At 40.5% G+C, this 72,089-nt stretch overlaps 2 protein-coding genes across 2 annotated transcripts; both read left to right on the top strand.

The window, feature by feature from the left end:
• Positions 1-50,091: 50,091 nt before the first annotated feature.
• SNRPB2 (small nuclear ribonucleoprotein polypeptide B2) lies at positions 50,092-57,727 on the top strand (the record flags this gene model as incomplete). The annotated part of the gene is made up of 6 exons (XM_080716008.1): positions 50,092-50,155; positions 50,688-50,860; positions 54,690-54,830; positions 55,542-55,592; positions 57,055-57,143; positions 57,568-57,727. 6 exons carry the CDS (start codon positions 50,092-50,094, stop codon positions 57,725-57,727), a joined length of 678 nt encoding a protein of 225 aa, XP_080572134.1.
• A 1,818-nt stretch (positions 57,728-59,545) lies between these two features.
• OTOR (otoraplin) lies at positions 59,546-62,580 on the top strand (the record flags this gene model as incomplete). The annotated part of the gene is made up of 4 exons (XM_080716834.1): positions 59,546-59,660; positions 59,991-60,130; positions 61,233-61,340; positions 62,557-62,580. The coding sequence occupies 4 exons, from the start codon at positions 59,546-59,548 to the stop codon at positions 62,578-62,580; spliced, it is 387 nt and encodes a 128-aa protein (XP_080572960.1).
• Between the last annotated feature and the right edge of the window lie 9,509 nt (positions 62,581-72,089).

Here is a 72,089-nt window from a genome sequence, read left to right as displayed (position 1 = left end):
GTGCACCACCATGCCCGCCAAATGTTGAAGATATTAAAGTAGCAGACATATAGGTTAACTTATTTGGGGGGGCGGTGAAATTCTTCCAGCTCGCTCGCTCGCTTGCTCGCTCTCTCCCTCCCTCCCTCCCTCCCTTTCTCTCTCTCCTCTTTTGTGGTGCTGGGGAATAGAATCCAGAGGCTTCCTACCTCTGGGCTACACTCCCACTCCCAGACCTATTTTCTATTTTATTTGGAAACAGGGTCTCACTAAGTTGCTGAGAGCCTCACTAAATAGCTGAGGCTGGCTTTGAAACTGTGCAATCTTCCTGTCTCAGCCTCCCAAGCACTGGGATTACAAGCATGCACCACCATGCCTGGACCTATCTCTTTCTTTTATTTCTCTTATTTAATAGAATTCTACATACGCAGCAATAAAGAAGAACAAAATTATGTCATTTGCAGAAAAATGGACCTGGAGAACATTATGTTAAGTGAGATTAGCCAGTCATAGAAAGTTAAGGGTCGTATGTTTTCTGTCATATTTGAAGGCCAGGGAGTAATTGGGGTGCAAGGGGACTTTGGATAATGGAGAAGAAACTCCAGTGGAGTGATAAAAGGGGTCAAGGGGAGGGTGGGAAGGGTAGGGAGGGAGAACTAATGAAGGAAATACTTCCACTGACATTTATACATGTGTGAAATTGCCAATGCCAATCTCAGTATCAGATATGGGGAAGCGGAGGGAGCGGGGAAGGAGGTGGGGTAGCTCACCAAGTGATGTGTGCACGTAAGTCCCTATCGCGCTGAACTACGTTATGATGTGAGACTACATGGCACCAACAAAAGCTCATAAAAAATCTCTACATCACTTACCCTTAATTAAGCATTTTATCAGCTTAAAGGAAACTCATGACTCAAATTCCCTTATGAATATCTAGTAAGTGCCTATAAGCATCTCCAACTGTGCTAGGCAATCCTCCCTTCTGCTTTGTCCAGGGTTTTGACTCCCCTTTTCTGGTGTGTGACACTGATTGTGAAAGCAAACACAGCAGTGACATTGTTAACCTGGTATGGACTGAAACAGTCAAACAGGAGTCGATACATCAGATTTAATTGGGGAAATGTCAACAGTAAAAGTGGTAGTGAAAGGCAAACATTCTTCAACAGTTTGGGCAAAGCTTTCTCCCTAAAGTGGTCTGCTGTGGTTGGCAGATAAAGGAACTCTGCCCCTGCTAGGGCTTTCAAGTACAGGGAGTTGGGGTCAGGACCATGGCCACTGCTGATGGCTTTGTTGGCCATATCATGACTATGATTAAAGGTGAGCAGCATCTCCTCCCCTGCACTATGAGCTGTTTATAAATGTGGCCTTTTGGGTTGTATTCTGAGATATCAAGACATGTCATGGTTTGAGTTCTCAGAAAGCTTCCTGCTGAACTCTGCTTGGATTTTTGGGAAAGGTGTCTGTTGTCATGGTACTCATTGTTCCATATGATCAAGGGCAGAGAAGTTTTTCTGGGGCAGAGTTCCCAAGGGGCTACTGCCTTTGAAAGGATAGATTTAAGGCACCAGGAATAGCACAGGGTCACTGGTGAAGACAAGGACTTTGTGCTGTAATCTGTCCTCTCTGTGGTCCATTCAGTGTCCACTGCAGTGGTCCTGAGTGAAGATGAGAATCCACTTGAAACTTGTCTCTCCTCCTTGATGTAGAAAGCAGAGTCAGGCCAATTTGAATATCATTGTCCCCTTTATCTGCAGGGGATATAATCCAAGTCCCTCAGTGGACGCCTGAAAACACAGTACAGAACCCTATGCACAATATGCTTTGGCTTTTTGCGTACATACTAATAAATTTTAGTCTATAATTCAGACATAGTAGGAGATTAATAATGATAATAATGGGATGGAATAATTATGTCAGCATATTTAATAAAATTTATGTGAATGTAGTCTCTCTCTTAAAAGTCAAGACAAATATTTTCAGAATATGATGGATTGTAGGTAACTGAAATCTTGAAAAGCAAAATGATGGTGAAGGGGGCTTACCATCGTGGTTCTAGTGTTCTTTAGTTATGTGGGCTACAATATTATCTTATGTTGGGTTATTTCTGAAGCCAACTCAGAAAGAGTTTCAAAGAGCTGAGTGTGGTAGTACACACTTGTAATCCCAGTATTTGGGAGGCTGAGATAGGAGAATAGCAGGTCCATGGCCAGCCTCAGCAACTTGTGAGGCCCTCCACAACTTAGTGAGACACTGTTTCAAAATAAGGAATATAATAGGGCTAGAGGTATAGCTCAGAGGTAGAATGCCCCTGGGTTAAATTCCCCCACATCATAAAAAAGGAATTTTGAAGGCAAGTGGTTTACTTGAGTGACAATTCTAAGAGCACTGGTATAGGAGTGTGAAGTGAGACAGGAAGGGAAAGAAGCCCACACAAGACATTTGTTGTTATTACTATTGTTCTGAAAATCTCATTTTATTCTAGAAAAAGAGTAAAAGAAACTGTGTGTGGTGGTGCACACTTGTAATTCCAGTGCTTGGGAGGCTGAGACAGGATGATAGCAGGCTTGTGGTCAAGCTTAATAACTTAGGAAGACTGTAACTTGTTAAGACGCTGTTTCAAAAAAATAAAAAATAAAGTAGGGGCGGGCTGGGGGGTGGCTTGGAAGTAGAATGACCCTGGGTTTAATTGTTCAATCTCAAGTAACACATGAAAGGAAGAGAGAGAAGAAAAGAGAGAAAGAAAGAGAGAGAGAAAGAAAGAAAAAGATAAAAGGTTGACAATATATTATATCCCTGATAGGCATGAAGAAAGAGGCCTACCCAAACTCTCTAGGGTCTAGGGTAGGGCAGGTTTCTCTTCTGGCACTAGAGGGGCACTGACTGCACCACTAGTGAATCAAGACCAGCTCTGGCACACCAGGACAAATGCTGCCTTGGATTTCACTAATGCAAGTCTTGACTAATACAAGATGTGTTTATGAGTGATTCAGTGCTGTGGGACCTGGGTGCCCTTCCCACTGGGAAATCCTGAAAATCTGTCTCAGAGTTATCTCATGCAAAGGGGTGAGGAAGTTGGGATGCTTATCCATTGGTACCCATCCTGGGGGCTGAGGGTTTCTGGATGCTTCCTCCAACATCTATATCACCTTCTGAGTGGGGGCTGGGCTCGCTTCTGCAGCCAGAGAAAGCACCAGACAGAGGGTAACAGGCACCTGCTGCAAAGAAGCCACTGACTGGCCTGCATAGAATGGGTGAATGTGGATGGTGAATCTGTTACAGACGTGTTACGATCTACTTGCCAAGTGCTCTTGAAGATTAAAAAAGCTAATGTGAAAACAAAAATGCCAGCAATATAGCACTCAAAATAGGACCTTGACACATTTCTCTTTTCCTTCACAGCTATGAGAGCAAAGAACCCTGAAGACAGGCTTTCAGTTTTACAGGATTGGTGGCAGGAGAAGTTGGGGTCCGAGAGTGAGTAGACCCTGAAACTGGCAGTGTCAGTGAATAGTAAGAAAAGCATCAGGTGCAGTATTGTCTACTTACCCAGGGGGACACTTCAATATATTCACACACAAAGATAAGTCTCCTGCAGTTGCTTCCCAAAGTTTTCCCCAATGGCATGCTTTTAGGATAATATTCAATGCATTTTCAAAAGTAAAATCTCTGTTTGGCATTTTAAAATGGAATCTTTGCTTTGGGATTAGGGAGCAGAATAAGAATAATTTGCATCCATGTATCTCCTTCCATTCTTTAGAAACTAAGTGCTTTCTGTCATTAACTCAACACATCCCACATCCCATCCTTCCCTCTGTGAAGGGGAAATATTTCATCAGTAAATTTTGTTTTTATGCTCCCTTCGTTGTACAGATGGAGATACCAAGACTCAAAATACATTTTGATAAACAGCATATGAGCACACTCTTGGAAAATCCAAGCGCCAGTTTTAACAGTTCTAGTCTTCATGGAATTGTACTGTGCAGGCCTTCATAAAAGAAGTCATTGCCCTCTGTTTTTAAACTGGGCTGTGGTAAGTGCATTACACATGTCTTTGAGTCCTCTCCTGGCAAGTAAATAAGGTAGAGCAGCTTGAATGCATTTGTGGGAAGGCAAGTGTCTTAGTCTATTTATGTTGCAAAAATTGGATGGCCCAGACTGGGTAATTCATAAAGAAGAATTATAAGGCTTATTCAGCTCATGGTTTTAGAGGCTGAGAGATACAAGTATGAGAGTTCTTATCTGCTGAGGTCCTCTTTATTGGTACAGAGTTCCATGTATCCAGGACAAGACAGAGCAAGCCTACTAAAGGGAATTCATTTCTGTAACAGAGTCATTGCCTTCACAACTTTTGGTCCATGAATGAATTTACCTATTAATAAGGGTAAATTTCTTGGGACCCAAATTCTTTCAAAAGGCCCCACCTCTCAAATACCGTGATCTTGGGAATTAAGTTTCCAGCACAAGAAATTGGGGAACACATTCAAACCACAGCAGTAGGTCTGTGCTGTATCTTTTTAGTTATGGTTTTATTGTATGTACACATGGACCTGGGTATAGGCATATGTGTGATATGTGTTTAGTGAATAGCCCCAACTAGAAAATAAGCAGGATTAGAGACACAGTGGTCATAGCTCTTTTTTTCTTACTCCAAGATTAATAGGCTAGGCTAGGCCAAAATAATAGCCCCCAAATTCATATGGCTTTTATACCAACCAAGGTTTATTTCTTGCTGCTTCTATATGTCTATTAAAGGCCAGATGGGAAATTAACTGTGTCTGTATAGTTCCCCCTACAGGACCCAGATTGAACAATAGCCTTTATCTAGGATGTTTCCATTAACCTATAGAAAGAAAATGAAGCCTTAGATGGTGTCCCATCAATGACTGAATGCTCAATCTAGAAGTGACATAGGTCACTTATACTCCACCTCATGGGCCCAAATCAGTCATGCATTCCCAACCATCCAGAAGAACACTAACGAACGTAGCACTAACCTTTGGTTAGAAGAAAAAGGAGACTGGAATATATGGTAAGCATCACCAACTTCCACAACTGAAATGAAGGCTAAACAGTTTAGGGTCCTTATTATTTTCTGCTTTTATATAGAAATGTCCTCATCTCAAAGACATTATGATCATATCCAAAATATAAAATTCAATCACTTACTTCTAGATCAGGATCAGGACTATTTAGAGACACTTTTTGTGGTTTTGGAATGTTCTCTCCAATGTAACCACTAGCCATGAGAAGTTGTTGAGTATATGAAACTTGGCTAGGGAAACTGAGGAACAGATTTTTAAATTTTTAAATTTAAATTTTATTCATTTTAATTAATTAATTAATTAATTAGTACTGGGGATTGAACCCAGGGGCATTCTATCTCTGAACTTTACTCCCAGCCCTTTTAAAATTTTTTGTCTTGAAATGGAATTGCTAGGTTCCTGAAGGTTTTGCTACTTACTGAGGCTGTCCTTAAACCTGTGGATTCTCCCATCTTAGCCTTCCAAGTACTAAGATTATAAGTGCGGACTACCACACCAGGCTCAATTCCTTTAAATTTAAATAGGCACTAATGAAGTAGGGGGGAAAAAAAGAACAGTTTTTAAAACTTAAAGCTGATTTTTCAATAAAATAAACAAGATGGATAAACCACTAGAAAACCTAACCAAAAAAGAGAGAGGACCAATTCAAATTACTAAAAAAAAAAAGGTGAAAAAGAAGATATTACTACTGAGAGTGTAGAAATCCAGAGGATTACCAGAAACTACTTTGAAAAAAACTATACTCAACAAAATGAAAAACTTAGAGAAGAAATTGATAATTTCTGGATACATACAACCTTTCTAAACTGAACCAAGATATAGAAAATTTAAACCTACCAATAGCAATCAAAGAGACTGAAGCAGCAATAAAGAGCCTACCATCAAACAAAAGCCCAGGACCAGATTGTTTCCTAAATAAATTTTGTAAAACCTTTAGAGAAGAGCTAATCCCAACCCAGTATTCCTCAATCTATTTCATGAAATAGAAACAGAACTCTCCCAAATAAATTCTTCAAAGTGAACATCACATTAATTCTAAAGCAAATAAAGACAGCTCAAGAAAATAAAATTATAGGCCTACATTGTTGATGACTTTAGATGCAAAACTGCTAAACAAAATAACTAGCAACACGCATTCAAAACCACATCAAGAAAATTATACACCATGACCAGGTAGGGTTCATCCCAGAGATTCAAGGCTGGTTCAACATACAAAAACAAATTCATGTGATTCATCACATAAACAGAGCCAAGACAAAAATTACATGATCATTTCAATATGCTAAAAAAGCATTAGACAAATTCCAACACACATTTATGCTAAAAGCACTGCAGAGAATCAGAATAGAAGGAACATACCTCAACATCATAAAGACAATATACAGTAGGCCCACAGCCATATTAAATGGGGAAAAATTGCGAGAATTCCCCTAAAAATAGGAACAAGACAACAAAGACATCCATCATCATTTCTTTTCAATATAGTACTCTAAACACTATCAGCAGAGAAATAAAAAATGTAAACACAAGGGACAGAAAAAGAAGAATAGAAGAACAACCAAAGACCAGAAAAGAAACCAGCCCGCATTGTGGAGCAGCACTGGCACCATCATGTCTCACAGCTCCAGGTTCCAGAGAGTAACGGTAAATAAGGAGCTGAAGTGAGCAGCTGCGGATCATTTGGGTATAATTCAGCAGTTCTTTTAGTGCAAAGAACATCTAAAACTCCCAGTGGCCAAGCTCATCACACCTTCCAGGGACTCAAAACCAGAAAAGAAATACACCAGCCTCACAGCCGAGGGCATGGCAGGGGCGCCATATTGCCAGCAGCGGTGGTGAGTTCACCATGCTCACGACAGCTCCAGATCAGTATGCACAATAACAGTAAGCGAAATTGTGGCCCCTAAAGGAGAAATCCCAGCACTGCACCCCCAGGGACTTGTGCAGCTTTGATAATCTCCCTGGGTCTGAGATTTTGCAGTCCAACCCAGTGAAGGAGTAGTGGTGGCAGAGATACCACACCGTAGTCACAGCTCCCTGTGGGAAAACGCCCAGCTCGGCACCCCCACAGTTCGCACAACCTTGATTAACTCCCTGGATCTGAGAATTTATGATACAACTCAGTAAAGGATTAGTGGCGGCTGACATTACCACAAACTCAAGATCCAGAGCACACTAAGTAAAGTCGTGGTGATCCGGGGAAGTACCCAGAGAAGGCACAAACTTCTGAAATCATGGGAAAGAGGAATAACAATGGAGCAATGAATGCCCACAACCCCACAACATCAGAACCTGATAATACAGAAATTCAGAGATCTCCAGAATATCAAATCAGGAGTATAACTGTAGAAATAATATAGGACTTCCGAAAAGAATTCAGAGATAGTCTAAAAGAAATAAAGGATGCAATCATTGAAGTAAAGGCATCAATTCAAACTATAAACAATTGATTAGACCACATGGAGAATAGAATCTTGCTCCTAGATGATGATCACTCCAAAAGCAAACACATAATTTATAACTTAGGAAAAAAGTCAGACAGCAGGAATCTGGCATTGAAAAATGGGGCCCATAGAGAGCTAACTTAAGAATAATCGGAATAGAGGAGAGAAAGGAAGGTGAAATCGAAGGGATCAATAATCTCTTCAAAGAAATAATAGCAGAAAATTTTTCAAACATAGAGCAAGAGGTCAATACACAGGTCCAGGAAACTTATAGAACTCCCTTTAGAAAGGATCAGGGAAGAGGATCCCCATGCCACATAATTATCAAAATGACCAATGTGGAAGCCAAGCAAAGAATCTTAAAGGCAACAAAAACAAAAAGCCAAGTTACATTCAGAGGCAAACCAATTAGAATCACTCCAGACTTCCCAAACCAAGTCATGAAAGCCAGAAGGGCTTGGAGTAACATATTCCAAACTCTGAAAGAAAACAACTTCCAGCCAAAAATTTCCTACCCAGCAAAACTATCTATCAAAATAGATGGGGAAATAAGAAGCTTCCATGACAAACAGAAACTGAAGGAATTTATGTCTTCAAAACCAGCGCTAGAGAAAATACTCAAAGAGATTAACTACAAAGAAGAAATAGGTAAGACACATCAGAACCAAAGAAACAAGATTTTCCATCCAGCAAACAAGTAAGCAAAGAAGACTAAACAGTATTTCAAACAGAAATAAAATCTTAACATGTTAGGAATTAAACATTATCTCTCAATAATCACACTGAATGTAAGTGGCCTCAATTCCCCAACAAAAAGATATAAAGTGGCAAAATGGATTAAAAATCAGAATCCATTCATCTGCTGTTTACAAGAAATACACTTTACAAGTAAAGATAGAAACAAACTCAAGGTAAAGGGCTGGAGCAAGGTAATTCATGTTAAGCAGCCATCCTGACAAATGTGAAGTAGTATTTCATTATAGTTTTTATTTGTATTTCCTTAATGATTAGTTATGATAATGATGAGTGATATTCATGTGTTTATTGGTCATATAAAAATCTTTGGAGATTCATTATCTATTTTAGTCTTTTACCTATTTCTAAATTGGATTGTTTGCTTTTCTTGTTGCTAATTTTTAGGATTTCTATTTGGAATTTTAATATACCTTCAGATATAGCATTTGGAAATATTTTATCCCATTCTATCAGTAACTTTTAATTCTGTTTACATTGTTTGGATGTACAATATTTTTCTATTTTTTATGAAGCTTGTTTGTTTATTCTTTTGTTGTCTGTGCCTTTGGAATCATATCCAAGAAATCACTGCTAATTTCAGCGTTGTGAAGTTTTATGACCCAGGTTTTCTTCTAAAAGTTTATAGTCTTAAGATTTACATTTAGGTCTTTTATCTATTTTGAGTTAATATTTGTATATGGTGTTAGGTAAGGGCCCAATTTTATTCTTTTTCATGTAGTTATTATTTTCAACAATATTTAGTGAAAAGATTATTTTCTTCACCAAATGTTCTTGGAAACCTTGTCAAAAATAATTTGACCATATATGGAAGAAAAAAAGCATATCAAAGTTAATCAAGCCAGGTATGGTGGTGCACGCTTGTAATCCCCATGCTTGGGAGGCGGAGACAGGAGGATCACGCAGGTTTGAAGGCAGCTGAGCTGGCTTAAAAGACCCTGTTTCCAAAAAATAAAAAAAATGTATAAAATAGGTCTGGGAGTGTAGCCTGGAGGTAAAAGGGCTTCCAGGAACCCCAGTACCACCACCAAAAAAAAAAAAAAAAAAAAAAGTTAATCAAGAAACCAAGCATGGGAAGGAAGGAGGTGAGGGAAGGGTTAGGGATTGGGTAGGGGCTGATTGGGGTGATGTGTGCGTGTATATCTCTACAAGTTTTTTTTTTTTTAATCCCATTAAGATGTATGACTGCAATGCACCAATAAAAATTTATTTAACAACAAAAACAAAAAAAATCAATCTTTAAAAATCAGAAGTTTTTCTGTATGCCATTGAAAAATAAATTCAGAAAACATTTCCACTCATAATATTCCAGAAAAAAATAAAATTCTTAAAAATAAACCTGCTGGGTATGGTGGCACATGCTTGTAATCCCAGCATTTAGGAGACTGAGACTGGAGGATCACAGTTCGCAGACAGTCTCAGCTACGTAGTGAGGCCCTCTGCAACTTTGTGAGACCCTGTCTCAAAATAAAGAATAAAATATAGGGCAGGGTTGTAGCTCAGAGGTCAAATGTCCCAGGGTTCCATCCCAAGACCCACCAAAAATAAATAAAATAAACCTACCCAAGGGTAAAAATTTTGTACAAAGAAAATTCTAAAATATTGAAAAAAGAAATCAAAGAAAATCTTAGGAGATGGAAAGATCTTCAATATTCTTGAATAGGCAGGATAAATATCATCAAAATGGCCATTCTTTAAAAGTGATCTAAAGATTCAACACTATACTCATTAAATTGCTAAGGTCATTCCTCACAGACATAGAAAACTCAATCCTTAAATTTATTTGCAACAATTAAAAGACCTAGAATAGTCAAAGTAGTTCTCGGTGACAAGAACCATGCAGGAAGCATTACAATCCCTGACTTCAAACTATACAACAAAGCCACAGTAATAAAAACATCATGGTATTGGCACAGAACAGACACAGAGACCAATGGGACAGAATAGAAGACTCAGAAACAAATCCACACACTTATAGCCAATTGATTTTTTACAAAGGAGCCAAAAACATACACTGGAAAAAAGCCCATTTAACAAATAGTGTTGGCAAAACTGGTTAACCACATGCAGAAAAATGAAAATAAATCCCAATTTCTCCTCCTGCACAAGAGTCAATTCAAGATGGATCAAAGATTTGGAAATCAGATCAGAAGCCTTGCTGCTGCTTAAAAAGGGCATAGATCCAACATTTTAACATATACACACAGGTAAAAACTTTCTCAACAAGACCCTAAAGGCACACGAAACTAAAAGGAGGATTGGTATGTGGGATTTCATTAAACTGAAGGGCTTCTTTGCAGCAAAGGAAACTATCAAGAACTTTAACAGAGAGCTGATAGAATGGGAGATACATTTTGCCAACTATTCCTCTGATAGAGGACCAATATCTAGAATACACAGAAAACTCAAACCACTTACTGCTAAGAAAACAAATAACCAAATCAAAGAAAATGGGCAAGTGAACTAAATAGACACTTCACAAAAGAAGAAATTCAAATGGAAAATAAATGTATAAAAATGTTCAACAAACTTTGGGGATGTGGAAACACTAATAGATTGTTGGTGGGGTTGCAAATTAGCACTTTGGAAAACAGTATGGAGAATCCACAGAAGAATGGTAATGAACCTATCATATGATCCAGTAATACCACTTTTGAGTATCTACCTAAAAGTATGGAAATCAAACTTCCAAACTAAGGCATGTGTATCTATATTCATAGTCACACAATTTACAATTGCCAAACTATGGAACTAAGATGTCCACCAGCAGATGAAAGGATTACAAAACTATGGGATATGTACACAATGGAATTTTACTCAGCCATAAAGAAAAACACAATTACATCATTTGCGAGGAAATGGATGGAACTGGAGAACATTATGCTAAGTGAGATTAGTCAGTCACAAAAAGTAAAAAATTGAATGTCCCTAGTATTCAGAAGCTAGGGAGAAAAGGGTCCATAGGAGGAACTCCAGACAAAGAAGGAAAAACCATAGATGAGCAAATAAGGCAACCTACGTGAGGGGGGTGGGGGAGAGGGAAATTCCCTAATGTACATGATGTATATTCATAAACATAACAAAGTCAATCAGTAAGCCAAACATGAGAAGGATGGAGGGGGAGGGAATGGGGTGGGAACTGGGGAAGGGTTAAATGAATGATGTGTGTATGTATGCCTTTACCATCTTGTACCCCATTAAGATGTATGACTATAATGCACCGATACAAAATTTAAAAATAAATAAATAAACAACAAAAAAGCCAGTCGTGACTATCGTACTGGCCAACGCAGTTATAGACTACTAAAGTCATACTGTGAATTTATTTTTTTGTCCATCAAGAACAAACAACATTTGCTACCTCCTTATATTTGTGCTGCATCCCATAGTTTTTAAAATAATTTTGTATTTATCACTTGTATCATCCTCAGGAAGTAGACAAGAAAGCTAATACTGTAATATCCATTTTATAGATATGAAAACCAAGGTTTATAGAGATTAAGTGACTTGCTTATGCAAGTAGGACAATTTAAATGGTTGCTGGAACTAAAAGTTAAATATCTAGGCAAAGTTTGACATTGTACAGTCTGCTCAGCATTTTACTGTCTCTCAATAAATATTTGACCAAACATTTAAAAATCCACAAATATCAAAACAAATCTGTCTCCTTCCTTGGAAGCACTGACTTTTATAAGTAGTTCCATAGCATTTTCAATATTATTCTAAATAGTGTAGTGAGGCTGGGTCTGGAGCCAGCAAGGCTGGGCCTGCAGCCTGTTGCACGGCAGGCCTGGAACTGGGTCCTGCTCCACAGCAAAGGGGCAGCGGGTTTCTTCAGCTGTGTAGCCAGGAAGCACTAGAAGTTCTCACTGCCTCACCTAATCTCTCAGCAGATTTCCAGATTCAAGTGACCTCTATTAAAAAAAATGGGTGTGAGTGGATCATCTTGTCAAAGTTATTCAGCTTCTGGCTTTCAGGTTTTCAGTAAGTGGGAACAAGTGTGGTGAATTAGAAGCTCTAATACATTGTTGGTGGGATTGGAAGTTGGTGCAACCACTTTGGAGAACAGTATGGAAGATCCTCAGAAGAAGGAAAATGAACTTACCATATGATCCAGCAATACCACCTCTGGGTATCTATCAAAAAGAATGAAAACCAAACTACCAAACTAATGCATGAGCAACCATGTTCATAGATGCACAATTCACCATTGCCAAACTATGGAACCAGCCAAGATGTCCTTCAATGGATGAGTGGATTTCAAAACTATGGGATATGTACACAATGGAATTTTGCCCAGCCATAAGGGAGAACAAAATTATGGCATTTACAGTGAAATGTCACAAAAAATAAGAAATCAGATGCTTTTCTTAATGTGCAAAATATTAGGGAGAAATGGGTAACAGGAGGAACTCTAGATGAAGAAGGGACCCTATAGAGGAGCAATGAAAGTGACATATCTGAGGGGATAAGAGGGAGGATAAGGGAAACTCTTTAAAGCACATGATGTACTTAAACATATCAAAGTCAATCAGGAAGCCAAGCATGGGTAGGAGGGAGGGGGAGGGAAGGGGTTAGAGATTGGATAGGGGCTGACTGGGTGATGTGTGCATGTATATCTCCACAAGTTTTTTTATCCCATTGAGATGTATGACTACAATGCACCAATAAAAATTCATAAAAAAATAAAGGAGAATGAAAGGGAATTAAGAATATTAATCCAAATAATCATGAATTAAACTTATGTTAATTGAATTCCTTCTTGATTTTGTATCTGCCAGTTTAATGCTTAGATTTTTTTTAAATCTATATAACTTGTGAAGTTCTTACATTCAGGAATTATTTCTTTGGCTACTTCTTCAGGGCCTAGTGGAGTGACCAGTTTTCTCAATTTTCCTGAGACTAAAGTTTTCCTAAGTGAGGAAAACTTCAGTAGCAAATCCAGGACAGCCCCAGGCAAAGCGTGAGAGTCACTCACCTAGGTTCTCGAATTCATGGTTTGAATTCATGGTTTGTCCTGAATAGAATATTATAGTAGGAAAGATATGTTTTAGTCACATCCCTTACCGATACATACTCACCTGACAATTCTTGGCACTTCATAAATGATTTAATTTCATAATAAAAACAAAGGATATAAGTATTGCATATACTTTTTTTACATCCAAATAGCAAACTAAATAAGTGGATTTTAAAAAAAAATTCAAGTGATGCCAGTATACATATTTTTTGTATTCCATATCCAGTTTGAATATTATTTCAATGATGAGTTATACCTTGCTGATCTTGGATGTGGCAGGCATTATTAATAACATATGTGTGTATACTCACTTTTACTATCAAATGATAGACTATTCTAAAACATTTCCATTGACTTAAGATAGCTATTCTAAAGTTCAAATGTTTATTTTCAAACTTTCTGATGCTCTCTTTAATTCCTGGAAATAATCACAACCTTCTGTCTCTCTGGAAGACAGGGCCAAGCTCTTGCTGTGTGAATTTTCCAAGCCTCTTCTCTTACAAGTAGGGCCAGGGCTTTGATTTTGATCTGCGGATTTGAGGCGGGGGAAGGGGGCTCATTCTTTATTGTGCTTTTGAGCCTCTGAATGCTTCAGTCACTAAGGCATATTGATTTTCTAGACTTCTTAAATGAGAAAGTGTCTTTTGAATAGTAATAAGGTAGCTCTTGACACACTTCCTGAATAACAATCTCCAGCATCTGTGTGCAGAATAGTAATGTTTTGACTTCTCTCACTCTCTCTCTTTCTCCCTCTCCTTCTCCCACTCTCCCACCCTCTCTTCTCTCTTTTCTGTTACTGGGGATTAAACCCAGGGGCTTTTAATATCCAAATTATACCCCTAGTCCTTTTTATTTATTTATTTTGTTTTCATTTTGAAACAGAATCTCACTAAATTGCTGTGGCTAGCCTCAAACTTGTGATGCTTCTGTCCCATCTTCCCAAGTACTAGAATTATAGCTGTGCATTACTATGTCCACCTTGAGTGCTTCTCTTTACAATAGGCAGATGTCCCCCTGGTGTAACCCCCCCACACGAAGCTGTCATATCACTGTCCTCTGGTGAACTTTACAATGCCCTCAGGTTGCCCACACTTTACCCAATAGCTGTGATTTTGAAAGCTGTAGGTTAAAATAATTTATGTAAATCAAATGCTCTTAGCTACATATCTGCATGGATGCTGTGGAAGAGAACTCATGCAAGGTGAAGAGAGAATAATCCATGTGAGTCCCTCCCGTGCTCCAATATCTGAGATTCTGTTAATCTATCTCTCTTCATTGTATATTTTACTGAGGAATACTTTTAGAGGTTTTTTAGAACTTTAATTTCGGAGTGATCTTTAATTAGCAATGTCCCCTAAAACACGAGCTTTAGTGTAAAGGTATACAGTAATGCCCATAAGAGGGCCATAATGATCAAGTGTGTTATAGATACAGATGGATAGCTGTGATGGAAGAAAAATAGACTGCCTGCATAGCTTGCCATGAAGTTGGCAAAGGTAAAAAGTGCTTTCTTTAATCTTCTTGGCCAATTCCTTGTGTCTATAAATATAAATATGGAGAGACAAGATAATGAGAAGGTGGGTGGGGCAGTTTTGGCCCATCTCACACAGAAGGTGTAATCAGGGTGGAACTTTCAAGTAAAATAAATCCAAGGGAGGTGGAAAGTTGAAAAATAAAAGCAAGATCCACTTAAGAGAATATAGATCTCTAGTTTGGCATTTTTTTTTCCTTTGGTGGTATTGGGGTTCCTGGAAGCCCTTCTACCTCCGGGCTACACTCCCAGACCTATTTTTACATTTTTATTTGGAAACAGGGTCTCCTAAGCCAGCGCGTGTGGCTGGCTTTGAACCTGCGCGATCCTCCTGTCTCTGCCTCCCAAGCGTGGGGATTACAAGCGTGTGCCACCACGCCCGGCTCTAGTTTGGCATTTAAGTATTTGCAATCATTACTTAAATCCTTCTTTGAGACCAATGGACTCCCAGTCTCTTCCCTAAACTAAATGAGCCAGATCATTAGAGTGTATTACAGTTTATATTTAGAATATCCCTCTAGATCTCATGTAGATGAGGCAACCATGTAGGAGGTGGGGCTTGGTTGCTGAGGAGGGGTCCCTGGGGGTATGGTTTTGGGATTTTATGTGGTCCCTCCTCCCTTTGTGCGCTCTCTCTCTCTCTCTCTCTCTCTCTCTCTCTCTCTCTCTTTCTCTCTCTCTCTCTCTCTCTCTCTTTCTCTCCTTCTCTCCTTCCCTCCCTCCCTCCCCTCCCTCCCTCTACTTATAGCCACAATGCCCTGAACTCTGCTGATGTATCCTGGCCTAACATGGACTGAACCCCCAGGGCTATTAGGAAATAAATCTTCCTTTAAATTGTTGTGGTCATGTGTTTTGGATTATATCAATGAACATGCAGACTGAAACAGGATGGAACCCATCCAGAGATCAATATTTTTTATACTTGACTTTTTAGGGAGATCTTTTTTGATACTGGAGGTCAAACCCAGGATATTACACATACAAGGCAAGCACTTTACCGCTGAACTACATCCCAGCCCAGTATTTTTTAGTTCTCTAGGTAATTCCAAATATGCAGGTAAGCCTGAAAAGCCCTTTAGAGGGTTACATTCTGCACTCCTTGAGAAAAGGTCATCAGAGGATAACTCCACAGCATGGTGGAAAGAATATTACAGGGGCTGTAGGAGTAGATGCCAAATATGGAAATTGCTCCTGGACTTAGTGTTTTATTTCCAATCCTCACAACAATATCATAGACTTCTGTACCTTTCCAGATTGCCTCAATTTAAAATGTCTCTCCACAGTGAATCCTGTGGTCATCCTCATTAACTTAGCTCTTGCTGAACCATGCATATATTCGTTTTTTTTTTTGTTGTTGTTGTTTGTTTTTTCTTTACAATACTGGGGATGAAACCCAGGGGCATTCTGTCTCCAAGCTATGTCCCCAGCCCTATTTTTATTTTTGAAACAGGGTCTGTCTAATTTACAAGGGTCTCACTAAGTAGCTAAGGATGACTGCAACTGTGATCCTCCTGTCTCAGCCTCCCAAATACTGGGATTACAAGCATGTGCCACCATGCCCAGCTGGTCCATGCATATATTCTTAACAAACTTGTCAATGCTGCCCTAGACTGGGAGTGAGAAGATAATGGGTTCGAGGCCACGGACTTGGGACTCAGCACCCACTGAATTAGTCTTCAGCCCTGTTGCACACTCATTCTTTGGGGCCATTGTACATCCCTGTAATATGCCATCTGTATTTGTTGTCTGTTTTAATTTGTTTTCTGTTGCAGTGACAGAATAATCTAGTCTGGAAAAATTATAAAGAAAAAAGTTTATTTCTCAAATTTGGGAGGTAAGAAAGTCCAATCTTCAATGCCACTGACTAGCAATGGCCTTCATACCTTGCTGTGGATGGAGCTAGGGCCATTATCCCATATTGTGCATGTTACGATGGCCCCTGAGCCAAGGCAGAGGAGCAAGCAAGTGTACAAGACAGAGAGAGGAGGGGGCCAGACATATCCTCTATCAGGAGCCTAGTCTCATAATAGCTAATTCACTCTTATAATAATGGAATTGATCCACTCATGAGAACAGAGTCCTTATGGCCTAAACACCTCTCAAAGATCCCACCTCCTCATACTATTAGGATGGCAGTTACTTTCAACATGGGTTTGACGGGAAAAAAACACATCACTTTCCATCAAACTCCATCTCAGTCTTGCTACCTTGGGTTAGATCCCCAGGGAAAGATTAAGAGAAACTTTTTTCACACGTTATATTTTCAAGGAGGCCTTGGCCAAGACAGTATTATCATCCGCACCAGTGCTGGTTTGTCAGCCTTCAAAGTTCAGGGCTCCCTTGCTCTTCCTTCTGCTTTACTTCCTCTGGGAGGGAGAAGAAGCACGCCCTGACTTCTGTCGTGCCCTGACTGGTAATGCCATCCTGAGCAAGCCATTTGTCTTCCCGACTGTCAGTTCCTTCATTTGTAGAGAGAAGTCATTGAATTATCAATTGTTTTTAGACTTTTAGATTCTATGGATCTCTTGGACAGTTGAATGAAGCTTATGGATTACTTTTTCAGACTAATGCTTGTAAGCGCATTGAAATACATTTGTCAAGATTGCGTTTGTGTAGCATGAAATATTTTGATGTCATAATATATGTGCTTCTTCACTATAAGTAGCATACTATTTAATAACTATCATAATATTTAAGTAGTAATTAGAACAAATTATACTTTGAGACACCTATGAGGAAGCAGCCTAGAAATTAGTCAGGTTCTAATGACCCCAATTGAAATAAACTGCACTCCCAGAATATAAACAGTGATTAGACAAGTATATTATATGACAATAACTTAAACACACAAGTATATTATATGGCAGTAACTTAAACATGACAAAGATGAGGACATTCTAGAACCATAAAAATGACTAAACATTCTTTCAACTAAGACAAATGACTATTGCTTCTTTTAACCAGTTGCAACACTAGCCTTTTTTAATACTTGCTTTAATAACACAAAAAAATCCAGATCCAAACAGCACAGAGAAAAGGCCACCATTTACAAGCCAAGGAGAGAGGCCTCAGAGAAGTTAACCCTCCTAGCACCTTGATCTTGGACTTCCAGCATCCAAAACTGTGGGAAATAAATCTCTTTTATTTAAATCACATAGTCTAGTGTTTTCTATGGTAGCCCAAGCACATTAATACAGAAGCCTAATAAATATGCTGAATGCTTTTACACATGTAGTTTCATTGTACCATCACAAGGAAGTCTATGCTGGAACAAGTCTCCACTGGTTTGTGAATTTTGTATTTTCAGAAATTTTGTGAGCTTTCTGAAACAGTCATTATTAAAAGTTAAATAAATTATATTAAAACCAAAACAATGAATACTTAACGCTCATCACTTTCTAAGTATTTTGCTGCATTTCAGTATTATCTCTAGCCTCCAGGTTATTTATGACTACTGAATCCGAATGGCTGAAACACTACATAGTAGTTATATGCTATGGACATCTCTTCCCGACTCCAGGTTCAGTCATGGCAAGTTTGTAGCTTGAAATAGGTCACGATGGGAGTATTTACACCATGGAAATGGGCAAACAGTACAAATCAGGTTTTGTTCTCCTTTGCCTTTCTCCAGAGAGCTGGCTTTTCAGCATTTATTAGCATATCCCCATTACAACAACCCCTCAGCAAGAGCATGTAATTCTATATTTACAACCAAGCAAACTCCAGCTACAAAAACATGAGACCAGCAGTACCTGGGTGCCCTGGCTCCTGAATGAGTGCTCTTGACACAATACCACACTGCCTCTCCATGCTCCTATGAGGAAATGCTACAGCTTCACCTGTAATTCAGCCAGGCTGCTCAGAAGAAATCAGACCAAAAGAAGCCTGCGCATTGGTGAGGGTCTATGCGCTGCTTCTTAAATGTATGCACCTGGCACAGGCATTGTGTGATTCTAATAGACTGAAGGCCACTTGCTATAAATCCCAGGACACTGGAAAGAAAGCCTGGAGGGATGTTCTGTGACCACCCCAGTTTGCAATCTGTTGTAAAGCACTTTCATTTCTACTCAGTGTAGGATTTTCCTGTATGGTTTTTCTAGCATAGGGAAGATTAACAAGGAGCACAGGGCTGAATCTCGGTACCTTCTGTGGGGTTGGGGTGGGGGCGAAGGCAGAGCAGAAGCCTTGATCTTCAGAAATGAGTTTACAGAAAGTGAACTGAAGACCCAGCAGGAGGTCTGTACAATTACTCTCCAACAAGCTTCTTTGATGAGCTGTGGCAGCTCCTCGGCTTTTGCACTCTGCATTCTGCTCGTAAATCACCAAGATTTGTGAGTACTGGACGACGCCTCCCACTATGCAGTTAAACAGTGTGTGTGCTGCAGTGGAGGGAAAGCTCCATCCACCGCCAGTTGTTTTGCACAGGCACCTTGTATCTTAAGGAACAATTTGATTCTTGCTCATAATTGGGTACTCCAAGTTTAAAAAATTGTGCATGGTTCTGAAAAGAATCTTGGGAAATTCATTTTCTCTGAACACTGTATCCAGGAAATCTTTGAAGACTAAAAACCTTGGGAATCAATATTTGCACCTTGTCTGTGCACACAAATAACCTTGAGAATTTTAGAAATCATAATGCCTGTTTCCCACCACTGAGGAGATTTTGCTTTGGGTGTTCTGCCTGGTGTGTGTGTGTGTGTGTGTGTGTGTGTGTGTGTGTGTGTGTGTGTGTTACTAAGAACCCCCATCTCCCCTCCTCCTTCTTTTTCTTCTTCGTCTTCTTCCTTCTCTCTCTCTCTCTCTCTCTCTCTCTCTCTCTCTCTCTCTCTCTCTCTCCTCTATCTCTATCTCTCTCCTCCTCTCCATCTCCATCTCCCTCTCTGTCTCCGTCTCCTTCTCCCTCTCCCTCTTCCTCTCCCTCTCCCTCTCCCTCTCCCTCTTCCTCATTCTCTCTCAGGGTGGCTAAGCTTCTGAGTCTTGTCTTAAACTTGAAATCCTCCTGTTTCATCCTCTTAAGAACTGTGATTACAGGTGTATATCACCATGCCTAGTGGCATTAAGTTTGTTTATTTATTGGTACTAGGGATCGAACCCAGGGGCATTCTACCTCTGAACCATATACTCAGCCCTTTTTATTTTTTATTTTGAAACAGGGTCTCACTAAGTTGCTGAGGGACCCTCTAAATTGCTGATGCTGACCTCAAACCTGCAATCCTCCTATCTCAGCCTCTCACTTGGGAATTATAGATGAGTACCTAAGCAATACTGGGATTACAGGTGCCTGCCAACTGTGCCTAGCTGGCATTTGGATTTTTAAAAGCTTTCCGGGAGATTCTCATACGTGATAAAGTAGGAAACCACTATTTTAGAACCCTGATACTCAAAATGCAGGCCATTCATGGGCCAGTAGCTTCAGCATCACCTAAAAGCTTGTCAAAAATGCAGAATTTCACCCCAGATACACTGAATCATCTGTTTTTTGTTTTTTGTTTTTGTTTTTTGTCCTGGGGGTTGATCCTAACCCGAGTACCAAGTTGATTTTAGTACTGGGACATTCTACCTATGAGATAGACCCTGCCCTTTTAATTTTTTTTTCTTTTTAGAACAGAGTCCTGCTAAGTTGCCGAGAGCCTCTCTAAATTGGGGAGGCTGTCCTTGAATCTGAGTTCCTCTGTCTCAGGCTCCCAAGTACTGAGATTACAGGCATGTACCACCACGCCCGGTTTCATCTGCATTTTAAACAATATCCTCAGGTGATTTAATTGTGTAGCAGAAGATAAGACCATCCATAACCTAGGGAAATAATATGAAAAGCTGTCCTTTTAAGAAACACTACACCATCTTCTTTACTTTAGGATAAAGATAGGTTTCCTCTTTCATTCCCCATATCTAGCCAGCTGCTAAGTCTTGTTGATTTTCCTTTTAAATCAAATCTCTCTTGTGTCTCATGAGGTTGCCTTGAGTCTTCTGATGTCAGGAAGTGATCACAGCAGCCTCTATCCATCTTCTTTGGCTTACTGCTGGAATAGATCCTTCCATTACCTGAGCCCGCAGTGGCCCCCTTTCCCTATCAGCTCACATGTGTACCACTGTCTGGCACCTGCTCCAGTGACCTGTCCAAGCCCACTTCCTACTGCTTTCCCTGTGTGTGTCTGTTTCCAGTCTATTTTTTTTTCACCACACCACAGGCCAGTAGCCAGTTCTCTGCCGTTTGGCTCCGTCCGAGCCTTTCTTCTGCCTCTTTACAACTTATTTATAATTCAAAGCTACTTCCCTTTGCTACAAATGCCTCCAACACTTACAGTCTGAATCACTGCATTATTAGCTACATGTCTTCTCAAACTGCTTACCAATTTTCATGTAGATAGGACCAAGCTGAGCTTGGAGGTCTAAAACGTACACTGCAGAGGAACTGAGTTCCCCCATTCAGAATAGAATGCAGGTTTTCCCATGCATTCCCACCATGACTCGCTACCTCATCACAGGCCCACAAGCAGCAGACACAATTGTTCATGGACTGAAAATTCCCAGACTTTGGACCCAAAGAAACTTTTTCTCTTCATAAGTTGGTTTTCTCAGGTATTTGTTATAGTAATGGAAAGCTGACTAACACATGGCTGGGCATGCCATTTTCTGGAAATGAAGAATTCTCATTATTCCTTTGTGTCACTACCCTTGGAGTGTTTTCCTGTTTCTCCCATGCATGTGTCCACTTCAATTCTTCTTCTTTGACAAATACAACTCTGGTGAGCTCGAGCTATCCTTGAGAGAGCTGGGAGGGGAAGAGAGATCAGCACTTTGTCTAGTCTCGTCAGCAATATCCCAACTAGTAGTTGAGGTGCTCCTCCTCCTGTGTCCTCTCTTAATCCCCTCTTCACTCTCTTTGGGGGGAAACACACTCCTATAGTCACTCTACATCTTGCAGCAGTTGCTTCCTGTCTATGTTTTCAGTGTGTGTGTGTGTGTGTGTGTGTGTGTGTGTGTGTGTGTTGCTGGGGGTTGAACCCAGGGATATTCTACCTCCAAGCTACATTCTCAGTTCTTAGTACTTTTTATTTTGAAACGGGGTCATGCTAAGTTGCTGAGGGCATCATTAAGCTGCAGAGGCTGTTCTCAAACCTGCCAGCTTCCAGTCTCGACCTCCCAAGTACTGGGATTACAGGCACATACCACTACACCTGGCCAGGTTTCCAATTTCTATGATAAGATCTCGTTCTCCTTCTTTTCTACTGTCTTATTATGTGTTTGCTTTCAAATATAGTCATGTGTTGCTTAAAAATGAGATAAGTTCTGAAAGATACATAATTCTGTGATTTCATCATTGTGCAAACATCATAGAATACACTTATATGAACCTGGATAGTATAGTCTACTATACAGCTAGACTGCATGGTATATAAATGGTACAGCCGATTACTCCTAGGGCCATGATGAGAAAAACATCCCAACATTAAATCAAGCACAAAAGAAATGGATGTAATTGAGAGATACAATAAACATGAGATGCATGAAGCTGCTGCTAGCATAACACATGTTATTTTAGAGTAAGCTGTTTTCTATAAATAGGGGTACACTGTACAATGATGATAAAGGTATAGTATAGTAAATACATAAATGCAGAACACAGTTGTGTATTATCCTGATCAAGTATGATATGCTGAACAGAACTGTAATGTTCTTTACTTTCATACAATTGGTGGCCCAGTAGTTTATTTACACCACTGTCACTATAAGCACACAAGTAATGTGTTGCACTTAGATGTTAAAACAGCTATAGTCCTAGGTGGGATCAATTTTTTATCTTCATTATAATCTTATGGAACCATCATCATATATATAGACTGCCATTGACCAGTGCCCATAACTAGATATATTTCTCTTGCAATTTCTAAGATTTTGCAATCAGAGGGAAAAGTTCTCAACAGTCTTTCTCTTCTTGAATAGATTTGAAAACTGCTTAAAGTTTTGTTCCCCCCAAAACAGGAAATAGTGTTGTATTTATTTATTACAAAAATTATCTTTATATTCTATGAGTATTGTATTTCAGTCCTTGAAAGAATATTGCATTATAGAGATGCTCTTGTTAAAAGAAAAGTCTTTGAAGGATGCCAAGGCTTATCTTGGAAAAAATCCATAGTCAACAGAGCTCTGGCTCTAAGAGATCACCTCTCAGATAAATGATACTCTAAGAGGAGACATGGAGACATGGTTTTTCATTTGGGAGCAGTGTGTGTGTGTGTGTGTGTGTGTGTGTGTGTGTGTGTGTGTGTGTGTTTAATATAAAATTTTCATTTGCAATTTCATGTTAATATGTAAACATTATTGGCCAAGACATGAAATTAAATTAGAAAGTAGCATAATAAGAACTTGTAACCATTCTATGGGGAAGGTTCTCTTAGAGAAAAACAGATAAACTATAATTCTCCCTTCTCTCCCAGAAAATAGCAAATTCAGCATTAAGTTTCTTCTCTATGGTATATGCAAAGTTTACATTTCAAAACATCACTATTTTCTAGACAAAAATATGCTCTCCCTTTGAACTTTGCTTTTTCTATCTTCATCATTAATTCTCATATTCCTTAGTTTAGCTGACTTTTGCTTTGCAGTGTACCACCCCAAATATCAAGGACTTAAAATGGCAGCTTTTTATTTGACTCAAAGTTGGCTAGGGGTGGGGATTCTTTCATCTTGGCTGGGCTCATGCATCCGTGGTCAGATGGTAACTTGACTGAAGGCCGCCTGGGTTATGAATGGGCTGAAGTGAAAGGGGCATCTGAGCCCACTAGGCCGTATATCTCTCACCATCCAGTGGGCTAGCCAGGACACCTTCATGCTGCAGCAGGGCTCCAATGGCAACAACAGGTCAAGACCCAAAGCATGAGCACACTGAGGACTCAACTAACTTTACTCTTGTGAACATCCCATTGGTCAAAGCCATTCACAAGTGAAACATACATGTCAGTATTCAGGGAGAGAAAGAATTTGAGGCCATTTGCAACCTACTGAGTCACATTTTAATCAGTTTTATTAATGTGGCTTATTTAGACACATTTTAAGAAGTTTCTTCTCAAACTTTAAAGTATTAAGAAAAATATGGGCAAACTTCAGAGATCACACAGTAATTCCTTTTTTGGGAGTACATGAGGCTGGGTAGGGAAACTGAGATCCAGACATAGCTCAGCACTTTATGGCAGTGTGATTTGAGAGTAAATAATATAGCCTGGAAGTTCGATATTTTTAATCTTTGACATGACATGGTTGGATTATCTCTGGGGTTCCTTTTATCAATCCATTATCAGTAGAAAGAAATTTACATAAGATTAATAAAAGCAAGTATCTTCATCTGGATGAATTTACCAAAATGAAATTCTTTGAATTCAGCAAAAGTATAAGAATTTTTTCTGAGAATAAAAGCTTTAAATATTCCCAGGTTTGGACTGTGGATATTTAATTCCTAAATAATTTTCATCTTTCTCAACCTTTCTCCTACTTGTCTATTCAGTCTTTGACCAGATCATCAGATTTACTGTAAGAAGTAAAACCAATGGATACGGGCTTTGCCACCTCACCGTGCCACGTTGTTCTCCTCCAGATTGACTTTGACCTCATTGAGTAGACTTTTTTATAACAATATCTTTTGGCTCCTGGTAGTAATGGAATGTTATGTTTTAGTGATCAATAAACATTAGTTGAGTGAATTGAATACAATTGAGCTCCTTTTCTACACTGATTAGCAGAGAAATAAACTTCTTTGAAGATCACAACAGTATTTTTTTTTTTTTTTGGGGAAACAGGAAAACAGTGAAAGCTGAACCTATAGCCAGAGTTAGAAGCTTTCTACCTTCAACAAGAAAGTGACTTGATTTGCTTTGGTGGTAGGAGAAGAAAACAAATTGCTCTCTGCTTTTCTATCACTGTGACCAAAACACCTAACACAAACAACATAGAGGAGGAAAATTCATTTGGACTCACAGTTTTGAAGAGTCAGTCCATAGTAGGCTGGCTCCAAGGCAGATATTATGGCAGCATGACCTGGGAGAGGAAGGCTGAGAGCTCAGTGATGGCAGGAAGCAGAGATGGGGGAGTCGGGGAGGCACAGGGTGAAGGACAGGGAACCACATCCTCAGTGACCCACTTCTCCAGCCACTCCAGTAAATTCATTTAAAACACTAATCGTTCAGTGGTTTGTCCACTGATGAAATTAGAGTCTTGATTCAATTATTTCACCTCTGAACATTTTGAATTACCAGTATGTGAGCTTTTCCAGGGGAAATTCTATATTTAAACCACAACAGTGGTGGCCGGGCGTGGTAGTGCAAGCTTGTAATCCCCGTGCTTGGGAGGCAGAAACAGGAGGATCTCGCAGGTTTGAAGCCAGCTGCGCTGGCTTAAGAGACCCTGTTTCCGAACAAAAAAGTATAAAAATGGGTCTGGGAGTGTAGCCCAGAGGTAGAAGGGTTTCCAGGAACCCCAGTACCACCAAAATAAATAAATAAATAAATAAATAAACAAACAAACAAACCACAACAGTGGTGTATGGTTTGTTCTCCAGGATGCAAAGCAGAGATATTGACCTGTTTCAAACAGAAGAAGGCCATGAGGAGATGAGTGCTGATCCACTGTGCTTGAACTACAGCAATCTCAGTTTGAGCTTAGAACTGGAGCCAGCTCTCACAGGAGCAGAGAATCCCTGCATTCACACAGCCTGGAGACTTACACACGCACATCTCCCATTAACAGGCAGCACCAGGAGGGAGGACGGGAGGGAGACAGTTGCATCGTGCTCAGCTTACAAAGCCAGCATTTGGATGATCAGCAGGTGATCAGAGATTTTAAAAAAAATCAATGACTTCATTTTCTGTCATTATTTTGTCCTGAATTTTGGCCATGTTTATCTCTGAAAACAAAAGTTGGAAAGGTGAAAATTCATATTACACTGGTATTTTTTCCAGTTAATTAAATAAGCAACATCAAGAAGAAATTTAAACTGCAAGTTTTTAAAAAGTTCCTGTTATTACCACTGATTCTCAGTAGTACTACAAAATTTAACGCAAAATATTTTAATAACCCAGTGAAGTAGGCACTAGAAATCAGTTGTGCAGGGGAAAAATCTGATTTAGAAAAAATTATATTCAAGAGATTCATGTTCATTTTTAAACCTCAAAGGGTGACAAGTAATGAGAAATTGAGGCCCTGTGCTTCTGATTAAAATTGATTTAGGAGTGGCCTTACCCAATGCCAAGGAAATGTAGAAAACTTCATTATCTCTCTCCTGAGATTGTTCCCCAATTAATTAATTAACCCTTAATTGTTCTGCATAATACTCCTGTGATGGAGGAACCTGGTGGAGTTACTGTCATCTTAATGAGCAGGAACAGGAAGCAATGGGATGTGAAATTATCTTTTTAAGTCATGGAGAGAGTCCATGTTGGAACTCAGGACAGGATGTAGAAAGCTAGGAAGCTTTGTCTTCTATATATGAAAAGCTTCTCACAAATTAGCAGATGGCTGCTCTATTTTTTTTTTTTGCTTTTAATTGACACACTATAATTTTACATATTTGTGGGCTATAGTGTGATATCTCAATATATGTATATAATATATAACAGTAAGATCAGGGTAACTGGCACATCCATCACCCCAAACATTTATAATTTCTTTGTTCTGGGAGCATTCGAAATCATCTCTACTGGCTATTTTGGAATGCAGTTCATTGCTGTCAACCACAGTTATCCTTGTGTGCTACAGGACATTAGACATGATTCCCCCCTGTAACCGTCTTCTCCCATCCCTAACACACCTTCCCAAATCCTGGTAACCACTGCTCTTCTTCTATGAGGTCAACTTTTTACCTTTCACATATAAGTTAAAACATGTTATAATTTGTCTTTCTGTGCCTAAAGTCAGTGTTTTCAACTTAAGCTTTGAGGAGGTTAGACTCTAAACCAAATTATCTGCTTCATGCAACACCTAGAATTTCCAAATCTTCAATATTTATAAAATATTTCAAAGGGAATCATGGGTATATAGAGAGATACAGAGATCTTTTATCTTCTTATGACTGGCTGCATTTGAGTTTTTATTTCCTTGCTTTCTAAAGAAATCTAGAAACTTCAAGTTAGAAGCATGTATTCAAAGCATTACGCAGGCAATATATTCACAAATATTATTTTCAAACATTTTTAAATGGTACTTCCAGATTGTTTCGAAGGATTGAACTACATGAATGTTTTGGTGAGAATCATACAGTACTAGGTCATCAAGCTCTTCATTTAGAAATTAAGAAGAATAAGAGAAATATACTCCGAATAAATTTGGAAAACTGGAAGGCATGGGTGCTCTTAATAAGTTGGCAGATGGAGCATGAAAAATCCTTGTTGCAGAAGCAATGTGATTCTGCACCATTATCCCCATTCAAAGTCATGGAAGAATAAATAAGCAGCGTTTGAAGTGCCTCAGAGCAAGTATGAAGGCAACAACCCCTGAAGGAGTCACTGAAGGTGTGGATTCAGCTCGTGTGGCAGGGCTGCTGAAATCCAGTTTAGTTACATTTTAACCAGAGGGAAAAAATTGTGTGTGTGCACGGGAGCATATATACAGTAAAAGCAGATATTTTCTTTTCAGTTTTTATACACGCTATTGGACACAGCTGCTTCTGCTGGTCCACAGAGCCGTCATTGTATCCTAGCTGGTGGGTTGCAGGACAGCAAATACCAGGGCTTCAGCGCGGTTCCCCACTGCACTTCATGGTGTCAGGTTTGGCGAGGACAGTGGTACAGGCATAGAGAAAGACTGAGGGTCCAACCAGGGGAGTTTATTAAGTGACACAGGTGGGGACGGGGATGGCATAAGTGGTGCAGAGATGGGACCTGAGGAGCCCTCCAGCGCTCTGGCTGTTGAGCAAGCACAGCCTTTTTAGGAAATACCGGGACAAGATCAACTAACCATTACACAGGGGGTGGGACAGGGGTGAGGGGAAGCAGATATTATTATGGGAACATTTGAAATTAGGGAACAGAAAACATTCTGCAGGATGCAGATGGGGTGACCCTGCCAAGACTGTGATGGCTTGTAGCCAAATGTTCCCATCAGAATTGCAATGGGGCCCCATTGACTCAAGCATGAGAATGTGGAGAAAAGGTCTGCATTACAGCCACGCTCAGGGTTCAGACCTTGAGAGCTTTCCTTTGTAGTGAACATGATGAATGGATTTTGCTGGGAAAAGACAGGTTTCAGCTCAAGCTTTGGGGGATGAAGTTATCGTCCCATGATTCCAACAGAGGAATCAAATTGTCTTGCTGGGTGAGCCTGGTGGGACGTGCCTATAATCCCAGACCTTGAGAGGCTGAGGCAGGAAGATGGCAGGTCCTTGGGCAGCCTTAGCAAATTTGCAAGGGCCTCCACAATTTAGTGAGAGACCCTGTTACAAAATAAAAAATAAAATAGATCTGGGGTGTAGCTAAGAAGTAGAATGTCTCTGAGTTCAATAGCCAGTAACTAAGTCAGTCTCTCTCTCTCTCTCTCTCTCTCTCTCTCTCTCTCTCTCTCTCTCTCTCTCTCCATAGCTTCATAGCAGTTATGGGCTAAATGTGCCCCCAGTTCATATGTTGACATATTAGCCCATGCCTCAGAACAGGGCTATCTTTAGCGATAGGGTCTTATGTCCCCTATAAGAAGAGGTGATTAGGACACATAAAGGGGGCCAAGTGTGCAAGCTCGTGAGGGAAGGGCTGCATGCGGATCCGGAGACAGCGGCTGGCTGCAAGCCAAGGAAAACTTGCAAGGAATACCAACCTTCCAACACCCGGCCTCTGAACTACGGGAGCTCCGGAGACTAACCCACGAGAAGAATACACTTCTGTTAAGCCTACCATCCCGCGATATTTTGTTATCGCCGTCTTATTAAAGTAGTACATCAGCTCCTGACCCTGCCTGCTGCTCAGCACACACTTAGAATTGAGCAGACTTCTTATGTTCATGCAAAAGGAGTTCAAAAATATTTGTTGATGAACGAATGGCTTTTTCTCTCCTTCAGCTTTCTTATTTTCTAAAATAGGCACAGTTTTGCTACTTCTGTCCCAGGTTGTAGTTGAGAGTGACTGTATAGGACTTGGTCTGTTACTGGGCACTCCGAGTAACTCTAAAAGTGTGTGTTCTTATGATTTCTATGAAGCTCTATAATGGTTTTTATCTTTGGGTAGTTGTACCGGCTGTAAGACACATTCTTGAACACCATGAGTATTTTATGTCGTCAATCTGTCCCAGAAGGATCTGGGTATTCTTCTCTAATAGACTGGGCTGCTTTACATACCAGGAAACCACAGAAATCAGACCTGGCTGAAGTGCTGGCATCACATCTGGCCTGTCTTTTAACGGTTGGATTAGGCTGTTTTATGACTGGTCAGTGTTTTTTTTTTTTTTTTTTTTTTTTTTTTGGTGGTGGTACTGGGGTTCCTGGAAGCCCTTCTACCTCCGGGCTACACTCCCAGACCTATTTTTACATTTTTATTTGGAAACAGGGTCTCCTAAGCCAGCGCGCGCGGCTGGCTTCGAACCTGCGCGATCTTCCTGTCTCTGCCTCCCAAGTGCGGGGATTACAAGCGTGCGCCACCACGCCCGGCTGGTCAGTGTTTTATGTCAGGGTCTTGAGGGGGGAGGGAGAAGGGAACTGAATTTTTTTTGTGTGTGTGTGGGTCTGGGGGTGGAACCCAGGGGCATTCGACCTCCAAGCTACACCTCCTGCCCTATTTTTTATTCTTTATTTTGAAACCGGGCCTCACTGAGTTGCAGAGGGCCTCACTAAGTAGCTTAGGCTGTCCGCGAACCGCGATCCTCCGGTCTCAGCCTCCCGATGCTGGGATTACAAGCGTGCGCCCCCACGCCCACGCCGGCCAGGACCTGAAAATTTTTACCTTCCCCCTTCTCTCGCTCCTGGAGCCCTTGGCTGATGCATTAGACTCAAAGCAGGCAAGGCTTGGGCCTGGATGGTGCTTTGTGGGGTGAGAAGAGAAAGGCCATTGTACCTGCAACAGTGCCTTAAGTATAGTGAAAAGAGGAACTTTCGTGAGTATTTATCTGAACAAATCTTTTACTATGATGTGGTATGCATGTGTGTGTAGGTGTGTGTGTGTGTGTGTGTGTGTGTGCGTGTGTATGTGTTACTGGAGATTGAACACAGGGGTGTTCTACCTCCGAGCTGTACCCCAGCTCTTTTTATTTTCTATTTTGAAAAAGGGTCTTGCTAGATGGTTGAGAGTCTCACTAAATTGCTGAGGCTGTCCTCTAACCTGTGATCTTCCTGTCTCAGCCTTCCAAGACCTGAGATTATAGGTGTGTATCAGCATGCCCAACTTACATTTTACTTCTTGCTCAAAAATTTCCTTAGCTTCCTGTAAAACCCTGAGTCATTTCCCCTCCTTGGGAATCAATCAGGTGAGGGCACACAGCCAACCTCCTCATTCTACTTCGTGATTGTGGACCAAGCCTGGCATGTGCTCCATTCATCTCTCACGCTGGCCTCAGGCTTGGGTTGTGCTGACCGTGTTTCCAATTTTAACCTGTCTGCCTCTGTCCTAGAGGGCCCACAGGCCTGTGCTGTTTCTTGTGTTCGTCCTGCTCCCTTGCTGCATAGTAATTAACTGAAGGTTTCTCAGTGTGGACAGCATGCACATTATTCACACTCTGTGTTGCCTGCAGGCCAGGAGGCGGTGGAGGGCACCAGGGGTCGTGTGCTTCCTGAGTTTGTAAGACCCCCGCCAAGGGGAGACCCTCAATCAGCCTCGGGATAAGCGATGACAGCAAGAACACACAAGAAACTTTAATTTCCTTGATGCAAAAGCAAAAGGTAAAAGGTTTATTAAGGAGCCAGTGCACTGGGGCCGACTCGTATAGGAGTTCGGCCCCGAGCCACTGAAACTGAGGGTATTTATAGGGAAAAGACCATTAGTTAGGGGGTTTTGGGCTAAATTGCATGCGTTTACAGAAAATTACAGAATCATTTGAAAAGTACATTCCGTAGTCAAGTGTTAGATAAAATACCAGGTGTAGTCAGTAAGCTCCCGGGTCAAGGCGCTCTGGCCCAGACAGTATAGATAAGATGGGGTGGGCTTATCGCATATCTTACATTCCTAAGCTGTAAGCTGCAGTAAAATATACTTTTTCTTTTTAACTATTAGCTGGCTGTTTTAACTATTAGCTAGCTGCTAGGGGCTTATGATTTTTCTTCTTAATGGAGCCTTTCAAGTTCTGTACCCACCGTCAGTGGAGAGCATTTCACAATGAAATGGTGAGATGGAAGCAGCTGGCCCCAAGTCCACTCCCACCTGCCTCCCTGTCCATAACGCCTCTTCTCTATTTCCCTCCTAGATTCTTTTATTCTGGAACATGTGGTGTGGTTGTAGCAAAACCACCAAGTATGCCACTAAATAGGAAGGTGGTGACTGAGAATGTTTAACATTTTTAATTTTGAAATGCTGTGTATCACCAGAAATAGCAAACAGGCAGAGTCAGCTATCAGGAGGAGAGGAACAGGCCACTCAAGGGGGTAGGCGCAACAGGGGTGGCTGTGGTAGGAGAGCCCAGGCACAGGCCGAGGAAGGCACAGGCGCGGTGCCCGCCCAGGACAGGGTGTGCGGGTGGCCGGCTCCATCTTGCCCCAGGCCCCTTGCAGGCTACTGGAATTCCCTACAGTGGCCTAACATCAAAGAATTTTTTTTTTAGTTCTCTCTTTCAATGGTATTTTATTAGAATCTTACAATCATGGGATATCAGAGCTTACAAGTGAGTTTTCTTGGGAGTCTAACGCCCCCAGTCTACAGGGCATGGTAGCACCCTGGGATGTAAGGATGGGCGATTGCCTACTGTCTGTCAGCCATAGCTTGACGATTCTGTATTGTTTTCAAGTGAGCTTTTTATGAAAACTCAACATACTCAAATAAAAATGCATAAATCTAACTGTGCAGTTCAGTGATTGTTTCACAAAGTAAATACATTGTAACCAGATAACTAGAGCCCAGGTTAAGAAATAAAATACGCTAGCCAGGAATTGTGGTTCACACCATAAACAACTTGGGAGGTTGAGACAGGAGTATTACAGGTTCAAGGCCAGCCTCAGCAACTTAGCCAGGTTTTCTGTTACTTAAGAAGATACTGTTTCAGAATAAAAAATAAAAAGGGTTGTAGCTTGTAGGTAGATTGAACCCCTGGTTTCATCCCAAGGAAGGGAGGGAGGGAAGGAAGGAAGGAAGGAAAAGAGGGAAGGGAGGGAGGGAGAGAGAGGTGGGTCGGTCCTCAGTACTTCAGAAGCCCTCAATGGTCATCCTCTTTTCTCTCCAGCAAGGAGAGGATTATTCTGATTTCTTCAATCTAATACTCTCCCAACTGAGCTATTCCAATAGTCAGGAACCATCTTGATTTCTAATAGGACAGAAGAGTTTCATGTTTTTGAAATGTATATAAATAAAGCCATACAGTAGATCAATTTTATACTTGCTCCTACCACTCAACCTTATCTAAATGAGATTCATCCGTGTTGTTTGCATGTAGCAATAACTCACCCATCTCTTTTATCCTCACATGATGTGCCCTGAATGAACACACTGCATGGTCCCGCCCATTTATCACTGTACTATTGATAGACATGTGGGTAGTTTCCAGCTTGGTTCTATCAGGCACATTGCCCTGAGCACTCTAATGCATACTTTAGTTGTTAGTGTTTTAATGTGTGCACACACATTTATATAATTAGGAGTGGAGATTCTGGGTCATAAAATATGCCTATGTGCAGCTTTAGTGCAAAAGTTTAAAGAGTTTAACAAAGAGATGTACCTAGTTACAATGCCATCCACAGTTGTCTTTTTCATTTTAGCCATTCTGAAAGCTATGTTACCATAAACATTTCAAGGAGCCAGTTGGTATATAATTTTCTTGGGTCTGGGCCCCCATCAACCTGAATATATTTAATGTCTAAAAGAGAAAGATAGAAATTTTGGGTGGCACACACTTGTAATCCCAGCACTTAGGAGGCTGAGACCGGAAGATCGTGGTTCTTGGACAGCCTCAGCTACTTAGTGAGGCCCTCTGCAACTCAGTGAGACCCTGTTTCAAAATAAAGAATAAGGCTGGGCATGGTGGCACATGCTTGTAATCCCCGTGCTTGGGAGGCAGAGACAGGAGGATTGGACAGGTTCGAAGCCAGCCTCGCTGGCTTAAGAGACCCTGTTTCCAAATAAAAATATAAAATAGGTCTGGAAGTGTAGCCTGGAGTTAGAAGGGCTTCCAAGAACCCCAGTACCAACAAAAAAAATAAATTAAAAAAAGAATAAAAAATAGGGCCGGGAGTGTATCTCAGAGGTAGAATGCCCCTGGGTTATATCCCCAGTACCGCAATCAATAAATAAAACTTTAAAAAATAAAGAGTTGGGGGTGTAACTTGATATAATTCCACTGGGTTCAATCCCCAGTATATATATAAAAAAAACTAACAACAACAAAAAAAGACACATACAGAAGTCTGTCTCCTTCCTATGGTACCTGAACTCTAGTTTCAGGGACATACGCCCCATGAAACAGCTTGGAAAGTTTTCAAATTGCTCTACAAGCTGAAATTCTGTGACTTCCCCTTCTTGGCCTTAGCTTATAGCTCTGGACTCATTTGTCAATCAGCCTCTACCTCCATAAGTAACTTTAAGCTATTTAACACATTTTTCTTGCTTTTTTATTTTTTAACTTTTGCTTCTTCAAAAATGAACTATTTTGGGGGGAGGCCATCAATCCCATCCTAAGACCCCTGAAGTGCAAGGAAATAATACAAGGCCGAAAACTTTTCTGTAATGAAGTCCTCAATGGGCTATAATATAGTACAAGGCCAAACTGTAAGACATAACATTCATAGATTTATGATTATACAAAATAAACATATAAAATAGACTGCCAGGAAATACCTCCTGGTAGAAAAATAATATACTAAAACGATTTTCTGCCGGATTTTTTTTTTCTTGGTGCATTGTAATCATACATCACATTGGAATACAAGACTTGAGAGGATATACAAGCACACATCATCCAATTAGCCCTCATCCAGTCCCCATTCCATTCCCTCCCCCTCCCTTGATCCCATGCTTGTTTGGTGATTAACTTTGATACATATGTTTATGTACCTCCTGCGTTTTAAAGAGGCTCCATCCTCCCCTATCCCATACCCTCTGATTGGTCACCTTAATTGCTTCACTATAGGGCCCTTTCTATAGCTCGACCACTTCCTGTTGCCCCTTTCCTCTTAGTTATTGCTGATCAGGGGAAGCATCTGGTTTTAATTTTCTGTGATATTTCTCTGTGCATGCTGCGTTGCAAGTACCGATCCCAATCTTGACGGCCCCAGTAGTGGCCTGGCTACCTGGTGGACTGATCCAGACCTCACTGGCTCAAGCAGCGGCCTTGCCTCATGGAAGGCCCCGATTCTGTCTTGCTGGCCCCAACACTGGCCTAACTCCTCAGCTGGCTCCGATCCCGGCCTCAGAGGCCCCAGCACCGGCCTTCCTCACGGCAGGCTCCGATGCTAGCCAATGGCCCCGGCATCAACCTAACCCTTCGGCAGGCTCCGATCCAGGCCTTGGAGGCCTCAGTAGCGGCCTTGCTTCACAGAAGGCTACGATGCCAGCCACTGTCCCCGGCACTGGCCTAACCCCTCGGCAGGCTCCGATCCCGGCCTCGGAGGCCCCAGCACCGGCCTTGCCTCACGGCAGGCTCCGATCCCAGCCACGCTGGCCCCGGCACTGGCCTGACCCCTCGGCAGGCTCCGATCCCGGCCTCGCTGGCCCCAGCACCGGCCTAACCCCTCCGCAGTCTCCGATCCCGGCCTCGGAGGCCTCAGTAGCGGCCTTGCCTCACGGAAGGCTCCGATGCCGGCCACTGGCACCAGCACCGGCCTAACCCCTCAGTAGGCTCCCATCCTGGCCTTAGAGGCCCCAGCATCCGCCGTTCTGCCGGATTTTCAAAACTTTGGGCCAGGCGTGGTGGTGCACGCTTGTCATCCCGGCATTCGGGAGGCTGAGACTGGAGGATTGCGGTTCGCGGACAGCCTCAGTTACTTAGTGAGGCCCTTCGCAACTCAGTGAGACCCGGTTTCAAAATAAAGAATAAAAAATAGGGCAGGGGGTGTAGCTCAGAGGTCAAATGCCTCTGGGTTCCATCTCCAGACCTGCAAAAAAAAAAAAAAAAAACCCTTTGGTGTTATGGATAGTGTCATTTTCTTACATATAATGTACTTAAGAATTTTAAAGAGGAAAATGATGCTTTTTGGCTTAAGGAAGGTAGAGATACTAATGAAGGAGGCAATCAGGTTTCCTAGAGAGATGGCTTGCCACATGTCAGGGACTTAAACTGTCAGGGATTCTGCCCCAGCCATAAAGACATAAAATTATTGTATTTAATGCCCAGTCCACCTGCTTAAGTTTAGACAGTCCAGATAAAATTTTATCCATCTGCCAGCAAATCACTTTTTTCAGAACAAGTAAACCAAGGTTCTCTGTTCACAGACCATTCAGTTTTCCTCTCTCCTCTTTCTCATAAATCCTGTATTTGCTTTGGTTCACTGACAGTCCATGGATCATTTTCCTTATAAGGGTATATTTGCATGCAAAAACTAATTAAAAATCTCTGAGTTATTTCATTGAATTTTTAAAGTATAGAAATAAAAGCAAATCTTCCATGACTTTCATTTTTCTAGTATCAAGATAAAACTGATCACCAATATCTATCGAAGTCCATTTCACATTTCTTTTCAGCTCTAACCTTCTGATATAGTCTCCTGACTATGACCCCTGCATGCCTTGTCTATCCATCTGCAGAGGTGCATCTCTGTGTTTTTTCTTTATACTAGAATTAATATTTGAGTGTACAGTGCAAAGTCAGAGGAGAAATATAAAAATTTGGATTAAAATTTAATTTGTATAAACCATCAGAATCAGACAGATATCTCTCTGCAGAGGGCTCTGCAGTGACATAATAGCTTGGGCAAGCCCTGTCTAGTGTAAATAACTTGTTTGCAACATCTCTAAGGGATCAGGGGGCCATGCGCTTCTGACACGTCAGAGCTGCCTCAAGGTGGGCTGGGCTGGGAGCAGGTATTGAGATGGGAGGTTTGTGGGGACAGCAGGACACAGACAGAACTCTATCAGTAGGTTGAGAGCCTCAGGCTTGCAGAGAAGTAGACACACATGGCCAGAATGTCCATGTGTGGACAGGATCTGGCCATCAGGATATGGGACATGCATAGCTCAGATGAAAGCCTTTGTGGTTTTCTTTTTGAGTCCAAGCTTAAATTCTCCCTCTTCTCAACACTTCACAGAGCCAAGATATGTACCGTTTAATAGTTTCACCAAGTATCTTTTAGATACTTACACTTTTTAAATGTCTACTTTTCTCAACAGATCTTTAAACCTAGGAGAGCAGAGAGCAAAGATATACAACTTGTCTTCCATGGTATGAAGAATGTGCTTTTCTACATGTATATTTAATTTATATAGGAAACATTTTTTTAGTCAAATATTACTTTGGGAAGAAAAGGAGACCACTCTTTTTAGTATAAACTATGGTGTCAAAGATGTACCAGTTTCTTTCCTATTATTTATCTCAACAAATTCATACAAAACCCAGGTATTTTGACAGTTTCACCTTTAGACAAGTGAACCAGTAAGACACATGGCTCTGAGCCCTGTGTTTAGAAAGTCCAATTTAGATTCTCTCCCAGCTCTGACCCTCAGAGTTCAAAGGGCCAAGCAGATGTAACCACCAGAGCCTGTGTCTCTGCCCTTACTGCATTATGTTCTGAGTCCAGTGACCTTTGAATCCCAGGTTAATGCTCCTGAGGTACTGCGTTCATGGGCTTCTTCACTCCTAAGGAAAGATATAGTCCAAGTAGTAGACTTTTGGTAGGTTTTGAGGACTGGAGAAAGTTTAGGGGAGGGTAAATAGAGTTTGGACTTCCAACTGGGTTTTCCATATGCTTTCTGTGTGTGTTGTACTAGGGATGGAACCCAGGGGCATTCTACCTCTGATCTACACCCCAGTTCTATTTTTATTTTTTTATTTTGAAACTTTTTTATTTTTATCTTGCTACATTGATGAGACTACTTGCTGAGGCTGCCCTCAAACCTCTGATCCTCCTGTCTCAGCCTCCCAAGCACTGAGATTTACAGGCGTGTTCCACCATATCCATCTTCCATATGCTTTTTCATGAAGTACCTAAGGATTGGGGATACGGAAGAAGGGAGCAGAGACAGTTTGAGGTACAGTACTACTCTCCCTTTATATGCCCCCCGGGGTCGTATTTATTACCTCTATTCTACAGAGGAGAAAACTGGGTCTTAGAGAGACTAAGCATTTTATGTAAGATTCTGTACCCAATATGTAGAAAAGGACAGACTTTTACTAATCTCACCACTTGGTGTGGCAAAAGACAAAGTATCCAACAATGACATAAAATGTACAATGCAGAAAATTATCTTATCAATCAAACCCAGCTTTCAGAACGGTCAACCTGTCTAATCACTGTTGGGCTGAGAAAGAGGGTGAGTGCTGACTCTGGTGATACCTTGATCTCAGGCGTCTGGCCTCCAGAACGTTGGGAGATAAGTTTATTTTATTTTAAGACACCAGTTTGTGGTAGTTTGTTATAGCATCTCCGGAAGCTAATATGCCTCACAACCCTCACTCCCTCCACATTCAGACTCTTATTTGTCTATTTCTCTGCTGCCACATAAATTCAGGCCACCATCATCTACAGCCTGGACACTGCAACGATTTCCTAACTGGTCCAGACTTGACTCTTCTAATCCACTCAGAAAGATCCACATAAGCCAGGCACGGTGGTCTGTAATCCCAGCACTTGAGAGACTGAGATAGAAAGATCTCAGGTTTGAGGCCAGCACACAAGTATTTTAGTGAGATCCTATTTCAAAATTAAAAATAAAATAGGGCTGGGCATGTAGCTCAAAGGTATAATATCCCCGGGTTCAATTTCCAATAACACACACACACACACACACACACACACACACACACACGCCATATTAAAGCATCAAGCCATGTTATTTTCCTGCTTAAAAGCCTGCTTTCTATTACTCTCAGTATTGCTTTCAAATGCCTTAACACCTTCAAGTGGCTTTCAAGATGCTACCTGATCTGAAACCTTGCCTCAGAAAACCTTACATATTTTTTTTTTTTTTTTGTATTTGGTAGTGGGGCTTGAACTCAGGGGTATCCTATTTCTGAGCTATACATTCAGCCCTTTTTATTTTTTGGTTTTAAAATAGAGTCTCACTAGCTTGTTGAGAGTCTTGTTATGTTGAGAGTCTTGTTATTTTTTTGAAACAGGGTCTCACTGAGTTGTGAAGGGCCTCGCTAAGTAGCTGAGGCTGGCCACAAACTGCGGTCCTCCAGTCTCCTTCTCCCAAATGCTGGGATTACAAGAGTTCGCCACCAGCCTGGTGATGCTGGTCTTGAACATGCAATCTGCTGTCTCAGGCTCCTAAGTACTGGGATTACAGACCAGGCCTGGCAAACTTCACTCTTTTTTTTTAATCCAAATACACTGACCTCCTCCCCCTCCTGGTCCCCCTCCCCTTCCTTCCTTCCTTTCTTCCTTCTATCCTTCCTTCCTTCTTTTTCCAGTTTCTCAAATTTGCCAAGTTTCTTTTTATTTCAATATCTTTTCAGAAAGTATTTACTCTGTCTAGAGAGCACTCCATACGTCCTCCTGTGACCCTTTTGCTAACTACCACCTCCTTTATCACTTTTTCTAGCCATTGCTATCACCTCATAATTCCTCACTCTATCTCCATGAATCTCTACCTTTCCAGAACTGTCTACAATGGGAATCTGCCATTTCTGTATCAAGAAATGGAGCCCAGTCCCCTCCTCTTGAATGTAGATTGGCTTCATAACTCACTTGTAACTAAAGAATTTGCTAAAAGTTCTGTTGTGCAGCATCCTATATTAGGACCAGAAAGTCATAGAGTTTCTACTTAATTTTCTTTGGATGCTTAATCTGGGGAACCTGTCCATATGTAAGAAATTCAGCTACCCTTAGACCACTCTAACTGGGAACAGCACATGTGTGTCATCCAGTCGACATTCCCATCTGAGCTCAGTCTTGTATTCATTCCTATCACCAAGTTTGTGAGGTAAGCTGGTCAGATCCTCAAGAGCAGCCCATTCACCAGCTGAATCCCACCCAGTAATTTTAGTCACGCCACTAGAAGTTGAAGAACTACTCAGCCACATGCTGATTGAGTTTTTGATCTACAGGGTCCATGAGACATAATTCAACAGGTATTGTTTTACTTATTTTATTTTATTTTATTGGAACTGGGGATTGAACTCAGAGGCATTCTACCTCCAAGCTAAACCCCAGATCTATTTTATTTTTATTTTATAGAAGGGTCTCATTAGGTTGATGAGAATCTCACTACTTGTTGAGGCTGTCCTCAAACCTCAAATCAGTCATAGCCCTCCTGAGTACTGGGATGAGAGTTGTGAGCCACCACACCCAGCTACAGGTATTGTTTTAAACCATGAAATTCCAGAGTGGTTTGTAGAACAGCAGTAGTCGTGGGAACATCCCCATGGTAGTTATCCACAACTTATAACCTTTTACTCATTCACCTGATGTCTCCATTAGATCAGAGGCCCTGTGAGAGCAGAGATTGTCTGTCTTGTTCATGACCGTATCTCTAGCAATGAACATAGGATTTTCTCTGTTGCAGGTGTTCAATAAAAATAAAAGAACCCAGCCAGTCGTGGTGGTGCACCCCTGTAATCCCCATACTTGGGAGGCTGAGACAGGAGAATTGCAAATTTGAATCCAGCCTCAACAATTTAGCAAGGACCTTAGCAATTTAGTGAGATTCTGTTTCAAAATAAAAAATAAGATAGTACAGGGAGTGTAGCTCAGAGGTAGAATAATCTGGTTTCAATCTTCAGTACCAAACAAACAAACAACAAACACACCCCAAGTCTCATCATGGCAGTGTTGGGGTACTTAAAACTTATACCGCACAATGACTTCAGAGATACCCTATGTTGAGTGAAAGAAAGAGCCAGCTCTTCTAGTCTTAGCCGCTTATAATGGAATCTGATGTTTGCAATTTCAGTCATGAGGAAATAACTTAGAACTAATTTTTTCAGGCTTCCAAACTGATCAGTCTTATTCAGAATCTTCTACTGAGATGACAAAATGTATTATATGTTACATTAATTTCTTTCTGGAGTTGACATAATTTGGTACATTAAAGGTCAGAAAGTAGCTTCATATTAAAGCTGAAAAAAGACTATGATTAATATCAATAAGACACAACACTATTTATTGTTTTTTGCACCATCAATTTTAATAAACCCATTAACCCATGGGATGATGTTTCTGCCAGCGGATATTATAGAAATTTACCATAGTTAAATTACCCCAATTCAACTTAAACAAAATAGAAGGGGAAATATCAGCCTCATTTCCATAATTGTTTTGGATTCCCTAGACAGAAATAATTTTCAGAATTGTCTTGTCTGAACATAATCTGCAATTCAAACTAGACTTTAATACTTTTCATTCAACTCTTTTCTGAGAAGAATTTAACTTGTCTCTTGAGGTTAAATCTTGCCTGAAAGGTTTTTTGTTGCAATATGATTCTGACCAAACTAAAATTAGAGAGTGAATTTGATACTCTTTTTTTCTGTAGAACCCATCTCGGAAGGTATGTGAAAATTCTACCAAACACTGATTCTCCTCTTGGCTTGGCCCCAACATATTTTCTTATGTAATCATTTTATACTGATGGGTCCCCACATATGATGGTTCAACCCTACAACTTGATGATGTGAAAGTACCTAAACAACCATTCTGATTTCACTTTGGGTTAGTATTCAATAAGTTAAATGAAACTGGACATGGTGGTACACACCTGTAACCCCAGTATTTGGGAGGCTTAGATAGGAGGATCACAGGTTCAAGGACAGCCTCAGAAAATTAGCAAGGCTCTCAGAAATCTAGTTAGATCCTGTTTCAAAACACAAAACAGAAAGGGCAGTGAAGGTGTAGCTTGGCCATAGAATGCTCCTGGGTTCAATTACCATAAATAAATAAATACACAAATAAACAAATAAAATGAGATACTAAATGCTTTGTGATTTTTCCCAGTTGTACTATAATATAATTATTCTGAGTCCATTTAAGGCAGACTTGGGTAAACTATGATTTTTTTAGGTTATGTGTCTTAAAAGAGAATTTTACTTATGATATTTTTATAACTTATAATGGTCTATCGTAACTTAATCTCATCATAAATCAAGGAGCATCTATATAGTTACTATAAATGTAGGGTTAAATTACTCAAGAAATGAATCCTGTGAATTGATTGCCTTGATCTCCTCTTTAAAATGCATCATCTCAGACATATCACCTCTTTTTTTTTTTTGTACTGGGGATTGAAACCAGTGGCAGTCTGTCTCTGAGCTATACTCCAGCATATTTTTAATTTTTATTTTGAAACAAGGTCTCACAAAGTTGCTGAGGTCCTTGCTAAATTGCTAAGGCTGGCCTCAAAACTGCAATTCTCCTGCCTCAGCCTCCCAAGTATTGGGATTACAGATGTGTGTGATCAGGCAAGGCTGATATTTCACTTCTTAGTACTCAAACACAGTTTATAGTTGTAAAATACTATGAAAAACTCTTCTGAATTTTCTAAGTTATTTCTCAAGGGAGTTTTAATTATTATATAAAATCAGGATAGGTTAAACTATGTTGCATTAAAAAATTACCCTTAAATCTCAGCTAATTATTTCTTGCTTATGTTTCATGACCAGTTTTGATCTGGTGTATTTGGGGCACAGAGGAAGGAGGGTGACCTGTAATCTTTGTAGTCACTCAGGGACCTGCACTTTACAAATGTTCCATCTTGGGGTGTTTCCAAGATCACAAAGACAGGAACAGGAAAGATGGAAAATTATGCAGTGGGTCTTGGCTTCTGCCTGGAAGTGTTACGTATCTCAGGTTCTCACATTTCATTACCTAAAGAAAGTACATGCAGTGTCATTTCTCAAATGGTGTAGACCACTGCAGGCTGTCTGTGAGCCTGGAAAAGACGAGAATCAGAAATTTACACATAGCTCTAATAATCACCATAAGTTAGAAAGTGACCCAGGGCCTCCAAAACAATCAAGCAATCGATGATGAAAGAGGCACAAAAATTCCAGACTTTCAGCTGGGCGTGGTGGTGCACCCTTGTAATCCCCAGGTGCTTGGGAGGTGGAGACAGGAGGATTGCGCAGGTTCAAAACCAGCCTCTCTGGCTTAAGAAACCCTGTTTCCAAATAAAAATATAAAATAGGTCTGGGAGTGTAACCTGGAGATAGAAGGGTTTCCAGGAACCCCAGTACCACACACACACACACACACACACACACACACACACACACACACACACAGACTTTTTTACTCTTATTTAAAATTTATTTCCAAATGCCCAGTAAAAAGCAGTTAAAATAAAATAAAAGAAACTGTCAGATAAACATAACCTCCTTTACAATAGTTGATTTATGGTTTGCATAAGAAGATAGTTGCTATGATTTTGATGTGATTTGTCTTCTCTAAAACCCAAGTGGAAACTATCCCCAATGCAGTAGTGTTGAGAGGTGGGATTTTTGGCAGGTGAGTGGGTCTTGAAGGCTCTGGATTATTCCACTCATGGATTAATGAATTAATGGGTTCTAATGGGAGTAGCTTTGTTATAAAAGTGAGCTCTCTCTATCTCTCTAGCACACTTGCTATGACTCAGCATGTGCTGTCCATGTTGTAATGTGACAAGCAGGCCCACACCAGGTGATGATTAGATGCCCGTGCCCTGCTCTTAGATATCCCAGCCTTCAGAATAGTCAAACAAAGGAACTTCTTCTGTGTGTGTGTGTGTGTGTGTGTGTGTGTGTGTGTGTGTGTGTGATACTGGGGTTGGAACCTGTAAGCTACACCGCCAGCTCTATTTCTGAAACAGGGTCTCACTGAGTTGCAAAGGGACTCACTAAGTAGCTGAGGCTGTCCTCAAACTGCAGTCCTCCTGTTTCAGCCTCCCAAATGCTGGGATTACAAGCATGCACTATCATGCCTGGCTTGGAACTTTTATTCTTTATAAGCTACCTAGTCTTAGGTATTTTCTTATGGCAACATTAAATGGGCAAAACAGTAGTATTTCATATCTGACAGTGGTTCTAGAGCTAGCTGTTATGGTTAGCTCTAGAGTTAGCTAGTGTGGTTATCTGTGGTTCTAGCTCTAACTGCTATGCAGTAATGGGATAATATACTGACCATTCTTGTGGAGGAAATGCTTAGAATCTTGATACCCAACATATAGTGGACCATAAGCTTCACCATCATTTGGGAACTTATGGTAAATGCAGCTTCACAGGCCCTATCCCAGCACTAACAAGTAAAAGATTTTAACAGAATTTCTAGGTGACCCACATGCACATCTGAGAAGCACTGGATTAGAACATCAGGAACATGCCCATGAAATCAATGATATATCAGTCTGGAATCACACAGTTTGGGCCCAGCATTTTTAAAAGGTATTATTTTTAAGTTTGAATTCTCAAATAATCATGGGGCTTAAGAGTAAAATAAACTTACAGTGCTGCATAATAGGAAAATCAAAACCTGCTGTATTTAAGAATTTTATCTATTTAACACTTGCTCACGAGGTGGATCTCTTGTGACTGGCATCTTATTTTTTCCGGTCTTCAATGGAATGTCAATTGTGTGATGTTACTTTAGTTGACTTCTGGGGAGAACAGACAATACTATACTGAGCAAAAATTATATTTCTCACAATACTGAAGAGTAAGACGTTGTGGTTTTCCCTCGTATTTTTTGAATTGGTTATCAGTTTTCCAAATGCAAACCTCTGTTTCCAAACTTGTGTGCAATGCTTATACTTTACCATAGACTATCTCAGATTCTACCTCTTTGGAGAGAAGGTATTATGTTGGTGTATATGAATGATTCTCCAGTATTAACATTAACACAGCATGTGTCAAAGGTAAGCTATCTCTGATTTTTTTTCCTGAAAACAAAAAATGTGTTCATATTAAATAAAATAGTATGGCTAAAGTGAAATGAAAGGAAATTATCTCCCTGAATGAGGGTTGAGGAGGGTTGCTTTACAGAAAGATTTAACCAACATAATTTAACCACCTGGAAAAAATGTAAACTTGATTTGGTGCTCAACAATAATGCTTAGAATTGTTTAATGCTTGTTGTGAAAACAATTTTACTGTACATAAATTTCTTAATGTAATCACCATCTGGGGAGAGAAAGAAGATACAAACAAATTGCCATACGTTTTGTGGCTCTATTTAACATAAATAAGACAAAATATATCCACCATGGTTTTATGATGCATTTTCATTTATACATGGCCCCTTCTCAAAACTACTGCAGCAAGATACTGGAAGCATTTAATGAGAAACATAAAACATGTGCAGATAAGGTAGAAAATATATGTGTATTTGGAATCACTAGGAGATACCTCAGTTGTCATCCTTATAATTCAGACATCTTGACACAGTTTTATTCCCACTTGGTTGTAGTAATTTTTCTGTTGCCCCTAAAATAAGCAAGTTTTATCAGTAGATACATGAAATGTGAGTAGGGTGGTTTTTGTATTGCTTCTGGGTTTAGTACGATAATACCTGTTTCACAAGAAAGTAAATCATATTGCCTAACTGAAATATGAGTCTAAACTGAACAGAACTCCAAGGAAGCACATTTGCTTTTCTTTTTCTTTTTACTATTTATTTATCTATCTATCTATCTATCTATCTATCTATCTATTTTTGCGTTACTGGGGATGGAACCCAGGAGCATTCTACATTCGAGCTACACCCCCAGCCCTATTTTTTATTCTTTATTTTGAAACTGGGTCTCACTGAGTTGCAAAGGGCCTCCTTGAACTGCGATCCTCCGATCTCAGCCTCCCAAATGCTGGGATTACAAGTGTGTGCCACCATGCCCGGCTTCTTTTTATTTTTTAAAACATGATTTTTTAACATCTGATTCCTTGTTTGACCTGGAAGAGGCCAGAGGTTATAGAAGATTTAGTTATAGAAGAATGCTAGTTGCTTTATGGTCCATGTGATCAGAGTTTAGATGCTGCAATATTCTTAACATTTTTTAATTATAAAATCAGGTGGTACAAGGCATCTCTTGGGACCAAGAAAAGCTCCTCTCTCCCTGGCATTCCCTCCCAGACCTGCTTTTTAATGACTGGTTTCTCAAAATCATTCAGACATGTAGAAAAAATATAAATATAAAAATAAAAATTTAAAAGCAATAGAAATGTAATAAAAATGTTCCACCAATTGTTTTTATTGAAATCCCAGAGTGATTGTGCAAGGACAGAAAAAATGCACTGGCTCTTTTTGGAAGAGCCTGAGAAAGAGTGAGCAGGCCATTGGCACGGGATGGTTTCCTTCTTGCAGTTGTTAATGGAACATGATGTGTTCAGCCTTGAGGTTCCTGTGGTGTTTTCTTCCCAGCTGGAATGCCTTGCATGGATATATCTTATTCTATTTTAATAGTTTTAAGCTGTTGGTCATTCCATTTATATAATATAGTTAGATTATAATATATTTCCAGAAGGGCATTTTAGTCATTATTAAACAGAATTAATAAATTGCTCAGATGACCATACTAATGAGTATAGCAGCCTGTCCTTTGTTATTTAGAAATTGTATTTACTTCATATTCTCTTGTAATTTGTTAAGGATGCACTCAGAAGTCTTTGAAACAGGATTATTTACATTTCTAAACTTTGTATCTATATAAGAGAATGATCTATGATTGCTAACATTTTTCCTATACTTATGTGTATCTTATGTGTACACATATGCCTTAGTGTTGCCAAGTTTTTCTCAAAACTTCATTCATTCAATATATATTTATTGAGTATCAGTCACTTTTCTAAGTACTAAGGGTATTTGAGTGAACCAAGCAGATAACCTTCAGGTGACCTTTTAAAATAAAAATTCCCAGCTGATAAAAATCAACCTGTTTGATGCCCATCCCTTTTCATCTATATGTTTACGTGATGACTAGGATCTAGCATTTAGAAATAATATTTGCAAACTATTTTGTGTCAGGCAAAGCACTAATCATTTTACGTTAAATGTGTGTGTGGGGGGGGGCGCATGTGCGTGGTGCTGGAAATTGAAGCCAGGACCATTCTATGTACAAGCTACGTCCACAACCCTATTTTTTTTTTTTTATGTGAAAACAGGGTCTCACTAAGTTGCTGAGGGCATTAATAAGTTGCTGAGGCTGGCTTCAAACCTGCGATCTTTCTCTCAGCCTCCCAAGTTAGCTCATTTAATCCTCACAACTAGAAGGTATTATTAAGATGCCTATTTTACAGAGGAGGAAGAAATTAGCTAAGAAGGAATACATGAATCAATATCCTTTAACTCTTAAAAGACTTTTTATATTGTAGGTGATACTTTATATGTACTGGTATTGGGAAGAGAGTTTAAAAAGTATTAATGTATCAGTCCTGGGAAAGATGTCCAACCTTGAAACATATCGTCTTTACTAAGAAAGCCAGGGTTAGCCAACATGTCCTTGCATTCCTAAGAACAATTTAACACATTGTGGGGGAAAAGACGAAATGTAAAAGCCTGTGTTTGAAGACAGAGATGCCTCCCTCTCAGGCCATAAATCTGGGCCTGTGTTTGGAGACAGAGATGTCTCCCCCTTTCAGGCCATAAACCCAGCTGGAGAGATAACAGAAGCAGAGCCGGGGCTGGCGATAAGGTGTAACATGATCTCCAAAAATCAAAGGGACCTGCTGGACTTAGACAGGATAAAAATTCAGGAAACTGGAGTTTGTTGGCATTTTCGTTCGAATTGCCCCCCTGTGTCTGCTCCAGCACAGGGCTTTAACTATCTCTATATTTCTATCTTTTTAATAAACTTCTTTAAATCTGCAGCAGCTGTCCAAGCGATGAATACTTATTCTTAGCTTAGGACAAGAATCCACGGTTTTTCTGTTTGTCTCTGTGTGTCTGGTGGTGGTGGGGGGATTATTTCACACCACACACCTTTCCCCCCCAACCTATCCCCTGAAACATTATATACATTTAATGAATGTGTGAACAGTTTTGTAATGGTGCTGTGAGGTGGGTTCTTTTTCTCAGTTCAGATATATCATAAACAGGAAAATGAAGAGTCAAGAGACTCACTTGCAAAAACTTTAAGCAGGATTTTATTACAAAGTGAAAAAGAAGAGAAAACAGTGTGTTGAAGAGACATGCTGGAGAGTCTGAAAACCCATCTCTCCCTTTCGACCCCCCAACCCTTAAATACAGTTTGGCTGGTACTATTTTTTATTGGCGTTACCATGCCAACCGGGCCAGTAACCCATTTTCCCATGCAAATGGTGCTATCTTAGCTGCTAAAGGCAGGTACCCATAGTCTGTTTTCCCTACCTCTTCTGTACCCCCTACCTACCAATTAGGAGTGCTCTGAGTAGCATACGAATTTTACTTCCATATACCAAGGCCGGGGTCATAGAGAAAGGGGGGAGAGATACTAATTGCAGGTGTCTGCAAATCTCCAAGGGCAGCATATAAGATTTTTGCTATTTTTGCAGTTTTAATATGTGAGGCAGTTAAGTGCAATTTCAGGGCTTCTAACTGCTCTTGCATTTTTAAGGCTCCAATTGCCTTTACATTCTTACTATGGGTTAACACTGGGGCAAAGGAGGAGAAGGGGGAAGTTCTGAACTGTAACAGGAAAGGCTGGGTGTCTCTTCTTGCTCATAGCGCTTCAGGCTTTGACTGCCTTTTATTGGGGATCAATATCGGAACAGACTGATGCACAAAAAGTAGTGCACAAATACACATCTTTAAAAAGTCTACCTACCCATCTTAACAGAAACAAGATTTGACTAATCTGAGAAACTACTTGAACTACTCTAGAAAAATCTAGGCATGACGCGAGGAAAGGAGGGAGTGGGAAGGGTTGTAGGGAATTGATGTTTTGTTGTTGCTGTTTTGTTTTCACTAGAGTGTGAGCAGAGCAGATGATATGGTGCTGGATACTTCCTGGATGGCGCATGGTTGCCTTCCAATTCTTCGGAGTCTTAAATAGGGCTGCGTCTGAACTTGAACTCAGCGGCAGAATGTTGGGGAGAGTTCCTCAGAGTCCCAGAGATTGGAGGATCCTTAGGTAAAGGTCTGCCAGGGCCCATAGAAGGGGCACCTGACCCTGCAGTTAGCATGAGGGGGGTGGGACATGGAAGGCACTGTTGTCTGGAGTAAAACCTCTTAAGGTGTAGTAGTGGAAATGAGTCCTTCCCTTCTCTTCCCCTACAAGCCGGGTCCCTGGACACTAGTTTGATCCCACTCACTTCCTCCTTTCTTTCCCTTCCCCCTTTCCCGCCGCTTCTCCTTGCCCGCCCGGTTTACGCACTCGCAGCTCGCTGCTGTGGCTGCATCGATGGGCTCTGAGCTCGGCCTCTCGACTAGTCGGCGCTCGACTGGAAGGCGTGACGTTGCTTCCGGCGCCGCCTGGCTTCCGGCGTCTGCGGCGCGCGGCGCGGGTTCGCGGTGTCACGGGCGCCTAGTACCCCGGGCGCGGTTCCCCGGCTCCTCGGCCTCACTGCGGCTGCCTGAACCCCGAGCGGACCCGGCGAGGTGGGAGCGGAGGGGCGGGCCGGGCCGGCGCGGGTCTGCGGGGCCGGGTGGGCGTGGGGCCTCGCGGCAGGCCAAAGTGCGGGCGTTTGGAGAGGCGGGACGCTTGGAAGTAAGGCGCACGAGTGCCCCTTTGCTTGTCCGAGAGCCTTGCAGCTCCCGGTGCACTCTCGCGTGCCTTCCACGCCTCCCTTTTGGAGAGGAGAGGGATTGCCCAGCGCTTCTTCCGCGGCGCAGCTCACCCCGAGCCGCGCCAGCCGGAGCCTCCTCGGCCTCGCTGTCATTTCCCTCTCTGCCGCGCGGCCCAGGCGTCTCCGGGTTCCAGTGGAAGGGCTGCGCGTCTTTGAGAAGCCTTGTCCCTCTCCTATTACTGCACATGTACCGAACCCGTTACTGCATAGTAGGTCTTCCCTAACAAGCCATCTGTGCCAGTCACATGCCGTGGATGCGCTGTAAATATTTACGAGATAAAGGAATTGTGTGGGACACCAAGGAAATAATCCAAGTTCACAAGCTGCAGCTAAAACAGTATAGACTATGAACCTTAAAACATGGATAAAAATGTATAAGTATGAAAAAGTGCAGTGAATGTAAAAAGTACAGAAGAAAAGGCAAAGGCTGAATTCCAGGCCTGCTGCTTACTACCCGTGTTCCCCCGCAAGTCCCTCGAAAGCACGATCAATAACTATTTTAAGTGCTTATTGATAACATTAGAAGTGTTAGACCTTTGTTTCATATAACCTTCAGAGTTTTGTTAGTACGTGGTATTACTGTTTCCATTTTACCGATGAGGACCTGAAAGATTAAAGAACTTGCCATCAGTGAAGCAGCCAGAAGAAACAGACAGGGTTTGAAGACAGATCTGGTTGGTACTAGAATCAGGGCTCCAACATCATGTAACACTCTGAGAGCTCCATTCTTTCCGGTCAATAAGAGGTAACCTTGGAGGTAGCCTTGGTGATGGTATATACAAATTAAGAAATTCTAAACCGGCCGTGGTGGTGCCCGCATTTTGGAGGCTGAGAGCTTTCCGGAGGCTGAGACCTGAGGATCACAGTTCATGGACAGCCTCAGCTGCTTAGTGAGGCTCTTTGCAACTAATTGAGACCCTGTTTCAAAATAAATAGTAAAAAATAGGGCTGAGGCTCGGAGGTAAAATGCCCATGGGTTCCATCCCTAGTACCGCGCAAAAAAAAAAAAAAAAAAAAAAAAAGAAAAAGAAATTCTACAGACTTCAATAAGTAATGATACTCACTGCATGTGCGTTTTCTGGTTGCTTTGTCATTTTTCTTTATATCTAAAGTTAATTATTTCAACAAAAGTTAATTAAGCAGATGGAAAAACTATCATTACCTTGAATCTGGTTTTCTGCTTAAGTTCTATCAAGTTTTGAGTTTGAGAGCTATTCTACTTTTGTCTAAAGGGGTGCTAGCAAGTGCTAGAAAGGTCTGTTACCAACTGACATCTGGGATTTAAAAAGATTGAAAAATTAATAATAGTTTTATGTACTTATGCATACTCCAGTATGATTTAACACTCCCTATTAACAACATGATTTATTGTCTTTGTAGGCTATTTGAAGAATTTGACCTAAAATGGATATCCGACCAAATCATACAATTTATATCAATAATTTGAATGACAAAATTAAAAAAGAAGGTACATGCTTTTTAAAATATGTCTTCTCAACTAAAATGTATACATTCAGATAAAGTCACTTCTTTGTACCTGAAATAATACATTCACTAGTTTACCCCCATTTTGTGTAAGGATTTTAAAGCTTTTTAAAAATTAATAGGTAAGCTGTGGTGGTTGTAGGCCTGTAATTCCAGTACTTGGGAGGTTGAGACAGGGGGATTACAGGTTCAGGGGTAGTCTTATCAATTTAGTGAGACCCTCAGCAACTTGGCAAAGACCCTGTTTAAAAATAAAAAATAAAATAGGGCTGGGGGTAAAATTCAGAGGTAGAATACCCCGGGGTTCAATCCCAATACCACCCCCCAACACACATATATGTTGAGCCTGTCACAATGGTGTAAAAACGTTTTCAATTAAATAGGCCAATGGGAATAGTATGTGTTCTACTAATGTAACTATAATTGTGGGGGGGCAGTCAGTGCTTTGCCATCTTATGAAAAATTTCATTATTGTTTCATTCACAAATAACTTGTTTTTCCTCTTGTTGGGACAGAATTAAAGCGATCTCTGTATGCCCTCTTCTCCCAGTTTGGGCATGTGGTAGATATTGTGGCTCTAAAGACCATGAAGATGAGAGGACAGGCCTTTGTCATATTTAAGGAACTGGGCTCATCTACAAATGCATTGAGGCAGTTGCAAGGATTTCCATTTTATAGTAAGCCAATGGTGAGTCGATCTTACTATTTAGACTTTAATCACTGTTGATGGTATAGTAGACGTACGAATTCAGCTCAGAACTGTGGCTGTTGTTTTCTGCTTTAGTCATGTTAGAGGGAGTTTGGATTTATTGTATATATTATTTTTGTAGAAATATATTAGCAGAATTGAATTTACTCTTAATTTATACTAGTCCCAATGAGCTAAATCAGAACACATTTGAGACATACAAAATTTTTTAAAAGGTTGGCTACATAGACAATAAAATAAGGCAACATAACTGAGGGGTAAGAGGGAAATTCCCTAATGTACATGATATACATTAACAAACATCAAAGTTAATCACTAAGCTGAACATGAGGAGGGAGGGAGGGGGAGGAAACAGCTGGGAATTGGTGAAGGGCTAATGGGGTGATGTGTGCATGTATGCCTCTTCCATCTTGTACTCCACTAAGATGTATAACTACAATGCACCAATAAAAATTTTTTAAAAAATGAAAGCATAAAAAATTTTTGAAACTAAGCAATAATAATTCCGAAGACTCAAAAAGAAACCTTTGTTGGCAAGTTCATAAAACCATACAAAATAAAAATTGTGGGACAAAAAGAATCCAGACTGAAGTTTCATTAAATGTTGTAGGGAAATACTACATGTCATAAGCTATGCAGTTTAAACCAGTGTTCTCAGAAAAGTCATAGATTTAAACTTACAAGTTGTATGACTAACAACAGTGGAAATGAAGTAGTTAATGTATGAAGAGTTTTAAGCTCAGGAGTAACAGATAAATGTCTAGTAGCTGGTTGAGCATTGGGTGGTGGGAAATCAGAGGGCAGAAGGGAACCCAGGAGTCCCAAGGGTCCCTCATGTGTGAGTTATCCACTGCCTTGGGTATTGGTTTCAAACTGCTTTTCCCGTAGGATTAGAATGTGGTGTGAAGGGTCTTGGAGAGAGCCAGAGTCCGGCGTTTAAAGGATCTGGGCCCGTATTCTGGTTCTACCATTGACAGACTGTGCCTGTGGTGGTCTCACCATTTATGAATTGCGCTAATTCAGGCATCAGCAAAAACTCAAAAAGACTAGATAAAAATATTTTAAGCTTTGTAGGCCACATACAGTTTGTTACCTACTTTTGTATTATTTTAACAACCCTTTAAAAATTATATTTTAAAAATTCTTAACTTAGAGGCTATTCAGAAACAGGCTATGGGCTGGATTTGTCCTATAGGCCATAATGCAGACCACAAGTCTAGTCATTTTATAGATGAAGAATGAGGTATAGAAAGGTTAGTTGTTCATCCAAGTTATATTAATATCACCAGTAGTAGCATCAGGACTTAAAAACTAATCTAACACCTAGTAGTATGGTTTTATTCCAATGCTGGGAGTTAGCAAACATTCATTCTATTAAGGGTCAGATAGTAATATTGTGGACTTTGCTAGCCGGATGATCTCTATTGGAACTACTTACTCAACCCTGCCTTTATAGTAGGAAAAGCAGGGAAATGGCGTGTGAATTAGTGGGTATGGCTGTGTCTGCAAGAAAGACCTAAGTTATAAAAACATGCAGTATTTGAGACTCCTGCTCTATACCACATTCTTCCTTGAGTTTCAGTAAGTTGCCATGCATTTCCTGAAACCAGCTGGTCGTTCTTAGTAGTATGAAAAATAGCATAGTCGAGATCTCAGTTGGTAGGCACATACGACAGGGCTTTTAGGCTGTTTTGCTGAGTTGAGAAGACAAGTTTGATTGTGCCTGTCAGACACAAGAAAGGTGGCAGTTGTTGCTATGTCTTACGCCAGCCTCATCTTGGGCCGGTATTTTCAGTGCTTCCCTGTCTTTGCAGGTGCCTGCCACTCCTGCTGGCTCTTGTCAACTAATTTAATAGTGAAAAATGTCCATTTGTCTGGTTTTTATATTGAAGGTACTTTGGAGGCCCTTTCTCCGCCTTCAGGAAGGTAGCGGGTACTGCCAAAGTCCAATATCCTGGCAGAGGAGGAATGGCATTCTTTGAGCTGACTTGTTCATGTTTATCTAGGTGCTTTTAGTTGCTCTTCTGTTTTAACTTCAATTTACCACAACAGAAATGAACAGAATTTGCTTTCACTTATAATTCAGAACAAAATTATTCTCTGTGATTCAAAACATTTAATGTCAAAAGTACCTCAAGTATGTAGAGCCATCGTTATCCGTCATGAAACTTTTGTCATAAATGTAAATCTTGCCCTTCTCTACTGTGAAGTTATGAACTTTTAGCTTTTATGAGTATTTAATCTAGACCAGGATTTCTTTGGTTTGGCACTTCTAACATCTTAAACTGAATACTTCTCAGTTGTAGGGATTTCTCTATTCATTGTAGAGTGTTCAGCACATCCCTGGCCCACCAGCTGCCAGCAGCATGGCAGCCAGCTGTGTCTGTGGACAGTACCCATATCTCCCACAGGCTGCATCAGCTCTGGTGAAAGCCACTGCTTTAGACACCACTTGGAACTCTTGCTGAGTCAGATGCCTCAAGGTGGCTGTGTCCTAAGGACGGAAACATCAGGTCACCTAAGGCCTACTCAGGTTAGGGACAAGGTTGAAGACCCAAGGGAGTTGACAAAGAGTCTTTGGGACTAAGTCAGTTTAATCTGAGCTGTTGTTAACCTGTTTCCTTTGGTTAGATCATGAAGGCAAGGCTAGCAGAGCAGGTGCAGTGGCAGGATGCTTAGAGCCGCAGCGGTTCGGCAGCCCAGGCCACGCAGAGACGCAAAGCAGCTCTGAGCTGTGCTAGGCCTTCTTTTGTTTCATCTCTAGCAGAAGTAAAGGAAAGAGAGAATTGCCTTGGGTTTTGACAAATTCCCTGCTTTCTATTCCATAGTATTTTAAAATGTCATTTCTTTTCTCTTAATTTTAATAGCAATTAGTAGAACTTATGTGCTTTTTTGCACTCAGAGAGGTAGTTACTCTTTCAGTTCTAAAGAAATATTTGCTTGAAATGAAAGTTGTGGTTTGCAGATACTTATACCCTAGATAGCAGTTTAATTCTTTGACAGAAGTATTTAGACAGTTCATCAGTGTTGACTACAGTTCTGTGGTGATGTTTAGGCAAGGGCCATGCTAGAAGTGGGTGGTTCTTCATGCTGTGGCATCACCGTCCCCTTTGTGCTTATAAAAAGAACAGAATCTCAGTCCTTGCCCAGATTTCATACATTAGAATCTGCACTTTGGTATTTTTTCCAGGCCATTAGATTGCATGCTGTAATGGCTGTGGTGCCGTCCTAGGCTGGTGTTTTGAGTGCTTCTCTGTCCACACAGGTGCCTGCCACTCCCGCTGGCTCTGCATAGTGAGGGTAAAGCACAGGGCCTCTCACACTCGCTGTGGTGCCTCCATAAGTTTCCTTTCATAGAACTTTAAAATGGAAGTAACAAGTATCTAAAAATGATCAACTCCAAGGAAAGTCATTCCCAGTCTTTAGTAGTTAAGCAGTGGAAGTAACAAGTTTTACTACCCATTTCCACAGCTGATTGACACATGCTGGCTGTTAAGAGTTAGACACAGTCCCAGTGTAGTTTTCTGTTATTAAGCGGAGAGTGGCTGAGCTGAATATAATTCAGTCTTTTTTTTTTATATGAAACTACCTGGTTTTTCTTTGAATTAACACAGTTGAGTCTAACTTTGTTGTGATTCATTGACCACAGTGAATTTCCACTTGGCATCAGTATATTTCGAGGATTTTTTAAGGGATATTTAAAAAAATTAGCTTATACTGTATTTGTTTAAGGGAATTTGGCACATTAATGATTCGTATTAGCAGCCTCCAGCATAAGAAGTAACCTTTTTTTGTACAATTAAAACAGCGAATCCAGTATGCAAAAACAGATTCTGATATAATATCTAAAATGCGTGGTACTTTTGCTGACAAAGAAAAGAAAAAAGAAAAGAAAAAAGCCAAAACCGTGGAACAGACTGCAACAACTGTTAACAAAAAGCTTGGTCAGGTAAGATAGACAGAAGTTCTTATGTCTCTTCATGTTACAAACTTGATGGCTGCCCAGGGTGATGGGAGGGGTGAACTTTGAGGCACATTGAGGCTGCACATGTTTGTTACGAAGTAAAGTCTGATATCCAGGAGTGGTGGCACACGCTTGTAATCCCAGCCTTGGGGAGGCTGAGACAGGAGGATCACGGCCAGCCTCAGCTACTTAGGGAGGCCCTTTGCAACTCAGTGAGACTCTGTTTCAAAATAAAGAATAAAAAATAGTACTGGGGGTGCAGCTTGGAGGTGGAATGTCCCTAGGTTCCATCTCCAGTACCACAATAAAAAAAGTGAAATTATCATCCAAAAAGTGATTGCTTATGGATTGAAAGTGGCTAGAAATAAATTTTTACTTGTAATATTTGCTTATATAGAGTTGTTTAAAAAAAGATTGGTTCTTATTTTCCTTATACTTAAGTATTTCTCCATCATTTTAGAGGTTCAAGGTTACATTTTATGATATAGTTTTTAAAATTTAAGAATATACTTTTCAAAAATAATTTTTAAAAAATCAAGTATATAAGCGAATCAGTAAAAATAGAGATTTTTATAAAGTAAAATTAAACAGAATAAGAAATTTTTTAATGTTATTTTTATGTAATAGTTATAAATACCTGTTGCCTTTTATAGAAGGATTGAAAATTTTAATAGTTTTTCTGTTTCTTTTGTTTAGGGAACACTAAACTCAGCTAATACCCAAGGAAATGCAACGCCAAATCCTCAGGTAGTATTTTTTCCATGTAGTGTTTATTTTAAAATAAAATCCTAACAACTTGCATATCTTGAAAACCAAAATGATTCCATCTACAAGACATAATGGCTTGTTTGCCACTTTAATATAAGAAACCCAATCCTTTTTAAAACATTCAAAGCTTCTTTATGAGGAAGAAAAAAGCTTGACTTTATTGCTTGTTTCCCGTAATACGTCAGTGACAGGATTGAAATGACAGATTTGAAACTTGCTGAGGGCTTGAAGCAAAGCATTTTTGTTTTCTCTTTAGTACGTAGCCAGGGCTTGGCCTGTGGCTCAGAGGAACTACCCTGGAAGGTGGGCAGTTTCCATTCCCGTTGGCTGAGGCGCTGCACTGTCTATTCTCAGACTCACTCTTTAGGCAGTGTTGCCAACAACAGCCTTGTTGTTTTAAGGCTCCTGTATAGAGGTTTTAGGAACTCCTTACCCAGTTTCTTTGCTAAGTTTTTCAAAGCATGCCGCGGTGATGTGCTTATGGTTTCATACTAGCTTCTTCAAGATGCTTAAGGCTGGCAAGATCCTTAGAGCAGAGAATTCTCTGTGTCACTGAAGTTCTTATCTTAGCGTCTTTGTATCTGTTTCCATTCTTAGAACTCTTTCAGCATTTATAGTCCGGGTCACAAATGCCAGCATTCAATTCTCTAAGCCTTGAGTTATTCACTAACTTTTCTTTACACTTGGTCTTTCTCTTCCAGGAAACTAGCCTGAAAATAGAGACTCTTCTCTTACACATGGGACTCTTTCCCTGTAGTTCCCATAACCTCAGGGTTATTTGATAATAAATAGTTCAGTGTCTAATAACCAGCTTGTCTCTTTGTAACACTAAATGGTATGCATACCTCACTTAACTTGCAAAGAAAAAGTATATTAAAAGTCACTAGGTAGCCGGGTGTGGTGGCGCACGCTTGTAATCCCTGCGCTTGGGAGGCGGAGACAGGAGGATTGTGCAGGTTCGAAGCCAGCAGCACTGGCTTTAAGAGACCCTGTTTCAAACAAAACAAAACAAAACAAAAAAACCCCCATAAAATAGGTCTAGGAGTGTAGCTCTGAGGTAGAAGGGTTTCCAGGAACCCCAGTACCACCAAAAAAAAAAAAAAAAATCACTAGGTAATAGTTCTCAGTGGGAATCTTAGTTCTAAATTTTCTTTTATGCTACAAGGTAGTAAGCAATAATGCAAGAGGAACTGAGACTCCTGAGTGTTTTGAGTGTTACCTAAGGAGGGGTGACGTTGCTGCCTTTCTTTTATTAGAATCTTATTTTTCCATTGTCATTGGTTTTTAGCTTTCGTGTTTGCTGCAGTGACTTCACAGGCCTATATAAACTGGAATATAGCTCTCTGAAGTTTAGGTTTTAATGTAAGACCGAATGGCTTATCATGTTGTTTATACTTACAAGCTAACTTTGCTTTTTTTTTTTTTTTTGTTAAAACAATAGGTCCCTGATTACCCTCCAAACTATATTTTATTCCTTAATAACTTACCAGAGGAAACTAATGAGATGATGCTGTCCATGCTGTTTAATCAGTAAGTATTTTTATAAGCAAGCCTGTTTCCAGGAACTGCCTGACAGGACAAGTGCCTGCATGGGCTGGATTTATTTACCATCCCATAGCATAATTCCTAGAGTCATTGATTTGCTGTGGGATTAATCAGGGATTGAAGCCAGTCTGCAGGTTTAGCAAATGAAAACCCCAGTTTCTTCTAATTGAATTGTTAATTTTAATTGTTAACTGAAACAGGAAGTAAAGCTTTGATATAATGACAAAAATAGAATTAGGCTAGATTTTTGCAGTTCTTTTATGTTTTAGGCTGTTTCTTCCTATTCAGAATTTTTAGTGAGATAATTACTTTTCCTAGACAATATCAGAAAGTTGCTTAAAAAATTTAAACACAAAGCAGACATTTATGTATTTGCATGTATATATGATTTTTTTTCTGTTCTTTTCAGGTTCCCTGGCTTTAAGGAAGTACGCCTAGTACCCGGGAGGCATGACATTGCTTTTGTTGAATTTGAAAATGATGGGCAGGCTGGAGCTGCCAGGGATGCTTTACAAGGGTTTAAGATCACACCATCCCATGCCATGAAAATCACTTATGCCAAGAAATAACATCTGGATAGTCATCTTTGAAGGACTTGGTGTTATTTATATTGTCTTCTAAAAAATTAAAAAAGAAAATATGGTCATGTCATTTTAATGGTTGGGAGGCAGGAGAAGTGAGAGTGAATTTTGTGAAGGACCTAAGAGATCAGTCTTCTTTAGCCTCCGTGAACCATGAAATATGAGGCCTTAATTTTGTACAATAAACATTTATTTGTATTCTCTCTATATAAGTCTTTGTTTATTGCTCCATTACCCTATAATCAAGTGCTCATTCTTGGCTAGAACACATCTTAAGTCATATAAAACTCTTATACTTTTCTGTTATTTTTGAGCAGCTAATGTACAACAACATCACATCATTTTAGTAGAAGGTAAAGAGCATTAGCAACAGCCAGTAAACAATTACTGTATTGGTGATTAATTCTTGGCCCTTATTTTGTAAGGTGACCACATTTTGGGGGGTACAGGGTACAACTCTGAATGCACATTGTCAGCCAAGTTGAAGAGGCATCCAGACAGGACTCTCTTTGAGAAGCAGTGGATGGGAACCAGCTTGTATGTGTGAGGTCTGCCTTAACATGCCAGCCCCAGACACATCAGCAATGAATTGTTTTTCCTAACAGTAAAACTTAGGGGGCCAGGGCCTTTTTAAATTCCTAGCTGGATTTCTAGTGCCAAGCACAGTATCTGCACACAGTGGTTTGTTCAGCAAACATTTGTTGAATAGATGGATCCGTGTACTGTATATATGGGTACTTGAACTTTAGTACCTTCTAGAAGTCCCCCTCCCTCCATGGGAAGGATCTCCAGAATCAAAGAAGTGAAAGGAACACAGACCTCTAGCTGGATTACTTTTCCACTTTTTTTTTTGTGATCCACGAGTATTCGGACACTACATTTTCAAAGTCTTCACAAAGGTTGCTCTAGTTTGGATCTTGAATGCCCCTCAAAAGCCTATGTGTTAAAGGCTTGCTTCCCAGTGGCCCCTTTGGGAAGTACAGGAACCTTTGCAGGATGGGGCCTACAAGGTCTTTGGGGTGTGCCCCTGAAGGGATCTGTGGGATCCTGCTCTCTTCTGCTTTCTGGCCATGAGGAGGGCAGCTTTGCTTTGCCATCCTCTCCCTACCAAGCATTCACTGAGCCTGTTGACACTGAACCAACACAGACCTCTTCACAAAGTCGGTTAGCCCAGTTATTTTTTAGAGGGATGGAATGGTAACCTACACAGAGACAAAAGATTCCCCACTTTCCCCAACCTACCTGTCTCTTCCTTTCCCCACTGGTAAGGTCTAGGGTGCTATAATCTATTTCTGGCCCAGAACAAACAACTAAGTGTTCTATCAGAAGGGATTTGCAAACCTAAGAATTGTTTACTAGTTTATTATGCAAGTCTACATTTTTATTAATTAGATTTGTTCACATCATATATACTAAAGATATATCACATTTAAAACAGCTTTCTGAAGTTAGCACAGCTTTGCTCAGAAACTGAAAGATTATGAAAATTGAGAAGTACGAAAATTTAGAATTTTCATAGTCCTCTCAACAATGCCCTACTGATTGATGCAACAACCCATGGCTAATGTTTTAATAATGTCGCACAGTTTTGTATGTCACATGTGTGTAAAAAGACAAAGGAGTGCAACTCTGAAACAGCAGATGCTAACTAGACCCTAGATTCCAGGAGCCTGCTAGAAAAACAGAGGGGTGGGCACTTCCCATTGGTCAGGGATATTTGCCCAGCCGTCTGGCTTTCACATAAAAGACAGGAACCACTGAAGTCAGCCCACTTCCAGAGTGCCAGGCAAAACCAAAAGAAAGAAGATGGCAAGATTATTGTTGCTTTTTCTCCCAGGTCTTGTGGCTATATGTGCAGGGCATGGAGTATTCATGGACAGACTTGCTTCCAAGAAGCTATGTGCAGATGAAGAGTGTGTCTGTAAGGAGTTTTTTACGCTTTTCATTATCTTTCTATTAGATAATTGAAAATATAGGCAACTAACAGATAAAATCGATGTGTATTTTGAAGTGCATTGCCTTTAATGTGTGTCATTGGCATTGTGTGTCTGGATGTGAGTGTTCATTGTTTGACTGTAGAGAATTCACTTGGTTCAGATATTGTGGCTGCTTGAATATTTTGGTTATCTGACTCTTCTCAGTCTAAACTCCAGTTGCACCCTGAGAGGTATCAATCACTGATTTTCTGTCTTATAATCTTTGGCTTTTTACTGTTATAAAACGTGGTCACTTCAATCTTTTTTTCTTTCAGATACAATATCTCTGGCCAGAGCTCAAGAAGATTACAATGCTCCAGACTGCAGATTCATTAATGTTAAAAAAGGGCAGCAGATCTACGTTTACTCAAAGCTGGTAAAAGAGAATGAAGCTGGAGAATTTTGGGCTGGCAGTGTAAGATGAAATTGTTAAAGTTTACACACATGTTAACACACATTGCTCTTAATGCTTTCTCAATTACCTATCTTCATTTTAATGCTTAAAAATAACTGTTCAGAACAATGTGAGATTGTAAATGTACATGCCAGAAACTGGTGTTTTTGCTATCATTGCATTTTTAAAAATCAAGATAACTTCACAACAAAATTAAAGAAAGATTAATGTGATGTTTTGGCCAGAAAAATGTTATTCACGTTGGGATATGAATAACTCAAAGAGTTTGAAGTCTATTAAAAAATGTTTGAAAGGATTTGCCAAGTGGAAAGGTATGTGTGTTCACAGTCAGTCTAAGGTTCAATATTGTTTTAGGAAACTAGCACCCTCTTTAATTCCAATCTGCTTTTTTGCATTAAAACATACAGGGCAGACCCTGGGAAGGGATAAAGCAGGGCTGGTTTACTGTCTTTGCCACCCCAAAGATATGTTGTAAAGTAGTAAAGAATTAGACTGAATGCATCCAGGTATCTTTTCATTTGAATTGTTAAAAACTGATAAATATGTAATCTCTAAAATGAAAATGTCCATTTACTTATTTATTTATTTTGGTGGTACTGGGGTTCCTGGAAGCCCTTCTACCTCTGGGCTACACTCCCAGACCTATTTTATACTTTTTTATTTTTGGAAACAGGGTCTCTTAAGCCAGCGCGGCTGGCTTCAAACCTGTGCGATCCTCCTGTCTCTGCCTCCCAAGCGCGGGGATTACAAGCGTGCGCCACCACGCCCGGCATGTCTATTTAATTTTTAAGAAAATTACTGGATTTATATTTTTATGGATTCCAAAAAGATTTCAGTAAGGTACAAAAATGCATTGAATAAGGTAATGCTAAAGTAATGAGACAGGTTGAACAGGGCCACAAGAGAACACATGCACAATTTTTGTGGGGTATGTAGCTGCTCTAAGTATATTTCAAATTTGGCTGAGTCCCCTGGAAACGAGAGTGAAGGGAGCTGCTGCTAGTTAACTAGCTTTTATCATCAGCAAAGATGATGCCTTGCTCTCTTCTTGAAAGACCCTCACATCAGCTTTGCCCTGACTGCTCCTCTTTTGGGCACTCAGGTTTATGGTGATCATCAGGATGAGATGGGAATTGTGGGCTATTTCCCCAGCAACTTGGTCAAAGAGCAACGTGTATACCAGGAAGCCATCAAGGAACTTCCCACCACGGTAAGCTTCTCAGAGGCGACTCAAGGAGGACTCAGTTCTTAGAGTGAGATAATCTGGTGCTAAAATTTAGCATACAAACACTAGGATGGTAGAATGAAGCCCCAGTACCAATGCTGACTTTTCTGAGATAATGGGGAGGGGATATTTCTATCAACTAGCAGTATTGAAAGATTGGTGCAGTTTCTCCATACAGCACCCCCTTTGTTTTGTTTTAAAATGTTTCTTAGATTTTATGTTTCAAGGTTTGTCTGTTTTTTTCCAGCATTATTGGGGATAGAGCTTACCAGCAGAAATTGTGTGTGTGTGTGTATGCATATTATATATATTATATATATACATAGAGAGTACAACTTGATGTTCTCAAATCTATCTAGATAAATAATCACAATAATCGAGCTGGTTAGTAAAATAGTCACCATAATCAAGCTGGTTTGTGTTTAAAGCACTTATGATCTAATGTGTTAGCCAGTTTTAAGTATACGGTACCCCTTTGTGTGTATAGTGGGGGAGAGGGTTGAATCAAGGGGTGCTCTACCTCTGAACTATAAACCCAGCCCTTTTCATTTTTTGTCTTGAAACAGAAGCTTACTAAGTTACCATGCACTGGCCTTGAATCTATGATCCTCCTGTGTAAGCTTCCCTAGTACTGGGATCACAGGTACACACCACTGTGCCCAGCTAAGATTTCATGTCATCTAGAAAAAAGCCAAAATAGTATTAACTGACTATTAACCAGTGGTTAATGCTTTATGAAAGATGCATTAGGGAAAGAATTAGTACCTGTTTCTGATAAGATCAAAGTGTTCTAGAAAAATCGTTGACTGCCTTATTTCTGTGGCAGATAGATTCTAGTTGTATATGAAAAGGTTCATCCTCTTCCTAATGGCCTAAGGTCCTATAAACTCATGGCAGAAATAAAAGATCCTTTCTGAGCAGTTGTGTAAGGTCTTCCCGAAGCTAATCACTATGCTTCAGAAGTTGCCCACCTCCAGATACCACTCGCTTCTCACTGCTTCTTACCACCAAGCTCCACCTGTCAAGTCATCACCAACTACAAGTTTTTCTGAGGACTTTCATTTTAAGTAGTTTTTGACCAAAAGCTATAATTATTTTATATTCTTTAGAGTTCAATCTTATTTTAAATACATATTCCTCTGTTTTCAGACCCAGTCTGCTCAATTCAACCCTTTTATTTTTGTTTTTGTTTTATTTCCAGGATATTGACTTCTTCTGTGAGTAAGAGATCAGTTAAAGCTGCAGATACAAAGGAAACACCAAAAATTAAGAAAAAAAGCGAAAATAACAAAAAATACATATGTCTAATTTCTGGCTTTTGTTTCAAGAATTTATTATCTTAAAGCAGGGCTGGGGCTTGGAGCTGGCAGTGGTAGGTAAAAGAAGATTTTGAACTCAGTCTTATTTTCTGCAGGCCTGCTCTTCCATAGCCAAGAGCAGGGCCGTGTTTGACTCATGAATTGAAACTAAACTGAAAGTTGTTTATCAGGCTAGAGAATCTTCTCTTACACAAGCATGTGTATAGAAGGTGGTTTGTTTCTAGTTATTCCTAAACAGCAATTCTTCCCAGCTTTTTGACTGTATATACATACTTGGTGAGTCATACGTCTTACCTTTGGAATAGTGTTTTCCAGTTACTTATCTCTTGGACCGTTTGGAGTATTAAGAATGTACTTAAAGGGGCTAAATCATCAAGGAATATTTTTTATTATTTTTAACATTTAGTATCTGTGGGAGAGAAGCAATTTGGAGTAAAAAAAAAACAGAACCGTTTGGGATCATATATGTTTGGACTATGTTTCTGAATTTCTATTTATAAAAAGTTCTCAAATTATTTCATTGGAATATATTGACTTTCTAAATGTCAACTTACTCCTCCCCCAAATATAAGATGTGTGTGTGTGTGTGTGTGTGTGTGTGTGTGTGTGTGTGTGTGTTGCTGGGGATGGAACCCTGGGCCTCAAGCATGCTAGGTAAGTGCTTTACCGCTGAGCTACATTCCCAGCCCCTTGGAAATACTTTTAATGGAATAGTTTCTCTTAGAATGTGCTCTCATTGATGTTAACCAAGCTAAACTTCCAGCCATCAAAAGAGATAGCCTACAAACATCTGTGGGCTCCTTACTTCTATTTCAGTTTTTAACTTCTCCCTTTGGTGCGAATTCCTCTAATCAAATATGAGGTATCAGTAAATCTAATGAGGGGATGCAGATGTTGTGGCCCTGATGAGCCCAGGAGTTGATCTGGATATCTGCATTGATTAGTTATCATTAATGTAGTTCTTTTGATTTATTCATGAGTTTTTGTTTGTTTACATGTAACTACAATACCTATACTGTGCTAAAATAAAACTTCACAATTTCTGAGTTTTTTAATTAATATTTTTGGAAGCTGTATAGACAGCATGGGGTGGGGAACTCCTGGGAATGGAGTTTTTTTTGTTGTTTATGGTCTGCTCATCCTACACGTCTGAAGAGGAAAGCAGAAGAGAACATTCAGAGAAAGTCAGCATCTTGGGCCGAGGTTTTATCAGTTGTAGCCACTATGACTTTGGGTAAATATCCTTTTACCACATTTTAAATGGAGGTTAGTCCCATAAAACATTACATCCCTTAAGAAAATGAAAATAAAAACCATTTACAGTTTACTTGATTTTAGCTCACTTTATGCTTTATAAAAGTTTCCAGGTAGCATCTGGACTTTCAGAAAAATTTTAAGGTAGCCAGTATCCTGTTTCTGTTTCTGTCTGCCTGTACTTGTAGGACTCTGCATTGCAGAAACCCCATTACCCCTTGAGACACCCAGCACCTCCACTGCGCACTGACTGGCCTCAGGCATACAGCTTCACTCCTTGATTAGGGAGCTCAACATCAGCTCCCACCCACTGGGACTGATCCCATCCACGAGGTCATGGATAGGTTTGACTCTCCTGGGGGTCAAGGTGCATTAAGTGAAAGGACTTGCCACACCACCCAGCCTCCAGCTGCCATACATCCCTGGGAACTGGTTAGGATCTCAGAACAGTGAGTCAGAATCTGCATTTCAACATGATCCCCAAGAGATTCCTGTGCACATTAAAGATCGAGAGATGGGTTTGTATCTCTCACTCTTCATCTTACAAAGAACTAAATAAGAAGCTAGATAACCCCCAGAGATGAGCCAACCATCCCAGGAACAAACAGAATTTCAAAGTTACAAAATGCTATCTTCCCCACATATCACAGGCACTGTCTTGGTAGTCTATTGATCTCTATCCAGAGAAAAAGGGGCTGAGTGGTTGTGGGGTAAGAGTCTGGGGACAATGAGAACTTCCAGGACATTTTTCAGTTGAGGAGTTATTATCTCTAAGAGGTTAAAAAACTGATGACATTAAATAAAAAATTTAAATCTGTGACTTTTGAGGGAATCATAGCTTGTAGGCTTCCTTGATATCCTAAGCTAAATTCCATTCTATTGTGCTGCCCAAGTCTTTTGCTCTAGTCTGTAGATCACAGATCAGGTAGCTGAGCCTCGATACCTGAGTATCTGCAACCCAGCTTCATCCCAGATCCTCTCACACTTACAAGGTTTATTCCTCAGGTCTAGCTACAGTGCAGATGCTCAAAGGCTGATTAAACAAGATGGAACAGCAAGGGGGCTGCTACCATAGTGTTTTAGTTTGTGAGACAGTTAATCCAGTATAGGAGGTATTTAGATTTTACTCTGCAGCTTGAACTGACTTCCTGTGGGAGAGAAAAAAGACATTTACTTCTTGATCTCTGATCTCACAGAATATGGGGAATAAGACTTCTACCTGGGAATGCATAAAAAAATACATGGCAGTAGGTAAGTGACAGACTTTGCATAGAGCAGAATTTTTCAAAGACGTTAACAGTCCAGTAGGAGGTAAGAAGAAAAGCTGACTAGAGGTAAGAGGAGTCAGGGCATCGTACAGGCTAGGAGGCAAGGCAATGCAAGGACGTGTTGGGTGCTTGTGTTTGGTTTTCATCAGTTTGACCAGAATATCTGGCAAGAACAGCTTAAAGGAGAAAAGGTTTATTTTGGTTCATGCTTTCAGAGTTTTAATCCATGATCAGCTGGCTCCAAGGCAGAAACATGATGGAAGGGCATTGCATAAGAAAGCTGTTCAGCCTGTGGCCTCCAGGTGGGAGAGAGTCAGAGACAGAGCAGCAGGCCAGGGACAGAGACAGACAGACAGAGAGGCAGGCCAGGGACAGACACAGTCCTCAAGGCCACATTCCCAGTGACCACCTCCTCCAACCATACCCCCACCTCTAAACATTGCTGCACTGGGGATCATGCTCACATCACATGAGCTTTTGGAGGACAGTCCAGATTAAAAAAAAAAAAAGTGGATTTTGTGGCCCAGAAAAGTCAAGTGGTGAGAAAAAAAGCCCCAGGCATCATGGAGGTTTGAAATCATATGAGTTTCTATTTCCTACCTGTGCATGCTTGGATAAGGCTCTAATTTCTCTGGGCCTCAGTTTTCTTGACTATAACATAAGATTAAAAACATCATCTTTGCTAGGTTGTTGTGAGGATTAAATACAATGCTTGCACTTAGTCTAGACACAGTAGGGCTTTCAAGTGTTAGCCACAATTATCTGACCTGCTAGGAACAAACAATGGCCTTCTCTCTAGATGTTGCTATTTTAATTTGCTAGATACTTCATAGATTAAAAAAAATTGAGCTAGGCATAATGGTGCATGCCTACAATCCCAGTACTTGGAAGGCTGAGACAGGAAGATCACAGGCTTGAAGCCAGCCTCACCAGCTTAGTGTGTCATCCACTTATGGGTGGAAGATCAGGGTTCAATCCCTAGTACATTTACCCCCATGCCCCAAAAATACAATTACTGATTCATATCATTTGGAATTTCTAAGTCAAGGATATTTAAAACACTTTCCAGACTGCATATATTTTTGTAATTTTGTTTCCTCTCAAAAATCACCTGAAATTATCTAAAGTATTCCAAAGGTATTCCACTAGCCACTTAGTGACATGGTATGCAATATATAAGTACAGTTTCAATTCCAAATCCTATGCCCCATACCCCTTTACTGATACCAACATATGAAACTTAACTACATCCTATAACATATTATAATAATCAACATACTAAATATTATGTCATCGCTTATCTGTAATATCTACACCCAAATGGATGTCATAATGCAAAACAATCATAGTGAGGCTCAACAAAGCAGGGATGTCTCCCATATATACCCCCATCCTAGAGAGGGCATAAACATCAACATTTCCAGGAAAATCACCCTCAAAAAGGGAGTGTCCCCAGAGCGTAAGCGCCTTGGGTTTCCATAACTGATAGCACTTGCTGTCGCTGCAGGCTGTATTTTGTCCCTCTGTTCCAAGTGTGTGGCCTCATGTTTTTTTTTGGTGGTGGTACTGAGGGTGGAACCCAGGGGCCTTCTACCTCCAGGCTATACTCCCAGACCTATTTTATACTTTATTTGGAAACAGGGTCTCACTGAGTTGCTGATAGCCTCACTAAGTAGCTGAGGTTGGCTTTGAACCTGTGTGATCCTCCTGTCTCAGCCTCCCAAGCACGGGGATTACAAGTGTGTGTTATCATGCCTGGCGTTGGCCTCACGTTTTGAACCTCTTTTGGATGAGAGTCTTGTGTGAGATCCAAAGCACTGTGAAAGCCACTGGGAAGAGAGGACATCTCCTCTGAGGACAGCGGGCATCCGCCTTGTGACGGGGGCACAGTGGAGCATTCCTTCTGATTAGTATGGCATACATACTATTCTGTCTAGATAATCAGAATTCATGGTTTTATAGTAGCTATACCTTTCTTATGTGAAGTAACCCTATAATTAATACATGTAACATAAGTAGGTTACATTTGATTGGTTCCTCCAAATTGTATCAAATTCTGCAGCACACATGTCATGTGAGTTGTGGCGATCTCAGATCCTCTGGCTTACTCCACACTGCAAGGAGTAATGGCTGAGGCTTTGAGTGTTTGTGTGACCTTCCTCCCACTTCCTATTCACTCATCTACAAGGTAAGAATAATAATGCCTTAGGGGTAATACTAACTACATTTGGGCATAAGTGTGAGGATTAAAATAAATGAGATATCACATGTAAAATCATTCAGTACATTACAATACACAGTAGGTATCTATTAAATGTCAGTGAGATTAGATTTAATATGTTAGAGATTTAACAATTGAGACTTTGGAAGAACTACAGTTTTATAAAATGAACTAAAAGAAGATCTCGAGCATTTTTGTTTCTTTCTAGAGCACTCATGTTTTCTCCACAGATTTTTCCAAAACTGTCTATACTGAATGCTGCAAATACCTAGTACAAGGATGCAAACACATAAGCTTGAGCCTGACAGATACCATTCTGAAAGTCTGCGGTGGAAGCATCTGATGCTTTGACAAATAGATAGCCAGGGAGATTCTGCTCCCTAATAAGCCCTCATATATTCCTATTTTTTCCTGTCTCCTCTCATCCTCCCCAGGTTCTTGAATAATGTTACAAATGGCAGGAGGTCATCCTAGCCCATCCTGGTGAACCATACCAGCCACAAGTGACTTAGCATTAGCCATTCCAGTGAGTGCTTATCCTTGGGATACTAGTTAGTCCTTTGGCATAAAACCTTTATAATACTGCAGAAACCATTAACATTGACCTCATTAAAAGGTACATAGGTCTGCAGAATACCTCATCTTCAAGGTACTGGCTTTTGAATTCCCTGTTTTATCTACTTTGTGGGTACAAACATTCAGCAAATGTCAAGAAAGGGCAATTTAAGGTGGGCCTTTGGTTATCTCTGGAAAGTACAGTGAATTCATTCCTGAAGATAAGGCAGAGAATTCCTGCAGAACTTTTTGTTGTTGTTGTTATTGTTGTTGTTGTTATTGTAGTAGGGACTGAACTCAGGGGTGTTGTACTTCCAAGCTATACCTCTGGCCCTTTTTGTATTTTGTATTTTTAAAAAATTTTATTTGTGCATTGTAGTCATACATCTTAATGGAGTACAAGATGGTGGAGGCATACATGCACACATCGCCCAATTAGTCCTTACCCAATTCCCACCCCATTCCCTCCCCCACCCTCTTTCTCATGTTTGGCTTAGTGATTGACTTTGATATATTTGTTAATGTACATCATGAACATTAGAGAATTTCCCTCTTCCCCCTCCCATCCCTCAGTTAGGTCACCTTATTTGCTCATCTATAGTACCTTCTTCTTTGTCTAGAGTTCCTCCTATGACCCATTTTCTCTATAGTTTTCACATATTAGGGAGGACATCCAATTTCTTATTTTTTGTGCCTAATATTACTTAGCATAATGTTCTCCAGTTCCATCCATTTCCCTATAAATGACATTACTTGTGTTTTTCTTTATGGCTGAGTACAATTCCATTGTGTACATATCCCATTTGTTTTCTTAGTGCTGAGTTTCTTGAGTTCTCTGTATAGTCTCGATATTGGTCTTTTATCGGAGGAGTAGTTGGCAAAAATCTCCCATTCTGTTGGTTCTCGGTTGAAGTTCTTGATAGTTTCCTTTGCTGTACAGAAGCTCTTCAGTTTAATACAATCCCACGTATTGATTCACCTTTTAGTTTCTTGTGCCTTTGGGCCTTTGGGATCTTGTTGAGAAAGTTTTTATCTGTGCCTATGTGTTGCAGTGTTAGACCTATGCCTCAAAGTCTCCGGTCTAATTTCCAAGTCTTTGATCCATCTTGAATTGACTCTCATGCAGGGTGAGAAAGTGGTGTTTATTTCCATTTTTTTGCATATGGTTAACCAGTTTGCCAACACCATTTGTTGAACATGGTATCTTTTTTCCAATGTATGTTTTTGTCAAAAATCAATTGGCTATAAGTGTGCGGATTTGTTTCTGAGTCTACTATTCTGCTCCATATGATTAATCAGCTTTGCCAACACCATTTGTTGAACAGGCTATCTTTTTCATTTTGAAACAGGAGCTCACTAAGTTGCTGAGGCTGGCCTCGAACCTTCGATCATCTGTCTTATCCCCACAAGTACTGGTTTAATTGTTGGCCTTCCCCTTTGTTAAAAGATAAGACCTCTTATCTAAGAGCCAAGTGGTTATCACTGCTTCTTTTACTTTCTGCAAAGCTGTACACAGAATTAGAAATCAGAATCCCCATCAGATGTAAGGATTAGAAACCTATCCTTTAAGTTCCTAATGGTGGATTTATAAAATACTTTTCAAATCAGGTCTAGTAAGGGTTTGCAGACTTTTTGTGCAGAGTGGTGTAGCTGAAGTCACTGTGGGGGCTGAAGTCACTGTGGGGGCTGGCAATTTAAAAGTCAACTCTTACTGGAAACATCCTGGAGATTGCGAGCTTCTCATTTCACCTCCCGCTTCCAAGCGGCTTCTGTCAAGACCGTGCTTTCAAGTGAAAAATAGCTGAGTTGCAGTTGACTAAGTTCATTGTTCACAATGAACAATGCGACTAAATCCAGCAGCAGTGGTTGAAAAGCCCTGCGTATCTCATAAGCATAGAAGAAAGATGATCGTAAGCACCAGTCTCCTTAGCTTCTCTGTCCCAATCTTCAATGAATGTGGCCCATTACTGCTTCTTATGAAAACCGGGTGAGGAGACCTGTGTACCCTCATGGATCAGATTCAGTACAGGAAACAGGAAGCGTGTTCATGTCATACTTAAACACATCTTTGGAGGAGTGAGTATTTCAGCTCTGATTGGAGAGAAGAAATACGAACAGCTCTAGGAAGAAAATCTCATTTCTTCAATGATCACTATTCGAAAATGGTGGTGGTAGTGGTGGTGTGTGTGTGTGTGTGTTTGTGTGTGTGTGTGTGTGTGTGTGTGTGTGTGTGTGTGAGAGAGAGAGAGAGAGAGAGAGAGAGAGTATAGCACTCCCTGTTCTACCCTTGAAATACAATTTCAGACCTTCTAATGTCTTCTCAGCTCCATCAACTAGAAGTACTATAGTATGTCAGCAATTTAATCAGGAAAATGATGTATTGATCTATAGCTTTTATATAATGTACACTCATTATGAACTGAGACAGGGAATGCTCCCCAACTCCTGATCGAAATATTTTTCTAAATGGAAATTACTTTTCTGTTATGCGAGCAGTTGTTTTAATCATTCTCCTCAGGTGTACAACATGCTAAAGTGAGCATGTTTAGAAGGTAAAGGATGAGGTGGTTTCTACGTATCTCACCTCTCATCTTACTTCCCTCTCTTTTTCCATTTGCTTCAGCATATGAATTTTATTCAAGGGAATGGTAATTTGAGTGAAACTATCTCAACCTGTTAACCCACCCCCACCCCCCACACACTGGCTTTTAGATCTCTACCAACAGACGGCAGGATATCTGAGTCATGATCGGTGACCCACCAGCCCTCTCACTGGACCCATGCTCACTCATGGGTTTTCAGTTGTTGTTGTTTTTTTCTGGCTCCTCACTTCCTCTCTTTTCTTTTCCCTCATGACTCCAAAATTATTTAAGGGATTTTTAAAAAAATCAGCTTCCAGATCTTCCCCTGGGCTTTAAGTCACGCTATCTGTGCTGCCACAAACTGATTAGCAGGCAAAACTTAAGCCTTGACTCCTGAGACCCCAACACACTGGTTTCTGGGAATCAGCTTCAGCCAGTGCTCAGTGCTCAGTGCTCAGTGGACAGTAGAAGTATCAGAATGATTCTCAGGGCAATCAGGCAAGGGAGGGAGGGGCAGGAGGGCAGGGGGTGGGTAGCCAGTCTGCCATTTCAGGCAAGGTTTTGGTGGCAGCTTCCCCTGACCCCACAGGGTCAGAGAAGGGTCCCTGCTGGAAGGCAAGTAGGCCAAGCTTTTCCTCTGGCCTGCCGGCCATCACTATGATCATCTAGATGTGTCCCCATAGTTCCCATATTGGGAACGTAATCCACCAAATTATATGTTACTGGCATTTGAAAGGAGTGACCATTGTGGGGTCTGCAAGGGCTCTACTCCCATGAATGGATTCACACACTCGTGGGTTAATGGATAAATGGGTTGTCTCAGGAGTAGCTTGTTATAAAAGCCAGCTCTCTCTGCTGTCCTTATTCTGCCTGTTCTTGTAATGTCCTTTGCCATGTTATGATGCATAGAAGCCCTTGCCAAATGTCAGCACTATACTCTTGGACTTCCTAGCCTCTAGAACAGTGAAATAAACATACCTCTATTCTTTATAAATCACCCAGTATCCAGTATTCTGTTATAGTAAAATAAAATAGACAGTCATTGATTAAGTGTTGTGGTTTCAGGAATTTCTGCACATAGGCATGTGGCCTCAAGCAGGCTGTAGGAGGTGCTGGAGATTGTAGATTGATGGCCATGGATTCCAGGAGGTTCATGAAAACATTAACATGGTGTTTAGTTTCACACTGACTTTACCTGCTAGCCTTGGTTCTGTTCAAGGTGCTTTACATTTTTTCAGTCCTCACACATTTTATGAACATGCATGAATCTCTGTCACATCTCTGTGGGTAGAGAGGTGGATTTAGCCTCTGATGTCCTCTTTGACTCTTTTCTGTGAACCCTGGAATTCTCTGATGGGCAAGGTAGCTGCCAGAAGCTTTGGTAGGACTCGGGTGACCTCTAGTGGTTAGATTGGATATGGCACACAGAGAGACCGCTAAACTGGGATGGTTGCCCTGCTCATCATCGGCTATGTCTTCTCAGATGGGCTCTCCATATTTCCCTGTACCCAACACACGCATCTTAAAGTCTTATT

Source organism: Muscardinus avellanarius, assembly GCF_963383645.1.
Source record: "Muscardinus avellanarius genome assembly, chromosome: 19".
NCBI lineage: Eukaryota > Metazoa > Chordata > Mammalia > Rodentia > Gliridae > Muscardinus > Muscardinus avellanarius.
The sequence above is the reverse complement of the archived record's forward strand: the minus strand, read 5'-3'. Positions and strand labels throughout refer to the sequence as shown.